Genomic DNA, 72,089 nt, shown 5'->3' on the forward strand with positions numbered 1-72,089 from the left:
ATAGCACTTGGTGCTGCCCGAGGCCTGGCCTATTTGCATGAAGATTCCAGTCCCCGAGTCATACACAGGGATTTTAAGTCTAGTAACATCTTACTGGAACATGATTTCACCCCGAAAGTGTCTGATTTTGGTTTGGCAAGAGCTGCATTAGAGGAAGGAAGCAGACACATATCGACTCGAGTCATGGGAACTTTTGGGTAAATATTCATCTTTGACTTAAAATAACCATTGAGCAGATCAGCAGCTTCATGGTGGTCTGCTTGCCTGGAGTATAAGTTTTTCCTTTTGAATGCCTTACTTATTTTTACTGGATAGGGGTTAATACATAGTAGATGACTCATCCATAATCAATTGAAATTGACTACGTATATGAACCACTATCGTCGTCTTAACGTTTTGTTCTTCAGTTATACAGTTTTGACTTTGTTATTATACCAGGTATGTAGCTCCAGAATATGCTATGACAGGGCATCTTCTTGTAAAAAGTGATGTTTACAGCTATGGGGTTGTCCTGCTTGAGCTGCTAACTGGAAGAAAGCCAGTGGATATGTCCCAGCCACCAGGTCAAGAGAATTTAGTCGCTTGGGCACGCCCACTCCTTACGAGTGAAGAAGGTCTTGAGTTGATTGTGGATCGTACTTTGGGGCCTGATTTCCCATTTGATGACATCGTAAAAGTAGCTGCTATTGCTTCAATGTGTGTTCAACCAGAGGTATCTCACAGGCCTTTCATGGGTGAGGTCGTCCAGGCCTTGAAGCTGGTATGTAATGAATGCGAACAGACAAAAGGCATCATGTCTCGAAGTTGTAGCCGAGATGATCTGTCTATTGACATGGATGGTAGGATAAGTACATCTTCAAGCCAAGTGTTGAACACTAGACGACCTCAATCCCCGGGCTCTAACTCGGACAGTGAGTTGGATGTTGAGAGGGGACTTTCAATGTCAGATTTACTTAGTCCGTTAGCAAGCTATGGGAAGCAAGAATCTGGTTCATTTAGGAGGTACTCTAGCTCAGGTCCTATCAGAAAAGGAAAAACCAGGAGGCTATGGCATAAAATGAGAAGATTATCTGGAGGTAGTGTGAGCGAGCATGGCGTGATGTTAGGGTTACGGCCTGGATCCCACTAATCGTGGTTGAAGTTTCCATCTTGGATTTTGATAAATTTTGCTGCCAAATGTCAATTTTCACCATCCATGCCGGATATACTAGATTGCATGGAATTGTACAGCACCTTCTTTGGTCTTCTTGACCAAGACCAAGACATAGAATGAGGAAGCAAATATCAGCATACTCAAATTGTTCTGAATGCTGCCGCATAATCCATAAGTATGATAAGCCCTCCATTAAAAGCTGGGAATAACTGTGTTCGAGGAGATATCTGAATAGGGATTTCATCTTATGTAAGAAGATTGTATTTATTGTAACATGCTAATTGTTCATAATGGGAATCATAGTTCTTTCTCTTCTGGTATTGAGTTCAAATTTTGGAGGCAAAAGAGTGATTTTCTGCTAAGATCTGCTAATACTAAAGGTTATGCAAAACATGTTTTATTCTTTGTCTCAAGTATTATGGAACATTTTCTAACAGGAGTTGCAGCCTAATGACTTTATCGTTGGTTAGACCAAATTTGCAAAATTGCCATTATGCAAGGAAGGAATATTGGTACGGTTACAGCATTTGGCTTGAAGAATTTCAATGATGCAGCCAAAGCTCATTGAAAGCCTAATGTGATGTATTAAGAAAAAATTTGACGAGAACTGAAGGCGGTCGAGCTGAATAAAAATCAACTAGTAAAAGCTTTGGAGTTGACACTAAAATTTGGATATAGGTTTGGATTGAGTGCGACGAGGACCTCTTTAAACGCATCTCGGCTGCCTAGTTCAGATTTTACATCATTCACAATTTTCACGTACTTTATGACTCTTTAAAAAGATTTCAAAAATATAAAATTCGTTAAGAAAATAGAAAGAGACGGGTTTAAAAAGATTACACTAATGAGGTGTAGTTGGGTATGGAGAGTTACATATGAGTGAAATTTAGGGTGTTTATAGAGTGCTAAATTTCCTTGCTAAACTATACGTATTTTTTATCTATCTCACCTCATTAGTGTACTCTCTTTTAAACCCGTCCCTTTTTTTCTTAAACAAATTTTATGTTTTTTAAAATCTTTTTAAAGAGTCATAAAGTACGTGAGAATTGCGAATGATGTATAATAAGATTAGCATATAACTAAATAAGAGAGTATATAGTTTTTCCATGTAGAATAATGATGTTATTAGTGTAAGGGACAAACTTGTCCTTATAAGCTTGTTACATAAAATTAGAAAAGATGAAGATTTATGAAGGAATTGAGAAAATACTCAAATATGCCACTGAACTATGAAATATTTCATATATGGCACTCGTAAAATGAAGGGTTTAGATAACGCCACGTGGCAAAATCTGATAGTAGTAGAGCTCTGTTAGTGAGTCATGACATATATGACTCAAAATGGTTTTTAACCCAACTATTAATGAGTGGCATGAATGAACCTTTTCTAATAGTCCGATGGTATATTTGTGCCTTTTCCCTAGATACAATGAAGATAGTACTAGGTCTTGCTGGTTAATAGTTGGATTCATTTATGCCATCGCCGTCACCGAAATAGCTCATCTATGCCACTTACCGTTAACAACTCAAATGGTTCGTTTTGAAATACCAGATTTTATACATGGCCTCCAAAAAATACAATAGGTTCAAGATATACGCTACTACTGACATGTATAAACAAAAATTGTGGACAAATAGTAGAATAATAATATTGGCAAACCAAAATAAAAACAAGAAGTCAGTCACATAACCCCGCAAATCTTCAAAACCTCACCTAACAAGAATTTATGAACACAATCCAACAGAAGCTTTTGAAAAATTTAGTTGGGTTAAAAGGGCTCCGGGTGGGTCGGGTTTTAATTTAAATTAAGGTTTAATTTGATGACGTGGACCTCTAATTGGAGGCCATGTGTAAAATCTGGTATTTGCAAACCAGCTATTTGAGCTGTTAACAGTAAGTGGCATGGATGAGCCATTTCAGTGACCGCGATGACATAAATGGGCCCAACTATTAATGAAATGAGCCATTTCGGAAAGTTGGATGACATATTTGAGCTAAGCCTGTCAATTGGGCCGGGTCGGCCCAGGATAGGCCCACTTCACCCGGCCCATAACCGTCCCGGCCCAGGACAGGCGCATTTCACCCGGCCCATAACCGGCCTGGCCCCCAACCGGGTGAGAGGGGTGAAATCGGGCTAGTGAAAAAAATTAGTGGGGTCGGGGGACATGCCCGTGCCGGCCCACCACGACTCGGGTTCGACTAGTCTTGGGCCCGGCTCGTCCTTACGTCCCACACTTCGAATTAATTTTAAAAAAATAAAATTATTTAAGTGGTATGTTTGTGTATATCTTGTATATGTTAATCGTATATTTGTGTATATCTTGAATATGTTGTTGGAATGAAGACTCCCAACGCTATTTAAGTGCTAAAAATTATAAAAAGTTGAGAATGTGATACAAGGCTACATAAGTAATTTAAAATAAAACTTCAAACTTAAATTGATAACATTGCAAATTCAAAACATACAAACTTTAACAGTTAACTTATTACAAATTAAAAGTTCAAAACATTAGCATCGATGGAGAAATTTAAAGAAGAGATAAACTTCAAAGTTCAATTTTGTGCCTTTTGTCCAAGTGTCTACGTAACGGACCGGTACCCCCAAAAATCGGTTTGGACTTATGGAGATATATTTGACCACAATGTTGACATTTAACATGTTCCTCGTCTACTCGCTCAAAATGCAACCACACCGGACTTGAAATTGATCTTCGGACTGGAGGAGGAAGTAGAGGATCATCATTATCCATTAAATTTAAATTTTAAAATTTGAACTTGGAAGTTGGAAGAGAGAGAGAGAGAGAGAGAGATTTAGATGAGCAGGAAATTTAGGGAAAGAGGAGAGTAGAGAATTGTGAGCAAGAAATTTAGGGAAAGAGGAGAGTAGAAAATTGTGAGACAATATGGAGAAGAATGAATGATATTTATAGATTAAAAATAGGGTCAAAGTATAATTTAAGGAACTTGATGGTTAAAATAAAATTGACAACAACTAGATTTTAAAGTATCAAACTTAATAAATTTTAGTATTAGATTTTTTTTAAAAATAATTAAAATCCGGCCCGGCCCACTTAGCCCACTATGTACCCCTACCCGGGTAGGGGGCTAGGCCGGACACCCCTTTCCCTCCCCCAACCCGGCCCCCAACCCGGCCCACTAACTATGGCCCGACCCCATGTGACCCGCATTTATATGGCCCGGCCCGGCCCGACTCACTTGATAGGCTTAATTTGAGCTTTTTCCTAATTAATAAAGATAGCTCAAATAAAAAACCTTAATCTCTTTCCAAAGCATAACTTACATGACATGTGTACTAAAGTAAACGACATCTGAACCAAAAACATGTAGAACATATTGCACTAGCGTAAGAAAAGCTGGTCATTTCTCTTCTGCATGGCATTTGGTGGAATAATAAATCGATGAAGAGGGGGTGGATAGTGGAGTGAGATGATGAATAGATCAATTAGATGCTGCAAATTCTTCGGCATGTTGAAGCATACATAATGAAGGAAAAATGAGCAGGTTTGACATTTGTAGTAGAATTTACCAGGGAGTATGTTGGGTGTGCGAACAAAGTACCACATTGGTAGAGTCGAAAAGAAAAAGGAGCTATTTATAAGGAGTTGGATACTCTTAATGATGTGAGGCCTTTTGGAGAAAACCATGCGGGCTTGGCCCAAAGCGGACAATATCACATCATGTTAAGAGTATCTTTGGGCCGTTTCAGCCCAACAACTGGTATCAGAGCCAATGGTTTGGCGGGACAAGTATGAAGATGGCGGAGTGTGGTGTGGGGGCCCGGCTTAGTGCCTTTGCCCGTCTATGGGCCAGTTTATGACCTTTACTCGTAGCTTTGAAGACGCATTCACAGCCTTTAGGCTTCGGTGACAGTAAATACTCTGACAATATGGATGACACACAGATATATTGAATCTCTGACCCGTGGTATGATAATGAGCCACGTGGATGCGAACAAAGTACCACATTGATAGCTGAAAAGAAAAAGGGAGCTGTTTATAAGGAGTTGGATACTCTTAATGATGTGAGGCCTTTTGGGAAAAACCGTGCGGGCTTGGCCCAAAGCGGATAATATCACATCATGTTAAGAGTATCTTTGAACCGTTTAGCCCAATAAGTGGTATCAGAGCTTGTGGTTATATTTGGTTGTGTTGATTGTCTATTTGAATGATGGAGGCAAATATGAGCAAGATGATTTGTTTAAATGGCAGTAATTACCATATTTGGAAAAGTAAGATGAAAGATCTTGATTTGTCAAGAAATTGTATTTTTGTGTTTGCTTCCTAAGAACTGAGAGTCTATTGAAGATGAGGATTGGAATTTGAGCAACTTAGGTTTGTGGCTATATTAGGCAATGGGTTGAAGATAATGTTCGAAATCGTAGCCCAGCGAATGAGACGAATGCTAAAAGCTTGTGGGAAAAGCTCGAGACAACACCCTTGCTTCGAAGGCGGTAATAACAATAATAAGTTGTTCCTATTGAAACAATTGATGATTATTAGATACAAAGAGAGAGTACATTGATCATATAAATGATTTTCGGGTGTCCTTGATCGGTACATCTAGAATGGGTGTCAAGTTTGATGAAGAAATACGGGACTTTGGCTTAATACTTTACGCCACACTCTCGGGAAACTCTTGAGTTTCTTTGACTAATTTTACTCCCGGTGATGGTGTAACTATGGAATATGTTAAGAGTGATGTTTTGAATGAAGAGATAAGAAGAAGATCTCCGCTTCGTCTTAACCTTGCAGACTTCCTTTGGTTAGCGAAGACGGGGGAGAAGTAATTTTAAGTCAAAATGACGAGAGGCAAAAGTAGAAGCAAAATCCTCCAGGTACAAGAATCTTACATTTTGACTATTGTCACTTGAAAGGGCACATCAAGAAACATTGCTACAAGTTTAAAAAGGGCGAGAAAAAAAGAAAGCAAGGTGATAATGAAAATCATGTTCTTTGTTGTTCTTTGAAAATGATCTTTGTGTTGCTTGTGGTAAAAATGATATCAATCTTGTTTGTGATGAGTCTACCTAGTTGCGGATTCGGTGCACTTCTCGTGTCATGTCAAAGAAGGAATTATTTTCTTAGCTTATACCATGGTAATTTTGAAAATTTACTAATGGGCAATGATAGTGAGGTTGAGGTACTTGGTATTGGCACGGTTGCTTGTTGGGAAGAAACAAGCAATAACCAAATGGCCGGACAAACTTGCCAATACCAAGTACCTCAACCTCACTATCATTGCCCGTTCGTAAATTTTCAAACATCCGGAGTATAAGAGAAAATAATTCTTCTTTGGCATGACATGAGAAGGGCAGACTCGAATTCACAAACCAAAGTAGACTCATCACAAACAAGATTGATATCATTTTTACCACAAGCAACAAGAAGATCATTTTCAGAATAACGGCAACAATATGATTTTCATTATCGCCTTCTTTCTTTTACCTTTTCTCGGTCTTTTAAACTTGTAGCAATGTTTCTTGATGTGTTCTTTCAAGTGACAATAGTCACATGTAAGATTCTTGCCCTGAGGATCTTGACTTGCTTCTACTTTTGCCTCTCGTCATTCGACCTACAAGTTACTTCTCCCCGTCTTCGCAACCAAAACATCGGAGTGTGAAGTCGAAGAAGACGAAGTTGAGATCTTTCTCATCTCTTCATTCAAAACACCACTCTTAGCATATTCCATAGTTACACCATCACCTGGAGCAGACTAGTCAAAAAAACTCGAAGAGTTTTCCCAGAGTCCGCGAGTATTAAGAAGCCAAAGTCCCCGTATTTCTTCATCAAACTTGACACCCATTTCGATACCGATCAAGGACACCAGAAAATCATCGATATGATTAGAAATAGGTCGTCCTCTTTGTATCTAATATTCATCAATTGTTTTTCGAGGGAACAACTTATTATTGCCGGTCTTCGAAGCATAAAGTGTCTCGAGCTTTTCCCACAAGCTTTTAGCATTTGTCTCATTCACAATATGATTTCGAACATTATCTTCAACCCATTGCCTAATATAGCCACAAACCTGTAAGTGCTGAAATTCCCAATCCTCATCTTCAATAGACTCGGGTTTCTTAGAAGCAAACACAGGTAAATGCAATTTTTTGACAAATAGAAGATCTTTCATCTTGCTTTTCCAAATATGGTAATTATTGCCATTTAAACAAACCATCTTGCTCATATTTGCCTCCATCATTCAAATAGACAATCAACACAACCAAATACAACCACAAGCTCTGATACCACTTTGTTGGGAAGAAACAAGCAATAACCAAATTGCACGACGAGGTAACAGTGGAAGAAATACCCAAGTCAAAACTTCTCACACTATTTGAACCAAGAGAAGAAAATAAACACTAGCACAAATGGAAATCTGGACAGCAGCTATACCAACAATAAAATAGCAAAGAAAGCAAAAATAAATCGAATGGCAAGAGACACCAAATTTACGTGGTAAAACCCCTTCAAGGTGAAGAGGAAACATCCACGGGACCTCCGGCCCGCAAAAGCTCCACTATAATCAACAAGAGTTACAATAATGTTCTCCAAATGGCTACAATAACAAAGCCAAGCACGGAGCAACAATATGTAAAAGATAGCACCAAAACTAGCGAAGTAAGGAGAGAAATCACTCCCAAAAAACGAGCTACTGTTCGTACTCAAAAACTGGAGCTACAGAATGTCAAATAAAAGTATCTTTGAGGCTTCACTTTTTATTTATTCACTTCGGAGAGGTAGTAGGAAGAAACCCTAAGATTTTCTAAGAAATTGCACTGGTGGGTGCCTCTAGCACCTTTGTATAAATATTAAATAGTACTCCAACTGTTTCATTACATGTGGTACTATTTATTAATTAGTTTTTTCTTCTTGGAATGATACTTTTCTATATTTGAAAACAATTACTTTATAATTTAATTTTAAACTTTCCAACTTATCCTGAGTGACAAGCTTTTTTAGCCACATAAATGCAACGACATGGAGCCTACTCAAAAACAAAGACACTGCGTTTCCAGATTGTTATCACAATATTCATAGATACCAACATTGTGTACTTATTTCTTTAACACATTACTCATGAAAAAAATGTAGCTTTCTAGATAGATATAAAGGTACAAGAAGGGCTTAAAAAAATGAAATTACTAAATGAAGGTTATTGGTATCCGTTTGTTTAAGGTGAGATGGATTTTGAGGTAATAATTGGTACAAAATTATAAAACAGGGGGTAATAGTGTAGATTGCTAGTTATTGCTTTGAAGGTTTCTATAGTAGTGCTTACAGAAATCTGGAAACGCAGCTTTCTAGAGGTTGAATGAAGCGTGATATTTGACTTATTTTAACTCTGGAGTTAATTCGATTAATTCTTAGTTGAACTGCTCACTTTTTGAAAGATTTTGTAGTTCACTAATGTAATGACTCCACATATAGGGGTAAAATCGTCCACTAAATATTCACGGTGAAACCCTTATTTCCTTATCGCCATTCTTCTTTTGGCCTCCCTCATCCGCCTCTGCCATCATTTGTGCGCGTGCAAGTGATTTCAGGTTCTTTGTTGTGCTTGATTTTAATGATAACCTTTCTCACTTAATCACTCATTCATGTTATCTATCTATACATGTGCACTTTCTCTTTCATTCTTTATTTCCTAATGGCATTTTCTTCATCTAAGCCGACGTCCGTGTTTTCTCTACGTTGTTTATCTACCACAACAAATTTGAAGGTTATGAGTTGTAAACCCTTGTTAAATAATAATTTTCTTCATTTCCTTCATATGTATCATTTATCTTCATCTTCCGATTGCAGTTCCTTTTTCTTTGATATACCAATTGTTGTATGTAATTACTATATTGGATTTTTTTAAATTAGTTGGTTGGTGTAGGGCTCAAGGGGTGTTTTCACTAAATATTTTTGTCAAATCTGTGTAAACAAGTCCATCTTTTGCTTCTATAAGTATAGTATGATTTTTAGCTTCACTTGAATGCGTTTATGGTTTTACTTAATAAGCTCGCCTGGTTTATTTTGACCATTGATTTTACAAATTCATATCATTTTTCAATAGTTCTATGATTTTGTTGTATCTAACAAGAGAACCCATTTCATGGGTATTTGACCTTTTCCCTTTCCATAGTGTCAAATAAAAGTATCTTTAAGGCTTCACTTTTTTTTTATTCACTTCGGAGAGGTAGCAGGAAGAAGCCCTAAGAATTTCTAAAAAGTTGCACTAGTGCGTGCCTTTAGCACCTTTGTACAAATATTAAATAGTACTCCAACTATTCCATTATATGCGGCACTCTTTCTTAATTAGTATGTTCTTCTTGGAATGATACCTTTCTATATCTGAAAAAATAATTACTTTATAATTTAACTTTAAACTTCCAAATTACTCTTAACGACAAGCTTTTTTAGCAACATAAATGCAACGGCACAGAGCCTGCTAAAAAACAGCACGCTGCGTTTCCAGATTGGTATCACAAAATACATAGATAACAGCATTGTGTGCTTATTTCTTTATCGCATTCCTCATGAAAAAATGTAGCTTTCTAGATAGATATAGAGGTGTAGGAAGGGTTTAACTAATGAAATTACTAAATGAAGGTTATTGGTATTTTATTTTTTTAAGGTGAGATGGATTTTGAGGCAACAATTGCTACAAAATTGTAAATTAGGGGTAATAGAGTAGATTGCTAGTTATTGCTTTGAAAATTTCTATAGTAGGGCTTACAGAATCTGAAAACGCAAGGTCCTGTTTCTAAAGGTTTTATGAAGCGTGATATTTGACTTATTTTAACTCTGGAGTTAATTTAATTAATTCTTAGTCCAACTGCTCACTTTTTGAAAGTGTTCGCAGTTCATTAATTTAATGACTCCAATTATAGGGGTAAAATTATCAACTAAATATCCACGGTGAAAACCTTATTTCATTATCACATTCTTCTTTTGGCCTCCCCCCATCCGCCTCTCCCATCATTTGTACGGTTGCAAGTAATTTCGGGTTCTTTGTTGTGCTTGATTTTAATGATAATCTTTCTATAGCGACCTGTTAGGTCGTTTTGGCTATTTAACTATTATAGCCATGTTGACCCTTTCTCCATATTCTGTAGAGTACATTTGACTTGTGGGGATGGGTGTCGCTATTCCTGAGGGATTTGAGTGAGAAATGGAATTTTTGGAAATTCATAAGTGTTTGCTTAACCAAAGTCAACATCGGGGGTAAATGAGTCTTTTTGGTAATTTCGTTGATTCCATTAGGTCCGGACTGTCGATTATGACTTGGTTAAGTTGTTGGTTCGGTTCCCGAGGGACTCAATGGGTATTTTGGTTGGAAATTTAGTTTCATGAGCTTTGGAGTTGACCTTGGTCAACACTGGGTCAAGGTGACCTCTTTTGGAAATTCCGAGTGCGTGATTGAGTTCTTAGCGTGTTTTATGATTTGTATCCGGGAGGTTTTGGATGAGTCTCGGATTTTTGGAGTGAAATTGTGAAAAACCAGATTTTTCTGGTTCAGTGTTTTCTGGTTTCCTTCTACTTGTTTGCGTAGAAGGATCGCGTTCGTGGAGACTGGGTGGACCGGTGGGTTGCGTTCGCGGGCATGACCTCGCGTTCGCGAAGTAGAGAGGGGACCTGGGCCAGGTTGAGCTGATTCATCACGTTTGCGATGAGCAAGTCAGGTTCGCGATGAGTGGGTCTGGTCAGCTCTCATGTTCGGGATACTCTGTCACGTTCCCGAAGAATAAATTATGCCTGGACAGATTTAAAACCCTTTTTCGAGTTTAGATCCCTCATTCACATATTTGGAGCTATAGATATCAGTTTAAGGAGATTTTTGAAGGGATTTGCCAGGATCATCAAGTGGGTAAGTTTCTAACCTCCTTTTCACCTTTATATTAACTAGTCTTTAGTGCACGTGCGTTGCACGTGTGCATCGCGTGAATCAACAAATAAATATATAAGAAGAATACTTTTTTCATCAAAATAAACGCAATTGTCTAAAAGATGAAAATGGATATCATTTCGTTGGACATAATAGTTGAATTCAATATCTATTGAACATGCAAACAATGTGAATTTAGATAAATTAATTATATATTATTTGTAACCATAAATATTTTAGTATATGAGAGACACATATATGTTGTTGTATCTCACATAATACCCTTTTATAACGACGTTTTTAGTGTATATTACGTTCCCTTCAGATGATGATTTTTAGTGGGATTATGTTTTTCGATGACATTAAATAAAGCACACCATCAAACAATAGCTAATATGGATTGTTTGCCGCAATAAATCTCTTCACATGAACAACTATGTTGCACTTTAAGGGGAATATCAATGCCAATTACAAGAGTTTGGTCACAACAGAATAGCCAAATCAACAAAAAGGATCATACAACAAGAATATCATCTAAAAATGTAGCACTTTTTCCATACTTATCCCACCTTACAAATGGAAATATTCAAATAAATGGTGCTACCAAATAAATACTACCTTATGAGAAATCATCTCATTATGTAATAAGACCAATTCCATTAATTTACTTCTTGTTAAGTTAACATTTGAAAAATAATAATTAATTATTTTTAAAATACCCGACAAAAAAGATATTTGGAATGGCCACCACTTTTTCCTATCTAGAACATCCATATATAGAACCTAAGACTCAGGGAAACAAAAGAAGAATATATATAATTAACTAAAGTTTTTATAAACACTAAAACGAAGTATTGTTGGTTAATTTCAATAAAAGGCAACAATTTAATTTTATTGTTGTGATATCGTATAGTAACTTTTCACTACAATTTTTTTTCTTTTTAGTAAATATTTTAATTTGATTTCTTATTCTACGATTAATATAATATATTCAAATAAATTAAACTGATTTTTTTTTTACCAACAACCATAGCATTATTGGCTATTTGCAACGACCTGTTAGGTCGTTTTAGCATTTTTGACCATTTTACCCCTTTTGACCTTCCCCGTAGCTTTGCTAGAGTGTATTTGACTTGTGAGGAAGGGTGATGCAATTCCCAAGGCAATCGTATGTGATTTGAGTGAGAAAATGAGAGTTTTTGCATTTCAGAAGTGTTGGGTTGACTTTAGGCATCATTGGGGGAAATTGTATCATTTTGGGAATTTCGTCAGTTCCATTAGCTTCGGAACGTCGAATATAGGCTGGTTGTGTATTTGGTTCAGTTCCCGAGGGTCTTGGGGGCATTTTGGTCATTTTGGTTGGAAAGTTGATTTTTGGCCGTTTGGGGTTGACTTGATCAACAAGACCTTTTTTGGGAATTTCGAATGCGCGAGTGAGTTTGTAGCGCATTTTTTCATGTATCTGCATATTTGGTTTGTATCAAGGAGGTTCCGGTAGAGTCTCGGGATTTTGGGGGTGTGAGAGTCAAAAACCAGATTTCTGCTGGTTTTGGTGTACTTGTTCCTGCGAGCCTTTGTCCGCCCCTGCAAAAGGAGGCCCGTAGGCGCGAGATTTGGGAAATGATGTTGGGTCTCGCTCGCAGAAGCGGAGTCGCCCCTGCGTGGATTGGTCCGCAGGCGCGCACCTATGAGATCTTAAGGGACTTCACCCCTGCGGTGTATTGTTCGCAGGAGCGGACTCGCAGGTGCGCTATTCGCTGAACTGGTTTAGATATTTATTCCCCATTTCTTTATTTGACCCTTCATTCACATAATTGGAGTTTGGGATCTCGGTTAAGGGTGATTTTTGAGAGATTCTTCAAGGGGTAAGTTCCTAATCACTCCCTTATGATTATATCATCCAATATTATGGAAATTCATGCTAGAAATCATGATTTAGGAAGGAGAATTGTGGGATTTGAAAACCTAACTTAAGAGACTAAGATTCTTTCAATTGAGCATGAAAATGATGATAGTTTTGACTGATTTTTGAGTTATGGACTCTATAAATCTTGGGTAAACTGATTTTGGGATGAATTTCCTATTTTGCCCTTCGTGGTTCGGAATCCTATTTTGGGTGACTTTTTGGGTTTGGATTTAAAGAATGCCATTATGGGTATCAATGGATTCATATGACTTCCTAGAATACTAATTAGACCATATTGAAACCGTTTTCCAATAAAATTACGAAATTGACCTTTGGGGTTTGAACTGTCACTACCCAAATACGGATCGTGCGGGCACCTACCTGATTATCCCCTAGTAGGAGAACCCTCACCAACCAACCCATTAAATAAAATCATTTGACAAACTACAACAGACAATAATTCATAGTAGGCATTAAAACATAATTGCCTTTCTTTAAAAGTTTAGAAAATTACAACTTCCCAAGACCTAGTCTAGACGTATACAATATCTTCTACAATACAGAGGAATAGGCTTAAAATAAAACGACACAACTTCTGCTTTGGAACAAGAACAACAATTACATTAGGGACAAACCCCTGGACCAATTTAACCACAACAATTTATAAAGGGCAGACCTCCACCTCCGTATCAAGGCGACACTCAGTGGGACCACTAATTCTTACCTTTTTCCTCCTTACTTTAATATAATAGTAATTCAACGATTAGAATCGATCAACACACAGCTCACAATGGACACCAGACTCAAACCTCTTATCAAGTATCAAGTAAGAATGAGTAAAGCAAGGCCGTCAATGATAGCAAATCAAAATACTCCCCAAACACTTAGCCACACTAATGGGGTCAACACAATCTACCTTCCTTTATTTATCAACGGAATAAGAGGTTACTTGTAACCGCCTCCTCTCCACAATCATGAGGAAATCAATTGCAACTTACCAGAATGGACCATGTCTATATGTCATCCAATCGGATTCAGCTCTGCCACCGTCACAAATATGAACACACAAGTACAATGCAATCAATGTTAGTATTGTATCCATACACACATGCTAATCGGTATTTGTTTGCCCAAGTAGCCATGACATGCAGGAGACCCATGGTGTCCATGTACCACTCGCTTCGGAACTGACCTCGGATCACGAGCCCATAACTAGGCCACGTCCTCACCCCCTGTCAAATGTGCCTTTTCATATTTATATTAACTTTCTTATTTCTATGTATTTCGGTTCCACAATTAATTAAGGAATGTGAAAAATCAATAAATCAACAACAAGGAATATAAGTCACCATGTCACGAGTCATAACAAGACTTAAGAAATCAACCCCCTGACAATGTGGATACTCTGCGAAGATTCATACAGTAAGAATACAAGTCATCACACAACAGCCATACCAAGACTCAGACTCGACTCGTCAAAACATAAACAAGGAATCACTCCGAATCAACAAGAAAATAAATACTGATGGTTCCCACATGCTTGGTACCTAGAATAACGACAACATGACTGTCTAGTGAGGACACCTATAATTTTGCAATGGGTCGCTCCCACCCATGGCACAACAAGACTCCATTAAAGCTAACTCGGTAATTACACATACCCACCACGCTAACTAGAATCAATAACAAATTATACTCGCCACTTTGCTTCTCTTTTTGGCCTACTAGCTACGCATCTTGGTTTACTTATTCACTTAATGGCACGATGCCCACGTAAAATCAATATTTATTTTAACCTAAACAATATTCAACCGAACTCCGTGTCCGAAGACCTAGTCATGCTTTCTCCCGTCAATTCTATAGCATATATACGATTTACTAATTAAAGTCTAACTCAAGTAAACCATAACCTACCTCGTTGCCGAGTAGCTTTCACGAACGTTCATGGAATATCCACCCTCCCGTCTTCGAGCTAGAAATCGTGATAGAGTAATCTTTAAGGAATACCACGCGAGGATGTTTGGAGGGTTACTTCCCCCTAGTCAACAAGTGTTTTACACTGGGAATACCCTAATGACTGCTTAGAAGAGGGGTTTTTGGGACAGAAGGGTTAAATCCCGAAATAAAGTCATTAACCGTGGGTACTGGTCTGTATATACCCATGAGTTCGCTATAGCGGGCTTGCTATGGCGGTAATCCATCCGCTGTAGTGAAGACGTCTCCCCGGGCCCATAACTCTTTAACCCTCATCTAATACACATACTATTAAATATTACACTTGAAGCTCCCTCGTAGACCAATCTTATAACGATACACTTGGTTTTCATTCGCGGGCTTTGGAAGGTCCAATAACGACCAGACGGGTCGTTACATCAGATACAAATTAAATAACTGTTAGTCCCCGAACAGCGTCGGGCGGGTTGGGGTCGCAAGGTTATATTATACTGGACGTTGCAAATTTTACGCATCTCATACCCATCACAAGTTACAACTCGCACTCGAGTTTACTTGCCACTAGGTATCAATACTTCGGCTATACGAAATACGTGTCATTAGAACAGCCGTACTAACAAGGGGACGAGGTACCTGGCTTGAAAGCCTTAGTCTATGAAATTGGAACACCGGTGGACCTAGGACTCATACTCGGTTAGAATCCCTATGGCTGGAAAGGGCGGGACCACGAGCCGTTATTGCAACTCGGGACCTGCAAGAAATTGCTGGCCGCTGCAGCTATTGGTTGCCTGCTATAGTGGTACCGTTGCAGCGGATCGAGGGCCGTTGCAGCAGGTCCACCCAGACAGAATTAAAAATGGGGGAGGGTGATATTTCACCTTCCCACTTACATACCTCTCCCTTAACTGAAAATCCCCTCCACTCCCCATAATTTTTCTTTCCCCATTCACTCCCCTAGACTCCTAATATTCCCCCTCTTCCCCTTTTAAAATCCCTACACCCTTCATTCAACTCCCATTATTCAAAATATAAAGGAACACGTAGAAAACTTAGGGAAATAGCAAAGGTCAAATTCTGGAACAAGGTCTTGCAATTCTTTATCTAACTTAAGGTACGTACATTGTTCTACTACTCTCTGAGATTGTTAGATCCTCTCATTTTGAAATCTTCCTTACTTAAGTTGTTGGGTAGTGCAGACTTGTTGGGGTTTTGAGACAAAGGTTTTTTTGATTCCTTAGGGAAGGTAGATTCCGAATTATGGCCTGTTATTTTGACGTTCAGGAGTCTTAGCATCACTGATAACTTAAGATCTGCTTGAAAATGGGGGTGAAACTTGTTGGGGTAGTGGGTGCATTTGGTAGAAGTATTTGTTTGATAATGCTAGAATTTTTGGGCTATTTATTATTTAAAAGATGTTTCATGGGGTGTAAACGACATGCATGCTAACATATTACCCGATCTATGTCAAAATCTGTATAAATTTGGTCAAAATTTTGGGCCACAATTTTTGATGAACAGGGATTTTTTTCGCTGGGGAAGACGGGTCCGCTGCAGCATGCCCCTCATCGCTAGCGCGATCTCACTGCAGCAGTTATACGACCGCTGTAGCTAAGGCTGCTCGGGCCGAATTTGGTTACTGGCAGTTCTCCCACCTAGGTTGAGTTTTGTTGGTCTTCCTTGGCTGCACATGTCTTATAGCTAACTGAACTCGGTGTAATATCAAACTAACGCTGTTCATTTTATAAGTACACAGTCACTACGTCATGGCCAATCAACAACAACTAGCAGCTTTCGATTATGCCAGGTTTTCCAGCACTCAGTGCCGAAGGCGCTACATGGAGCAACAAAGCAAGGGATTACTGTAAGAGAGGGCTTTGTTATAGATAAGGTGGACGAGCTTGCCCCAAAATTCTACAACCGTTTACAAGAGATTGGGTGGAACAGGTTGGTCCAAGACCCCGACAATTGCAGCGCCAACTGGGTTAGGGAGTTTTATGCCATGCTCCCAACTATTGATTGGACCTATCCAGACCCGAAGATCACAATTCGGGGCGTCCAGGTGAAAGTCGGAAGGAGGTGATAAATTAAATTTATAGGCTGCGTAATCCTCCCGAGGATAAGATGCTTGCTAGGGACCACGATGGTAATGGCCCTTGGTTGGTGAATATGATGGTTAAGGAGAACAAGAGGCGTAAGGTCACTTGGGTTGTTAGCTGGACCAGGATCAAAAGTACCTACTTCACCGCCGATGCTCGAAGGTGGCTGAACCTCGTTTCCCGAAGGGTTCTCCCTTCGAGTAACACTACTGATGTCACCTGCCCCCGGGCCCTTGTGATTGCTTGCATAATGGATGGTGTACCTGTAAATATAGGTAAGCAGGTGATCGAGGAATGGAGGAGTTTCATGGTTAAGGCCGGCCCGAGTCTGATGTTCCCCTCCCTTATTACTTTCTTGTGCCGGCGAGCAAATGTACCTATAGAGCTTGATGTTGAATTTGACCCGTTAACGATGAAAGGTTCGCAGACTCACAGCAAGAAGAAGAAGATAGACTCGGATGATGAGGAGAGTGAGGGCCAGGAGGGAGGAGGAGATGATGCTGGCCCTTCACAGACCACGGCCCCTTAGCCCTGAGAGATAGCTGTCAAGATGGAGGCCATGAGGGGTATGGTGGCGGGGTTTGCACGACCTTCCATGGAGGTCGGTTCGTCTAGTATGGCTATTGGGGCTGATGCTGGTTGTTTCACCCAGGACAGGGTAAAGGGGTACCTGGTGACTCAGACCAAGATATGAGAGTCTGTGGACACCTTGCAGGATGTGTATGGTTCTATGGCCAGGCCCATGTGGAGCTCCGGGAGGATTTAGATAAGGAGAAGAAGAAGAGGCTAGCCCGGGACAAGTTGTTTGCGAAGATGTAGAAGGGCATCAAGGGTATTCTAAAAACCTTAAACCAAAAGGGGAAGCTGTCTAAGGTGACCAAGCATGATGCCCAGCAGTTCTCCTTCCTGAGCGGGTCCGGGCTCGGTAGTGATGACTTCAGCAGTTCCATTACCAGAGGTGACGGGGCGACCAACAGAGAAGTGGCCTAGTGTTCTTCCCCCCCATTCAGCATGATTTCCCTTGCCCTTGCAGGGCTTTTGTTTTAAGACACTGGTTTATTTCGTTTTGGTTGTAGGTTTTAAACAATTTTCCTTGTTTTTCCGCATTTTGTTTTTGGATAACAATGTTTTGGTACTAAATGGCCCTTGACCTCGTTGGGCTAGGTGCTTCTATAAATTTTTTGTGCTAGGAAATTCTGGTTTTTCTCTGAGTTTTCAGATGAATTGCACAGGTTGAGAAATTTTGAAACTTGGAATCTGGTCACTAGAAATTTTTTACCGCTGTAGTGATGGGATTTCTGCTACAGCGGATCCGCTGTGGTGAGCAAAATTTCACGACGTCGAAGATCCTGGAAACGTGAAGGTCCGCTGTAGTGAAGAAGTCCCGCTACGGCGAACCCGCTGTCGCGGTGCGTACACCGTTGCGGCGAAAGATCCGAGCCAATGACTGTTTTTTTCTACTGCTCAATAGGATCGTACAACCCAGGGAACTCATTGCATACAAACATAACATACACACATAATTCAAAGATCATCGATAGGACGGCATCGCCAGATACCAACTAGAATCGACCAGATACCAATTGGACTCGTCGAGATACCAATTGGGATCATCCAGCTACCAATCGGATTCAATTTAGAGATGAAACTGACTGAGATAGCACAATGAGAAAGAAAGAAAGGAAGGTTCCTAGATGCCCTATAGCCCCTCGTGGATGGGTACGGACGTCATCGTACCACTCCACGAGACTCTACTAGACATTGCTATTGTACTCGTGAGACCGGTAACCTAGGGCTCTGATACCAACTGTCACGACCCAAATTACGGATTGTGCGGGCACCTACCTGATTATCTCCTCGTAGGCGAACCCTCACCAACCAACCCATTAAATAAAATCATTTGACAAAGTACAACATACAATAATTCATAGTAGGCATAAAAACATAACTGCCTTTCTTTAAAAGTTTAGAAAATTACAACTTCCCGGGACCTAGGCTAGACATATACAAGAGCTTCTAAAATATAGAGGAATAGGCTTAAATTAAAACGACATAACTTCCGCTTTGGAAGAAGATGCACAGAAGCTATAAGAAGATCTCCGCCACTACAAGTACATGAAACCTTCAAGCACTTACCTGAAACACATTTACACCCCAAAAGGAATGTAGCAAGAGTAGTATCAGTACACCATACGTACTAGTAAGCATCATAGGTCGACTAAGATTAGATCGCAACACGATATAAAATCAAACAGAATAAACATATGGGTACAGTCATAACACCCTTTTACATTCTACCTATACTTAAACAGTTCTGACATAACATACTCGTATCCTATCACCACGTCAACACAACATTTGGAAGTAAAGACCAACAAATAACAAAAATTACATTCGGGGCAGACCCCTGGACCAATTTAACCACAACAATTTATAAAGGGCAGACCTCTATCTCCCTATCGACTGACACTCAGTGGGACCACTAATTCTTACCTTTTTCCTCCTTACTTTAATATACTAGTAATTCAACGATTAGGCTCGATCAACACACAACTCGCAATGGACACCTAACTCAAACCACTTATCAAGTATCAAGTAAGAACTAGTAAAGCAAGGCAGTCAATGATAGCAAATCAACATACTCCCCAAACACTTAGCCACGCTAATGGGGTCAACTCAATCTACATTCCTTTATTTATCAATGGAATAAGAGGTTACTTGTGACCGCCTCCTCTCCACAATCATGATGAAATCAATTGCAACTTACCAGAATGGACCATGTCTATATGTCATCCAATCGGATTCAGCTCTACCACCGGCACAAATATGAACACACAAGTACAATGCAATCAATGTTAGTATTGTATCCGTACACACATGCTAATTGGTATTTGTTTGCCCAAGTAGCTATGACATGCAGGGGACCCATAGTGTCCATGTACCACTCGCTTCGGAACTGACCTCGGATCACGAGCCTATAACTAGGCCACGTCCTCACCCCCATCAAATGTGCCTTTTCATATTTATATTAACTTTCTCATTTCTATGTATTTTCGTTCCACAATTAATTAAGGAATGTGAAAAATCAATAAATCAACAACAAGGAATATAAGTCACCATGTCACGAGTCATAACAAGACTTAAGAAATCAACCCCCCGACAATGATACCTCACGAAGATTCATACAGTAAGAATACAAGTCATCACACAACAGCCATACCAAGACTCAGACTCGACTCGTCAAAACATAAACAAGGAATCACTCCGAATCAACAAGAAAATAAATATTGATGGTTCCCACATGCTTGGTACCTAAAATAACGACAACATGACTGCCCAGTGAGGACACCTATAATTTCGCAATGGGTCGCTCCCATCTATGGCACAACAAGACTCCATTAAAGATAACTCGGTAATTACACATACCCACCATGCTAGCTAGAATCAATAACAAACTATACTCACCACTTTGCTTGTCTTTTTGGCCTACTAGCTACGCATCTTGGTTCACTTATTATTTTAATGGCACCATGCCGACAGAAATCAGCATTTATGTTAACCCAAACGATATTCAACCGAACTCCGTGTTCGAAGACCTAGTTATGCTTTCTCCCGTCAATTCTATCGCATATATACGATTTACCAATTAAAATCTAACTCAAGTAAATCATAACCTATCTCGTTGTCAAGCAGCTTTCATGAACGTTCATGGAATATCCACCCTCCCATCTTGGAGCCAAAAATCGTGATAGAGAAATCTTTAAGGAAGATCACGCGAAGGATGTTTTGAGGGTTACTTCCCCCTAGTCAATAGGTGTTTTACACTGGGAATACCCTAATGACGCCTTAGAAGAGGGGTTTTGTGGACAAAAGGGTTAAATTCTGAAATAAAGTCATTAAACTGGTACTGGTCCGTATATACCGCTGCATCGGACTGTAGCAAAGACATCTCCCCCAGTAGCCCAGCCACTATAGCAAAGACGTCTCCCCCAGGCCCACCACTCCTTAGCCCTCATCTAATTCAATTACTATTAAATATTACACTTAAAGCTCCCCGTGGACCAACCTTATGACGATACACTTGGTTTTCATACGCGGCCGCGAAGGTCCAATAACGACCGAGTGGGTCGTTACAAGAACGGGGTTTATGGGTTGACTTTTTGGACCCAGATCTTTTATAAGGTAATATGGATGTCGTTTGTCCTGTATTCATACATCTAATCTGTATTTGAGCAGATTGGATTATTCGAAAGCTCTACGGGAGGACAAGGCTCTGCTGTGATTTGGCTAGACTTCTTACTAGGCATATTGAGACTATAAACTCTAACTTAAGTGTCGTGGTTGATAAAACTGAACAAAATACGAGGGTGTAATGTGGATAATAAGGGGGTCCCGATACTCGTGAGGTGACGAGCACTTGTATCGGGCACCGGTGACATGTTATGGGAACTTGTGCAATTTAAATAGTATAGTTGATCTGAATGCCATGTTTTGGGTGCTAGCTGGTAGATAGTATGATCCTATGGATATGTGAATGGGGTATGAAGCTCGTATTTTCTATCTCTTTGAATGTGTGTCTGTCTTGTTTGTTATGTCTGGTACTCATCACTCCTAAATGCTTGTCGAAAAGTGAAAAAGAAGCTAAGATAATGACTTTATTACGTAATCAGCCAAAGATAGGCCTTTATAGCTTATAATGAATAAAGATGAGATCTTTTACTATATTCATTGGCTTCTTTTTTATTGTGCATGTCATAATCATGCTTCATTTGGTATCTCATGCATTATATACATTTGAGGATGCATATGTGGGACCGAGGGGAAATGTTTCCGGATGGAGTGATGATGATATCTTGAGACAGAACTTTATTGTGTATAAGAAGCTAAAGGTGGAACCTTTGTGATTATGAGAACTTGAAAAAAGGAATCTTATGTGTATTTTGACTTCTTATTATGATGCATGACCTATCCATGCTTCTTATATATCTCCTGCATACTTATCATGAATGAAAGTAAGGTCCTTTACTGTATGCATTGGTTTCTTGTTGTTGAGCATATCATATTCATATTTAACATGGCATCTCATATGCATTAATGGCACTAATGAAAGGTCCCAAGGGAAATGATTTCATATGAAGTGATGATGATTATGAGCCAATGGGCTAGTTGACAGGTATATGATGTGGAAAACCATGATCCGAGGGTGCTACCGGAGCGGTCCGTGATCTGATGATTTTTTAAAGCGGTGGTTTATGGACCTTGCAAGTCCCCTATGGGTCACGATTCGTTCACATTCGAATGTATGTATACTGGGTGATGGAAATGCCTTGCATTGCACGGTATTACATGCATTTGCACTTTATAGTATATCATTCCTTCTATCTCGCTGTTGTTATTATGGTTTGAGTAAGTTGATGGTCTATTATGCCTTGATTGTGGTTTGGATTACCTTTTTGGCTTGGGATGACTAACAGATTAAGGACTTAGATTCTTATTTGGTTACCTGATGTGCTTATGGATTAGGAGCTTCACATAGGCTTAAACTAAGATTATTACGACTTGATATATTGTTATTATTATTGTGTACTAATGGCGGTTAAGTGTGGAAGTAGTAATCTTAGGCCAGCCCTCGTCTCTGTTTTCGTTAGGGTCGGTCGACGATGCTACTGAGTACACGTTGTTCCTCGTACTCGCTTACACTTGCTGCGACTTTTCGTGTGCGTATTCTATTCCTGCATACGGCGATTTCGAGATGCTGGTGATCGTTGTGATGGTTATCTGGACGATTCAGGGTGAGCCATCAGTGATTCCATGGCACCAGATTTTCTTCGGTTACCTTTAATGTTGTCTTTTATTTCAGACAACTTATGTATTTCCCGGAATGCCTAGACTTATACTTCATTTAGTCGTTCTTGTACTAGTGACACCAGATTCAAGGATAGATGTACCTTTATTTCCATATTTTATGATATTAACTATTATTAATACTTGAATGATTTATTTTCCGCTTTAAGTCCTTTATTAAATTGTTCTATCGGGTTGTGGATGGCTTACTAACTTGGTGGGAGTTAGTGCCTTCACGACTTATGAAATTGGGTCGTGACAAATTGGTATCAGAGCTTTAGGTTAATCGGTCTCACAAGTACAAGAACAATGTCTAGTAGAGTCTTAAGGATCAGTACGGAGACGTCTGTATTTATTTTCGAGAGGCTATGGGACACTTAGGAAAATTCCATTACTACCTTCCTTATTATGTGTATTTGATTTTGGTAAGGTCTAAGTTTCATTGTTCCAATCTCTCACTAATGGTGAGGACACGTTTTTGGGTTCGAGCATAAGCGGAGGAGTGTGACGTCGCGTAGTATGGTATGAGGTGTGTCACCATAATAAGGACTTTATTTTGGGGTGCGTGTGACGGGTCTTCAGTTACTCGACGGAACAGAGGTGTATAAAAGGAATTCGAATAGATCATTCTCAGTTATGGGACGAGCACAAGTGGTGGATGTGCTCATCCAGCAATTAGTGGTTATAGATAATTGACTCTTGTCGTTACACCTCATCTTTCGCGTCCGTTAAAGTTTCGTCTTAAGTCATTTGTCATTGGCTCGTATTGGGAATCATTTGGGAAGTTGTGTATGAGGCCTATGGGTGTTTCTCGGAGTTATATAAGTTCTTAAACATGTTTGGACAATAGTACAAAGATTAGACATCAAACAAATCAGAAAGAGTACGTTTCGCCAGAAAAATGGAATAGGACCATTCCACGGACCGTGAATAATTTCACAGACTGTGAAAGTGATGGTTGGCCACCGTGGAATGGGTGGCAGCAAGGTGGCTCACTAGAAGCATTTCACGGCACTTTTCATGGTCCATGAAAAATTTCACGACCGTGAAAATGAGGTGGTGGAGATTTGTCCTTGGTTTATAAATTAATTAGCACGACTTGGGGCTCATTTGTTTCACCAAAATAGATCCCTAGTGACCCTCTAAGCTCTTTCAATCATCCATAATCATCCCAAACCATTTCAAGAGAGATCAAGCTTTAAAAATCTCAACTAGTTCATAGAAGGTGATTGTTCTTGCTTCTACTTGATGTTGTGGTGAATTTAGTCTCGAAGCAAGTTGTGTGGATGAAGTTCTTCAAGATATAATGTATGTTTTTTTATTCTATTTCTTATGTTGAGTTGATTTGAAGGTTTAACAATTCTTAAAAGTGAAAAGAGTCATGGTGGAAAGGTTATAAGGTGTTGTGTTAAAGTTATTGGTTATAGACTAAAATTGAAAGGAAGGTTTGGACTGCTTTGAGTCCAGTTTGAATGTATTCGCTTGGCTATAGTATTGTTAATGTTTTTATTGATATTTTGTAATTGTTTTGGAGTTGGGTGGAAGTAGGTAATATAGGGGAAATGCTGTCCAATTTCCATTAGCTCACCTATTAGTTTAACTTGACCTTATGAGTATTTCAACAACTTAACCTTAGTGTGAATCATCTTGATTGTAGATTTGCAAGCTTGGGAAGATAGACATTGAGTGGTTAAGTAGACGATAAGGTATGTTACGGCTGTCCCTTTCTTTCTTATGGCATGATCATATTGATACGAATATACACGAGTGATATCCATAATGACTCCACTCTTCGAATTATTAGGAGCTTATGTTCTTGATCTCCTTATGATGTTATTGATATTTTCTTATGATGCTATTGATCTTGTCTCATGGTTATTGACCTTGTCTCATGGTTATTGATCTTGTCTTATGGTTGTTGATCTCATCTTATGGTCATTGATCCCTCAAGGTGAGATATGTCGACGATGTTAGTTCCATAATGATAATCGGAGGTATAACACCCTTACATCACTCCGATAGAGTCATAACACTTCTTCGTGCTCTCATGCATGCTTTATATATATATATATATATATATATATATATATATTTTATGACACTGAACCGCGCTATAGTCGGCCGGGTACGACACCTATTGTGCACACCACTGTAGTTAGGTACGGTATGATGATGATGGCTGCAAGAGTGGCTTAATGATGATGCAGCCCCACAGTGTGGCTTATATATATATATATATATATATATATGAAAATATTTTTTTTTTAAAAAGGAAAGCATGCATGTCATCCGCCCTCAGAGACACTCAGATGTATAGGTTGTTTCCCTCTTATCTCATGTTACCTTCATGTCTTTATTATATATATATGTATATATATATATATATGTATGTATGAAAATATTTTTTTAAAAAAAGGAAAGCATGCATGTCATCCGCCCTCAGAGACACTCAGATGTATAGGTTGTTTCCCTCTTATCTCATGTTACCTTCATGTCTTTATTATGTTGTTCTTCATGCCTTATATCGTCGGTACATTATTCGTACTGGCATCCTTTTTGTTTGTGGACGCTGCGTTCATGCCTGCAGACAGGGAGACGATTCACACCCTTAAGCTGCCTTCTCAGCGATTGTACTGGAGCACTCCACTTGTTCTACAATTACAGCCTAGCTTGGTATAATACTATTGTGTACATTTGGGTATGGCAGGGTCCTATCCCATCCTTATTATGTGTTGTATTCTAGTAGAGGCTCGTAGATAGATATGTACAGTTAGATGTCTTATGGGCTTCTCGGTCTATATTTTGTTGTATCATTATCTTTTATAGCCTTGTTGGCTTGTATGCTCAGTATCAGCTTGATTACGCATGTATATATCTCTTGGGCTTATACCCCTTTCAGCTTATGATATCTATTAGTTAGCAGGTTGCCTCATGACGACCCTTATGGCCCACACTCAGGTATGACTATGTAATGCATGTATCCTGTGGTGCTCGGTAGGTTAGATCCCGGAGCCCGTCATGGCCCTCTAGTTGGGTCGTGACACTTGTGGGAGTGATCGGGTATAATCCTTTGGTAAAGGTCGGGTTTGCGGGTTTGCATAATATCTCATTGGTTTGATGGTAAGGGGTCATTTTGAGCTACGAACCTGTCGGTTTTGCAAGACTACTCTGCCTATGAAGTGATTGCTAAAGGGATGTAAATTTATCAGTAAGTTTGAATACGTCGTAGGCTTCCGTGGGAAACACTGATCAGTTAATAGGAATGAATCTAGCGAGGGATGATTGTGAAGATTTGACTACTTGGGATATACTTGTAGATAGTGTAAATGTGACTTGGGCTAAAAAAGGTTCTATGATTAACGGTGGATGTTATCTAATTCAAGTCGCGGGGTTTATTTCAGAGGGATGTTTGAGGATCAATGAAATCAGTTTGAACAAAGAGTAGTGGATTTGCCAAAGGACTTTGGATACTTATTTTAGGTCGGTAGACTCATGAGGGCAGGATGGTAGAGCTTTACGTCTTTCAAGGGGATTTTGGAAAGGGAACTGGTATGAGTTATATGAGGACGTTGGTAGGAATTCATGTGTAATAGTCAAGGATCGCCCTTCAGGTTATGTACTACTTCGATGGTGATTGAGAGTTGCACCAGCGGTGATTAATTTTGTTGAATGGCCACGGTTGGTTGGTATTCTCTAGTTGAGAGGTTTCTTAAGGAACAGTGTATGCGTTGCCTTGGAATTAGAGGAGCTTTCAGTTTTAAGGTTCGAGTGAGGCAAGTGAGACTTTCAGAAGCTCAAGTTTTGGTTTGCTACGACCTCCATGATTGGCTTAGCTATTTTGAAAGAGTTACAGCATTTTGATCTACCCAATGAGTGGGTTGGGTTATTCTTGGTTGTTATTGATAAAAGTGGTTTTTGTGGGATATGGAACCAAAGGAGTTAAGAAAAATGCATCTCGTTATCAGCTTTGGAGGATCAAGGTTCATAAGATTTAAAATTGAAGCAACGCGACTACTTGAATCATGATTGGGATGTGGTCTCCTTATATTGGATCTTTCGAAAAGGGTGTAAAGTGACTGGTTGATTGAGGAATTCTATGACTGATTTGACTTAGTACGTGGTAATTACCAGCAGGACTTTGTGACTGAGGGTTGATGTGAAGGCAACTGGTGCAGTACCAAGATAGGTAATTTCATGGCATCTTTGAATGAACGCGTGAGAATTGAATGACAAGAAGGAATCTTTATAGTTGGTAGTTGGAGTCATAATTTCGATAAAAGACTATGTCCGCAGCAGTAGATAGTGTTAAAGTATTAATGGTTAGATAGTATGGTTGATTATTTCTGATGTGAATGACTAGAGGGTATCCGTGCGGGAGTAAGGCTCATGGATTATGCGATTGGTACTCTTGGATTTACTAAAAGGCATAATAAGTATTGCACTCAGGGATTTGCGGTTATGAAGGGTGAAGCTGGGGCCATAGGCCTTACTTTGGAATGATCAGTTGATTTTACTGAATTGGTACAGCAAGATAAGCAAATGGGTTGTGTGCATAGTATAATACTTGAAGGTTTAAAAGGATCTGTATGGTAAGTATTGACTCTGCGATTTTAGCTCGTCAGTACGAGACTATAGGAATTGAGAATTGCGCAATTGGCTTCGTATAAGTTCAGTTGTGGGAAGAGATTCTTAGAGTTGGCTTAGTACAAGCACAAATTATTTTCTGGTCAGATAGAGTCATGACTTGGACTGGGGGTGTGTGATTGCGTGATTTATACGGGTTCCTAGTACTAGAAATAGCGTTGGAAGGTGAGGGAGGATGATAAATGAGATTGCAGTACTTTGCGGGTGCAATTTGACAATGGGTTACTACTTGAGATAGAGGATTGTGGTTACAACGATGATAATTGTGGAATTAACAGAATGTGTTCGGAGTTTTGGTTATAATCACATCGGGTATCTCGAGTGGGCCCCACAGTCAAATGTACAAGGATTATACTTTCGAGCTAAATTAGGAAGGTTTGACAGATTAAGTGAGCAAGAGAATTGCTACAGACTTCATAGTAAGATTTTCATGGTTGTTGGGGAAATTTTGATGTCACCTGGGTTGTGGTGGACCGTTAATCTAAGTTGGCTCATCTCAAATCGATTTAGACTACTTGCAATTCAGAGAAATTGGCTAGAATTTACATCCGAGAGTTGGTTCATTTGCTTGGGGTGCACATTTCTATCACTTTAGACTTACTCCTCATTTTTGGTGTTCTATGTGGAAGGAGTTGGGTTCTCAGGTGGAGCTTAGTATAACATTCAACCCTCATTTTGATGACCCGTCTAAGCGGGCTATTTGGGCTTTTAAGGATATGCTACAGACCTGCATGATTGATTTTGTTGGTAATTGGGATCATTTTTACCTTTTACCGGGTTGCTTACATCGACTACATCATCCGAGGCTCTGTAGGGTAGGAGATGTAGATCTCCGGTTGGTTGGATCGATGCATTTGAGGTTAGACCTTGTGGTACAGACTTGTTACGAGATTTTCTTCGGATAGAGTTAAGACATTTCAAGGGACATTTCTCACGGCTCAGAGTAGATGAAAGAGTTATGCAGATTGAAAGCTTCATGACTTGGAGTTTATGGATATTGAGCTGGTTTTGTTGAAGGGTTCAGTCTTGTAAAGGGTGATGAAGTTTGGGAAGAAGGGCAAGTTGAGCCCTAAGTGCATTGGTCTTTTTGAGATTGGTCAGCATATTGGTGAGGTAGCCTACGAGTTTGTCTTTGCCTCCAGGTTGTCGGGTGTTCACCCTGTGTTTCACATTTCCCTGTTCGAGAAGTACCATTCAGATGGTTCTCGTATGGTTCAGTGGGTTTCGGTGTTGCTAGTTCAGAATCATACTTTGAGGAAGGGACGGTTGCTATTTTGGGTAGACGGATTTGTGGATTAGATATCCCTAACTTTTTCGGTAATTCTGGTATATCATATTTCTTTCATGTTCGAGGACGAACAAGTGTTTAAGTGGCGGATGATATAACGATCCGTTAGGTTGTTTTAGCACTTTTGATCATTTTACCCTTTTTGACCTTCCCCGTAGCTTTGTTTGAGTGTATTTGACTTGTGGGGAAGGGTGATGCAATTCCCGAGGCAATCATATGTGATTTGAGTGAGAAAATGAGAGCTTTTGCATTTCATAAGTGTTGGGTTGACTTTAGGCATCATCAGGGAAAATTGTGTCATTTTTGGAATTTCGTCGGTTCCATTAGCTCCGGAACGTTGAATCTAGGCTGGTTGTGTATTTGGTTCAGTTCCCGAGGGTCTTAGGGGTGTTTTGGTCATTTGGTTGGAAAGTTAGTTTTTGGCCGTTCGTAGCGCGAGTGTGTTCGTAGCGCATTTTTACATGTGTCTGCATATGTGGTTTGTATCGGGGAGGTTCCGGGAGAGTTTCGGGATTTCGGGGTGTGAGTGTCAAAAACCAGATTTCTGCTGGTTCTGCTGTACTCGCTCCTACGAGCCTTTGTCCACCCCTGCGGGGTCGCTCTTGGGAAGGAGGCCAGCAGGCGCGAGATTTGGGAAATGATGTTGGGTCTCGCTGCTACGACGATATGCTCGCAGAAGCGGAGTCGCCCCTGTGTGGATTGGTCCGTAGGAGCGCACCTTTGAGATCTTAAGTGACTTCGCCCCTGCGGTGTATTGTCCACAGAAGCGGACTCGCGAGTGCAAGGAAAGTTGCGTAGCTGCGCTATTCACTGAACAGGTTTAGATATTTATTCCCCATTTCGTTATTAGACCCTTCATTCACATATTTAGAATTTGGGAGCTCGGCTAAGGGTGACTTTTGAGAGATTCTTCAAGGTTCTTCAAGTGGGTAAGTTCCTAATCACTCCCTTATGATTATATCATCCAATATTATGGAAATTTATGCTAGAAATCATTGTTGATACCCAATTTTTGCCCTCCAAAAATTTAAATTAACTAGTCAAGTTTCTTGAATCACAAGCAGAGTAAAAGACTTATTCAGAAAATCAAAAAAACTTTCTAAAACAGCTTCTGGTGATATTTCGCAATTTCATTGGCAAAATACCCTAATATATATTGTGTATATCTTAAGTATTAATTATGTCTATATTTATTGAGTTGAAAAATCAATTTATGACAAAAAAAAACAAGTATTTAACTTAGTACGTATTTTTAATTATCAACTTAAACTCATCTACGACTTAATTACCATGATTAATCAATTTTGCAAATAATTATTTTACTTTGTTAAGTCAAGAAGCTTGATTAATTGATTTAATAATTAATTCGTCTCAAATTGATTTCAAATTGGTTATTAGACAAGTTTTGGTTATAATTGACATGAGAAAGGCTATTTTTATAAACTCAATTCTCAACCCTAAAGATCAGGCCCCATTTCCTTTATTTTTAGCCCCAAATCTATACAGCCTAAAACCCCAAGCCCAAACGTCTAAACAAGACCCGGCCTAAATCCCCTTCATACCCCTCAAACCCCTTTCTTTTCTTTTCATTTTAAAAGAACCAAACGAGCCCTAAACTTTTCTCCCAAAAATCAGAGAAAGCATAATCCCACGCTCGAAACCCATGCGAACCCAGTTGTATTTGCCATTTTTGGCTAAGTTGCAAAAGCTTTTTACATTTTCAGTTGTTGCCTATACACTTCGGGCAAAAAATGTTGAATTGTTTCTTGTCATCTTCTCACAGAACGGTAATATGCTGACCCATTTCCTTTCTTCAATTTGTATTTCGATTTTTCTTCATATTCGTACAATGATTTGGATTTCGAAGCAACTAGAAACGACTTTCAAGTTTCAAATCTGTCCCACATCGAATTTAAACATCTCAAACCCTAGAACTGGCCTTCTATAAATAGAGAACCATTTCTTCATTTTTGGACAGAGGTTTTGGACACCACAAATGGGGTTTTACACCTAAAATGGGTTTTTACACCCGCAAGAGTAGGAACACTTAGAAACTCGACTAAGCCTTGAGATTCGAGGAAGTTTCTTGCTAGTGGTTAAATTTTTGAAGTCGTTTCTAATTCGTTGGAATAGTTGGTTCGGGTGAAAGAGTGATCGACTCAACTCTTGTCGTCCCCGTCGCTGCTCAACAAAAAGGTAATTCGCAAATCCCATCTCATTTTTTTTTTAATCAAAACTACCAAGCAGATTGCCTGATAGTGCTTTATTATAAATCATGTTCTGTACAGAATCTAAAAATGCAGAAAATAAAGAAATATAATACATGAATCCAAACTAAAGGAAGTCTAAAAGCTTGTCTACTGCAAATCCTTTGGCCTTGACTTGATACCATGCTGACACCTCAAGCTCTCACAAGGTGCTATGGATCCACAGTCCATTGAATTAAAATTCAGGCTTCAAGGATGGAATAGAATTCCTTGAAAGTTCCTCATGTTCACCGTTTCGTGTTTGATCCAGGCCTATGTAGTGTTGACCTTTTCCTTCAAGAATGATTGTATAAAAAGGATCCTTTGGACATGTGACAACGAGAATGAGCACAGTAATCACACTAATACCACTATTGTAACTTTGTCAAAAGTCTTTATATTCAATCTTGCTAAATCGATCTAGGCTTTAGTCACTTTGCAGCTTTTTGACATCTGCGAAACCTCATTGCATGTGTTAATCTCCTGGAATCTGATGATCTTTGGCTTGCCTAATTCTGATGTATGGCATCTGTGCTTTTTCAGTATTCAAAACTTGTCTTGCTTTCTTTGGAAGTGATTGGTAAGTATTGAAATGATGTTCACCTGCAAAATAAAAAACAAAGTTAATCAAACAATCTGCCAATCCATTTCCTTCCCTCAGTACATGCTCCACTCTCACTTCCTTATCCCTCCTCAACCTTGTAATATCCTTTATGATCAAAGAGATACTCTATGGTACTTCCCATTGTCCTGTCAAGATCATTTTAAGGGTCATTGGATCAGTCTCTAATATTATAGGCAATAGATCATTTGTCACACAATATTTAATCCCCTCTTGTAATGCCATTGCTTCAGCAACTAAATTTGATCCATCTGATATTCTTCTAGGCTGCGGCGCACGGGTCTCCCTCGAGTTCCTAATACAAAATGCCACGAGCTTGGCCCCCGGATTGCCTTTAGAAGCACCATCTGAGTTACACTTAAACAACCCTGGCATAGGCAAATTCCATCTCACTAGCTTGCTCACTATATGTGGTCAGTATGTTTGAAACATCTGCATAATCTGTGGAAGAGACTTTGGTACTTGCATTCTTGGATTTCTAACTTTGCACATCTGATGTATGGTCAAATTTATTTCATATATCACCTTATTGATTGTCATCTTCCCTCCACGCACCACAGTGTTTCTCCACTTCCATATTTGCCACATTGTGTCACTGGTATGGCTCTAAATTAGAGGTGGCAAAATGGGTTAAAAATATGGTTATCCGCCCGATCCAACCCATTTTAAATGGGTTGGATACCCTATCCATTTAATATGGGTCCAATATGAGTCAACCCATATTATCCACTTAAAATATGAGTAAATTAATGGGTAAAATGGATAAAACCCACAACATATAGAGTGTGTTTGGTATGAAGGAAATGTTTCCAATTTTCCCATGTTTGGTTGGTCAAAATGTTTTGGAAAATATTTTCTCTAGAAAACAAATTCCTTAACCACCCCTCCTACCCCCACCCCCCACCCCCCCCCACCACTACCTCCCTCCCCACCCCTATAACCACCCCGGCCCGCCCCACCCCCAACCCTTACCTCTCGCCCCCTCCCTACCACCACCCCTATCTCTCGAACTTTGCAAAACTAGACATTTTGTGAAAGTCGTAACTTTCAAAAATAGCAACTTTGCAAAAGTAATCACATTACAAAAGTAGCCGCTTTTTCAAAATATTACTTGCGAAAAGTAGCTACTTTTCAAAAATAGTCGTTTTGCAAAAGTATTCACTTAAGAAAATAGTCACTTTGTAAAAGTAGTCACTTTTAGAAAATAGCCACTTTGTGAAAGTAGATACTTTTTAAAAATAGTCACTTTTTGAAAGTAGTCAATTTTCATGAATAGTCGTTTTGTGAAAGTAGTTACTTTAAAAACTAACTCGCTTTGCAAAAGTAGCCATTTTTTAAAATAGCTTCTTTGTGAAAGTATTAAAATAACCATTTTTGAAATGTGCCATTTCCAAGATAGTGGTCAATTTTGTAAAGTAGCCATTTTTTTAAAGTGACACAAAAATGGCTACTTTTGTAAAGTGGCCATTTTTTGAAAAATGATGAAAAAGTTGCTTATTTTTGCAAATTTGCATTTTCGGTCGTTTTCCAAGAAATAAATTTTTGCAAAAATAACCATTTTATGTCACTTTATAAAAATGGTCAATTTACAAAAATAGCCATTTTTTGTCACTTTTAAAAAATGGCTAGTTTACAAACATAGTCACTTTTTGGGTTGTCTTCAAAGTACAAAGTAGTCATATATGAAATAGACGCTTTGGGAAGGGGGTTGGGTGAGGGTTGGGTGGAGCGGTGGTGTGGGATAGGATGAGTTGGGGTGGGTAGGTGAAAGATGAAGTGCGTTCGAGGGTGATCGTTAGGTGGGGCTGGGATTTGGTTGGGGAGTGGGTGGTGGGGGGTGGGGTTGGGTGGATATTTTTCAAAAAAGATTTTCTTTGAGGTCGTGTCATTGAAAAGGTTCGAAGTTCTATTCTTCCCACAAATGTTGAGGTGCAACTATGTACTAGGGATTGGATTTGTGGACAAAATAGTAAATTAATCTTCTCCATATTGGCTACATGAAGCCAACATCTTTGAAGTAGCTTTGGATAATATGGATAATATGGATATCCATATTATCCGATGGGTAACCCATTTTTTAACCGTGTTAAATATGGGCGGGTCGGGTAACTGATCCGTTTTTTGTCAACCCATTTTCGACCCGACCCATATCCGACTCGACCCACCCGTTTACCACCCCTAGGCCTCTAATAATGGATTTGAACTTAGATGAAAAATCAGCATTCCACCAGACCTGTATCACTTGTTTCACCTGAAGCAAAGTTGTTGTGATTCCTACAGCAGTTTTAACATATCTCCAGACCTATGAAGCAATTTCTCCTGTGACAAATAGATGATCTACAGTTTCAAGTTGTTTAGGATCACAACAATAGCATTTTACTACCGTATCAATCCCAATCCTTCTCACTATATCCCCCTCGGTTTGTATTTCCACATCTCCGGAAAAAAGAATGAGATTTTGAAAGGCAAACACCGGTGTCCACGTGCTTTTGTATATCTCGGACTTCCCGACTTTCCTTCTTAAGAGCTCTCATGAACTTCCAACTGTAAATTTACACGATCTTTGTCATCATCCACCTTGGTTTATCCCATTCTTCTCGTAGATTCATGAAAGTCTAATTCTTCCGGTATATGATCAACAATATCTGTAAGAAAAAGCTGATGTAGTTTACTCATGTTCCACCCATCTTGATTTCTCAATTCCTTCACATCTTATACTGTTTCATCCACAACAAATTCATCAGGAACTATGTAGTATAAAGCTCTAAGTTTTGTCCAATTATCAAACCAAATATTAGCAGTTCCACTTCTTGGATCCCACCACATTTCATGCTTCATGTTGTCTCTAGCTTCTAACATCATTTTCCGGACACGAGAGCCTCTTCTTTCCAAGGCACATACCGAGGGTAGTGCCTTTTACAATACTTGTTCCACATATAATTTGACCATAGAGTATTTGTAGTTCTAAATTTCTACCAGAGTTTAGCACATAATGCTTTAGAAACATCAAATAAGGATCTGAAGCCAACTCCACCTTCCTCCTTTGGCAAGCACAGATTCATCCATGAAGACCAATGTCTTCTTCTTCCTTCTTCACTATTATTCCAGAAAAATCTTGCAAACATCTTATGCAGGTCATATATAACACCCTTTGGAGGTCTGATGGCTGAGAGTAGGTGAATTGGCATACTCAGTAAAACATTGTTGATCAAAACAACTTTTCCTCCAAAAGATAAAAGTCTTCCTTTCAAGTCGTCGGTTGTCTTTCACTTTTTGATCAATTCACTATAATCAGCCTTTCTCTTTCTTGCATGTGTGATTGGGCAACCTAAGTATGTGAAAGGGAAAGATCCCCTATTAAAACAAGTAATAGCCTCCACCTGCTGCACTATCACATTTGCAACTTTACTATGCATGTGGAAGGAACTTTTTCCTTTGTTGATAAGCTGCCCTGACATCTGCTCATACTCCTGTAATATTCCCATGATCAGCTGCAATGAGGTATCATTTGCATAAGCAAGATGATTCAAATTAGCACTCCATTTAGGTATTCCATAGCTTCTAAAGCCATTGTCCTCAAATAAAGAGTTCAATGCTCTAGACAGCACTTCTGCAGACAAAATAAACAATGCGGGAGAGAGTGGATCTCCTTACTTAACACCTCTTGTTGAGTGGAAAAAACCAGAAGCCTGTCCATTGAATAGAACTGAGTACCAATTGCTTGCTATCAATCTCCATATTATATCTATAAATAATTCTGCAAATCCCATCTTCCTCAGAACTCTTGTCAAAAACTCCCATGACACTTTATCATAGGCCTTAGCCATATCCAATTTAAGCACCACATTAGTTGGTTTTCCCCCAAGTCTTATATCTAATGCCACCTCTTGGGTTAACTGTACATTCTCAATGATACATCTTCCCTTTACAAAACCAGACTGATTAGCAAATATCAAAGAAGGCAAAACATTTTCAAGTTTATTTTGCACCACTCTAGAGATCACTTTGTTAATAAAATTACTGAGACTTATGGGCCTCATATTTGCAAAGGTCTCAACATTATTCTTCTTTGGGATCAGAACCAGATTTGTATGAGTTATAGACTTTGGCAAAGTCTGTCCTTCAAAGAAGACTTTCACTACATTATACACATCCCCCACATTTCCCGGCGATACTTGATAAAATGCTCCTATCATACCATCTGGACCACCCGAGCTATCTCACCGATAGATCAAAAACTGCGCATTCTTAACATATTCTAGAGTTGGCATGCTTTGGTAAGTATATGATTTTTCTCCTATGTAACCATATTAGGAATATGTTGCAGCAATGAGAAATTAGAAAAGATATTCTCCTGTGTAAAAATCGATGATGATAAAATTGAGTTGGTTCCTCAGCTAGAGCATTTTCCCCCTCAATCCAACTTCCATCTTGCTTATTCATCCTTTTGACCTGCAATCTCTTCCTCCTACCATTTACCATATTGTGGAAAAACCTTGTATTCCTATCCCCCTCAGAAAAATAAGTAAAATGAGATTTCTGTCTCCGGAACTCCTCATCATAATGCAGATACTTCTTCAATTCTGCTTGTGCTAGTTGGAGTACCATCCTGTTTGCAGGAGAAGCTATTCTTTAACTCTCACAATATCTTCCCTTACTACCAGTTGCTTGAAGATATCCCCAAAGGTAGCTTTACTCCATTATTATAGAACAGAGTTAACTTTTTTAAGCTTCAGTTTAAAAGTAATGAGTTCATCTGCTTCAAAATCAGTATTCCACCCTTGATTCACAGTCCCTAAGAAGGATTCATGTTCCATCCAAAACTTTAGAAATTTGAAAGGTTTCCTTACATGTTGGGATGAATTTCCACAAGTAAGTAGAAGAGGAGCATGATCAGAACCAGTTCTAGATAAATGCTCAACTTCCATGTGACCAAACCAATCCTGTAGTTTTGAGTTAGTGAGCATTCTGTCCAACCTTTTAAAAATACAATCCCTACCAGCTCTACCATTCCACCATGTGAATAAGCTCCCTTTAAAAGGAGCTTCAAATAGTTCACATGAATTCACACAGAATGCAAAATCTTCATACTCATCAGGATAAACTGGTAGACCCCCTATTTTCTCATCTTCATTCAAATGACATTGAAATCCCCTCCCATAAGCCAGGGCACTTCTATTTGATCAGCCAGGTTATACAAGTTATCCCAAACACCAATTCTCTGCTTCACATTTTGCATAAATCATAATAGCCATAAGAATCTTATTATCTTCCTAAAAACTTAGCTTAACTGTAATCTGTTGATCTGTATCCTGAATCACTTCTACATCTATATTATCATTTATAAAGAACCAAATTTTACCATTGCAGTTATGATGTGCATATCTGTTATATCCCGTATTTTGCACATTGGGATAATCCGAGCTAATCACGATAAGCTAAGGACAAGACAATTCCAGGATACGAGGTAGAGACTTTTGACCCCCGATTTTGTTTTAAGGCACAAGTCGCTTATGATTTTATTGGTATGGAATATTAAGAAAAATTTGGGGTAAAAATTAAATTAAAGGAAGTTCATAATTCATGAACAAAAGGGCCATGTGGCCGTGTGATATGTGTGGGCCATGGGCCACATGTGTTAATTATATATGTGCATATTAGATGATAAGCAAGACTAATAGTCATCTTTTTCAACACTTAGAAGCTTAGAGAAAAATTGAGAAGCTTGGAGAAAACAAAGAGACCATTCGGCCATAGCTAAGCCGAGTAAGAGCATGGAAAATTGATCAAAAAAAAATATATTTTCTTCTAGCTTTTCTACCAATTGGAAGGTCCTCTATAACGTGGAGTGGTCATTGGAGCAAGCAAACCATTCATTTTTGCAATCACAAACTCTAGCCAAGTTGAGGAATCAAGTGGAAAAGGTAAGGTTTAATCTTCTTTTTATATGTTATGGATGGTTTGTGTATGTTGTAGTATGTAGAAATGGATGAAACTCATGAAATTATGCATATGGATGTTGAGCCGTGAGTAGGTGTTGTATGGTGTAGGAGTGATGAACTAATTTTATTTAGTATTTTAGTTGTTGTTGTTATAGATTCTATGATGAAAATGAAAGTTTAATGATTCAAGTTGAGGTTGTAAATGTCGTGGGCTGTTTTAGACACCAAAGTGATTGTAATGCAATTTTTGTATTTGTGAGAATGATATTGTTAACGTGTGGGTTGTTGGTGTAATTCATGAATTTGGGAGAGAGGAATGTGTTGTTGTTATTGTTCTCGGGTTTGGGGAAGTTTTGGGTAGAATGGTATATTGAATGGGTTGTTTTAAATATTGTGCGGATTGTTTGAAGTGTTCTTGAATCTTGTTTGAATGGTTTCGGATTAGTACTTGAACATGTGAGCGTTGATGTTGGCTTGAATGTATGTAGTTGAATTGAATGTAAAGGGAATGTTGTCGAATTATGTAGAAAGGAGTTACTAACGCTAGAATGCGTTTTGAATTGATTGTTGATGTTGCTAATATGATTGTTGGTATTGTTGTTGATGATTTGGCCGAGTTGAATTCTCGAGGTTGTTGAATTTATAGAGGAAATGCTACCCAAATTTCTGTAGATAAAGTGCTAATTTGGGATGGAATCCCTAAGTATCTATAGCTAATGTTGGGTATATAATGACGTTGTTGTAGATCTTGGGAAGCCCGAGACTTAAGTTTGGATTAGCTTAGGAAGCGGACGAGGTATGTAAAGCTCACCCTTTCTTTCTTTTGGCATGTCTTAGTTGTAAGTAAGCTATGATACGAGACTCGGGGTAACTCTATTCTTAAGATCCGAGCATGTCTACGATTCTTATTCACGGCTTGAAGTTAGCATTCCTAATATAGCTGAGCTATGGTCTTTGTGTCCTTTATGTGATTGGATTGTAAATGTTGTATAAAAAGTTTTGTTTCTTAAAAGGTCCTATGATGAAAATGTCCGTAACTTTCATAAAGAGGCTCGGATCGCTTCGATACATTCGTAGAAGATTCTATAACGAATAATGTCTCTAACTTTCACAGGCGGGCTCGGATTGGTTTAATACTTGTCCGTGGGCCCCGAGACTTTCCCATATTTGGTTCTAACGGCATTTTGAAAGAACTTAGCTTGACTATCGTCTTAACCCTCGAGCGTCGATTTCTTACTTATCTATTGAGTCTGTAATGATGATTTATGTGCATATGGTTTCTCACTACTCTGCTCGTGCGAGCTGTTGCTACATCTTTCACCGAATCCCGGGCCGGGTATGTATTCGTGCACAGTTTCATTGCATTGTTCACCGAGTCCCTCACTAGAGGGCCGAGTACGGTATATTTGATGATATGATGATGGCGCCAGCCCACAGGATGGGCCGAGTATGATATATATGATGGAGACATGATCTCATTCACCGAGTCCCTCACTAGAGGGCCGGGTACGGTATATATATATATATATGATATGATTCTATTCACCGAGTCCCTCACTAGAGGGCCAGGTACGGTATATATAGGTATATGATGACATGATGATATGATGACATGACGATATGATGATCTTATTTACCGAGTCCCTCACTAGAGGGCCGGGACACGTCTTATGCATACACATGTACAGGATGATTATTTGATTATGTCACTGAGTCCCATAACGATTTGGATATGATATTGACATGCATGATCTATGTTTCAAAGGCAAGCCTTGTGGTTTTCTGGTTCTTGTACTAAGTTTCTTTCCTATACTTCTTCCTTCGGTATGATTACATTTCTTCGTACTCCATACTTTACATGCTCGGTACATATTCCGTGCCGACCCCTTTCTTCGAAGGGTGTTTCATACTGCGTAGTACGAACGCCCACTTTTGTGATCCGCCGACTTAGGACATCTATTCTGTTTGTCTTGGAGCGCTCCCTTGTCCGAGCCCATATTTTGGTACGATTCCTTCGTTGTATATATGTACGTTTATTCGGGGGTACGGCGGGGTCTGTCCGTCATATGGTTACGTGATTACTCTGAGGTACGTAGACATATGTGTGGATTGTGAATAGTGACCGTTCGGCTATGTACGTGTGATTTATGTTTTGGGCGGTCCCGTCGCCGTGGCGGCCTTGTCGAGTCATGTATATATATTTGATATGTTGTGTATATTATGATAGCCTTGCGGCTTATGTGTGATACATATGTATATTCGACGAGTTTGAGACGATAGCTCGCCTTTGTAGATATATGTGTTATGTGTATGCGATTATGGTTAATAGGTGTGTACGAGTGTCCGGCTCGGGCACTAGTCACGGCCACGGGGTTGGGTCGTGACGAAGTGGTATCGAGCGGTTCGTCCTCGGAGTGTCTACAGACCGTGTCTAGTAGAGTCTTGTTTATCGGTGTGTTGTGCACCACATCTATAAACAGGAAGCTACAGGACATTTAGGATATTATCTTTCCTTCTTATCCTAGATCGTGCGATAGAGCTGTATTATCAGGATGACTCCTCCCTAACAAATTGTTATGTTTTCGGCGATGCCTCCAAAGAAGGCGACGAGGGCGCCGGAAGGGCAAGTTAGCGGCGGTTTGGAGAGACGAGCCGAGGCCGGAGAGTTACCGGGGCCGTGCTCGGCGTGCTGAGGTTGTGCCCCGTCGGCCGGTTCGCCGCTACACCGCCACTACCGAGAGGAGCATAGGGCGGCGGCGAGGCCTACGGATTAGGGGCGGCTCCACCTCCCGGCTCCCCGCCGGGGGCGGAGGGGCTATGAGAGAGGCGGTTGGTTGCGACCGGATAGTGGCGGGCGGGCTCGCGAGGCACGGATTAGGGGGTGACCATGCAGACAAATATGATAGTCTGAGGACCCGTGATTTCTTGACTTGTAATCCCCCAGAGTTCTACGGGTCAAAGCCCGAGGAGGACCCCCAGGAGTTTATTCGATAGATGCAGCGCACGCTGAGGGTAATTAGAGCTTCTGAGACTGAGTCTGTCGAGCTGGCTTCATATCAGTTGCGCGATGTAGCCGTTAATTGGTATGAGTCGTGGGAGTTGTCTAGGGGAGAGGATGCTCCTCCAGCAGTATGAGACGAGTTTATGGAGGCCTTTCTGGGCCACTTTCTGCCTCCAGAGATGCGGCGAGCCAGAGTTGATAGATTCCTACGCCTGAGGGAGAATGATAGGAGCGTTCGAGATTATAGCCTTGAGTTCGATTCGTTGGCTAGATATGCACCCACTATTGTAGCTGATATGACCGATAGGATGCATCGGTATGTGATGGGGTTAGATCGTTATCTGGTCGATAGTTGTATGGTGATGGCTTCTCAGCCCGGTATGGATATTGCACGGGTACAGGCGTATGCCCAGGGTATGGAGGATCGACACGGGGCGCCGGCCGACGAGATCATGACGGGGGCCGGCCAAGAGGGCTAGATCGGCCCCCGGTTGTTGCAGGGGAGTTTCGAAGCGAGGCAACCTCGAACGACACCGGGTATTCTTCTCGGCCCGGCGCGGAGTGCACCCCTACGGTTTTCGGGTAGGAGATCGGATAGCACAGGGCATTCAGGAGTCGGTCAGAGCTCCAGGGCTTCAGGTTCACAGATGCATAGGAGCTCGGGTCAGTCGAGGCCACCTTTGCCTCGTTGTTCTCATTGTGCTAGGCCTCATTTTGGGAAATGCCGGTTCGCTATAGGTGGTTGATTTACTTGCGGCCGTCAGGGCCATATTATGAGGGAGTGTCCGTATAGGGATAGTCCAGGTGGTACGGCTCGGCCCTCTTTGGGTCGATTCTTTGGATCATCTTCTCCCCGTACCCATGCGCCCTATGGGGCAGGGTATACCGACACCAGCAGGCCGTGGCGGAGCCTCCAGTTCTAGCGGTCCACCGAACCGCCTATATGCGTTGGCCAGTAGACAGGACCAGGAGGCATCACCAAATGCGGTTACAGGTATATGAATCCTTATTGGAATTTATATTTTTATGTATGTGTATCTGCTGTATGATTGTTACTTAATAGCGGTAGGCAGAAATCCAAAGGCCGATAACCAAGTATTTATAAGTAATGGCGGTCAAGGTGTGTCCATCACCATTGGGAACCTGGAAGTCTAAGACGGAAAGTAGTCGTACCCATAGGTGAAAAGTGAAGATTGAGGATTGAAAAAGGGCTAGAATAGTAATTGTGGAGCCAGAAGAGTAAGAGACCCTTTCTAATTCGGAGGGAGATGTGTTATGAGAACGTTTTAAAATCCGTTAAGACTTCAACTTACTCTAGATTATGTGATGAAGGTCATACGGTGAGGTGGACACTATCGTACTAGCATTAAAGCGTCGTATTCCACCAAAGTTCCAAGGTTAAGCGTGCTGGAGTGAGAGAAATTTTAGGATGGGTGACCCCCCTGGGAAGGGTACTAAAAGTCCTATAAAGTCAAACACAGGAGAGCCAAATGGGAAGCTAGAGAAGTCTAAGGGAAATTAGAATACACATAGTGGGCAAAAACCTTAAGAGGTCGCGTAGGCCAGGGCGGACTCGACCGGTGAAGAGAAAGAAGGTGCATCACAGCTCTAGGATTAGGGTGAGTTGGAATAGTGGTTGGAAATATTTTGTAAGCAAGATAGTAGTAATTATGTCTATATAGGTATGCACATGATATCCCGTACGTGGCTATATCAGCGAATATGTGTATTCCGGCAACCAACGTGGCGGTATATGGAAGGCATTAAACGGACAGGGTAACGAAGTTCAAGTGAAAGGAAAAATAAATGGCACAAATGTCACAAGGCAAGCTGATGCTGTTTTCACTATAGGATAAGCTTGGGAAGTACTAACACAATGATATTTGGAAAAGAAGGAAAGTGAGTAGACGAACGGCAAGGAGATCAGAATGTCGGAAATAAAAGTGCCGCCTAATTGAGATTGGAAAATGCGGACATAGGGAAAAGTATAATCGGGTAAAAGTATAAGTACACCCTTAAGGGGGGAAGCGGGTGCGAGAGATGCAAGTGCAAGATGGAGACAATCAACACTACAATATATTCGATACGGATGCTCGGGCTACAGGTAAGATCCCTTGCCGAGACAAGTTAGTAAGATCCAAAAGCCAGAAAAAGGGGTAGACGCTAGGATGGTAGTTGAGATAGTGCTGGGAATTAATTGTAGAGATCTTGAATGATATGACATTGGAAAGTGGAGGCTTAAAGGAGAATACGACAAGAGAACGATAACGAGTAACTTACAGAGACATTATGAAAGGTAACACTGCTATGCTGGATTAGAGGCTAAGATGTGGGCAATAGGGTTGTTTGCTAATGATACTGCGACCTATGAGTAGTAAGGGAGAAAAATAGAAGACCTCCTATAGTAGGAAGTGAGAACGTCAAAGGAGTGAATAAAGGAAGGGAAAGGAGTATGACAGGGTAGGCTACAAGCGAAGGTTAGGACGGAAGGAATAGGTGGAGCAGAGTGAACTAGGAGAAGGAAAGACTGTAACTAAGATGGAATATACTTTATACAAGTCGTATAAGAGTAGTTATGTTACCTATGAATATTTATATGCTCGGGATGAGACCGAGCAAATACTTAATGAGAAAAGTTTGGATTCAGTAATAACAATACGGTGATAATATTCTGGGTGCATTAAGGAAAGATGTAAAAATGGGTTAAGCTAAACTACCGAGATAGAATTAGCACTGAGGACAGACAGGACATGACTATGGTTGAACCAAAGATCTATTTCGATACCGGTCGTAAGAAAGAGAAGACAAAGTAAAACATAAGGATTGATGAAGCCACGCTAAGGTATTTTTGGGCTAATTTGAGCACCTCCGCATATTCTTGTAAAGATTGCAACCTAATGTGTGACCGGAAAGTTGAGAGCAAGATCTGAGCAAAGGGACGATAGAAGAGTTTGAATTAAAGATAAAGAAATGACACGAGATAAGGTGCCTAGAATGTTACAAGTTGAGTAAAGGGAGATTATAAGATGATTTAAGCAAGATGGTCAGAGCTAGCGGGTTACTAAAAGAGGGTGAATTTATACGTCAAATTCTTTCAGAATTATACCAGCTGATGATAGTTAAAGCAGGGGACGGCTATTAGCAGCTCAGAGACGACAGAAATCATATGACGACAATCGGCGTCGACACTTAGAATTCCAATTGGCGAGCGGGGATGCTTGAAAACATCACCCATGAAAGGGGTAATGAAATTCAACAAGAAGGAGAAGTTTAACCCGAGATGTATTGGACCTTATTACATTGTTCGTAAGGCAAGAAGGTTCCGTACTAAAGACGTGGCTTCTGTTAAGGTATTGTGGCAGAACAATAACAGGGAGGAGATGATTTGAGAAGCTGAAGAGAAGATGAAGAAGAAATATGATTGATAGATGAGACTGCATACTATAGTAGTAAAGGAAACCCCCCGAGATCCTTATAAGACCTTATAAGACTAGTTTAACATTCGAGGACGAATGTTCTAAAGGGGGGGAGGATGTTATATCCCGTATTTTGCACATTGGGATAATCCGAGCTAACCACGATAAGCTAAGGACAAGACTATTCCGGGATACGAGGTAGAGACTTTTGACCCCCGATTTTGTTTTAAGGCACAAGTCGCTTATAATTTTATTGGTATGAAATATTAAGGAAAATTTGGGGTAAAAAGTGAATTAAAGGAAGTTCATAATTCATGAACAAAAGGGCCATGTGACCGTGTGATATGTGTGGGCCATGGGCCACATGTGTTAATTATATATGTGTATATTAGATGATAAGCAAGACTAGTAGTCATCTTTTTCAACACTTAGAAGCTTAGAGAAAAATTGAGAAACTTGGAGAAAACAAAGAGACCATTCGGCCATAGCTAAGCCGAGTAAGAGCATGGAAAATTGATTAAAAAAAAATATTTTCTTCTAGCTTTTATACCAATTGGAAGGTCCTCTATAACGTCGAGTGGTCATTGGAGCAAGCAAACCATTCATTTTTGCAATCACAAACTCTAGCCAAGTTGAGGAATCAAGTGGGAAAGGTAAGGTTTAATCTTCTTTTTATATGTTATGGATGGTTTGTGTATGTTGTAGTATGTAGAAATGGATGAAACTCATGAAATTATGCATATGGATGTTGAGCCGTGAGTAGGTGTTGTATGGTGTAGGAGTGATGAACTAATTTTATTTAGTATTTTAGTTGTTGTTGTTATGGATTCTATGATGAAAATGAAAGTTTAATGATTCAAGTTGAGGTTGTAAGTGTCGTGGGCTGTTTTAGACACCAAAGTGATTGTAATGTAATTTTTGTATTTGTGAGAATGATATTGTTAACGTGTGGGTTGTTGGTGTAATTCATGAATTTGGGAGAGAGGAATGTGTTGTTGTTGTTGTTCTCGGGTTTGGGGAAGTTTCGGGTGGAATGGTATATTGAATGGGTTGTTTTGAATATTGTGTGGATTGTTTGAAGTGTTCTTGAATCTTGTTTGAATGGTTTCGGATTAGTACTTGAACATGTGAGCGTTGATGTTGGCTTGAATGTATGTAGTTGAATTGAATGTAAAGGAATGTTGTCGAATTATGTAGAAAAGGAGTTACTAACGTTAGAATGCGTTTTGAATTGATTGTTGATGTTGCTAATATGATTGTTGGTATTGTTGTTGATGATTTGGCCGAGTTGAATTCTCGGGGTTGTTGAATTTATAGAGGAAATGCTACCCAAATTTCTGTAGATAAAGTGCTAATTTGGGATGGAATCCCTAAGTATCTATAGCTAATGTTGGGTATATAATGACGTTGTTGTAGATCTTGGGAAGCCCGAGACTTAAGTTTGGATTAGCTTAGGAAGCGGACGAGGTATGTAAAGCTTATCCCTTCTTTCTTTTGGCATGTCTTAGTTGTAAGTAAGCTATGATACGAGACTCGGGGTAACTCTATTCTTAAGATCCGATCATGTCTATGATTCTTACTCACGGCTTGAAGTTAGCATTCCTAATATAGCCGAGCTATGGTCTTTGTGTCCTTTATGTGATTGGATAGTAAATGTTGTATAAAAAGTTTTGTTTCTTAAAAGGTCCTATGATGAAAATGTCCGTAACTTTCATAAAAGGGCTCGGATCGCTTCGATACTTTCGTAGAAGATTCTATAACGAATAATGTCTCTAACTTTCACAGGCAGGCTCGGATTGGTTTGATACTTGTCCGTGGGCCCAGAGACTTTCCCATGTTTGGTTCTAACGGCATTTTGAAAGAACTTAGCTTGACTATCGTCTTAACCCTCGAGCATCGATTTCTTACTTATCTATTGAGTCTGTAATGATGATTTATGTGCATATGGTTTCTCACTACTCTGCTCGTGCGAGCTGTTGCTACATCTTTCACCGAGTCCCGGGCCGGGTATGTATTCGTGCACAGTTTCACTGCATTGTTCACCGAGTCCCTCACTAGAGGGCCGGGTACGGTATATTTGATGATATGATGATGGCGCCAGCCCACAGGATGGGCCGAGTATGATATATATGATGGAGACATGATCTCATTCACCGAGTCCCTCACTAGAGGGCCGGGTATGGTATATATATGATTCTATTCACCGAGTCCCTCACTAGAGGGCCGGGTACGGTATATGTAGGTATATGATGACATGATGATATGATGACATGACGATATGATGATCTTATTTACCGAGTCCCTCACTAGAGGGCCGGAACACGTCTTATGCATACACATGTACAGGATGATTATTTGATTATGTCACTGAGTCCCATAACGATTTGGATATGATATTAACATGCATGATTTATGTTTCAAAGGCAAGCCTTGTGGTTTTCTGGTTACTGTACTAAGTTTCTTTCCTATACTTCTTCCTTCAGTATGATTCTGTTTACTGTACTCCATGCTTTACATGCTCAGTACATATTCCGTACTGACCCCCTTTCTTCGGGGGCTGCGTTTCATTCCGCGGTACGAACGCCCACTTTGGTGATCCGCCCCTTAGGACATCTATTCTCTTGTCTTGGAGCGCTCCTTGTCCGGAGCCCATATTTTGGTACGAATTCCTTCGTTGTATATATGTACGTTTATTCAGGGGTACGGCGGGGCCCTGTCTCGTCATATGGTTCTTTGATTACTCCTAGAGGTCTGTAGACATATGTGTGGGTTATGAATAGTGACTGTTCGGCTATGTCTGTGTGATTTATGTTTTGGGCGGCCCCACTCGCCGTGGCGGCCTTGTCGGCTACATGTATATATTTTGATATGTTGTGTATATTATGATAGCCTTGCCGGCTTATGTGCGATACATATGTATATTCGATAGTTTGAGACGATATCTCGCCTTTATATATGTATGTGTTATGTGTATGCCGATTCTGGTTAATGGGTGTGTACGAGTGTCCAGCTCGGGCACTAGTCACGGCCTACGGGGTTGGGTCGTGACAATATCTCATGCCCAATCTCCTTTTAAATCTTTGAATGTGTCTAAAATGCTGAAATGGTTCCATCAAAGCAATGATGGAGAATTTATGATGCCTATGTAATATTTGCACTCTATGAAAAGCTTCTTTGTCGTGAATTCCACAGAACCTGATATTCCAAAATAGAGTCTTCATAAAGATTTATTGACATTCTTCACAGCTCTATTTGGTAATATTCTTAAAGGCTGAATATCCAATACACTTTGTTGTTTGCCCTTCTTACTCCCTTTCTGCATGGACTTTAGAGAAATATTAGCTTCCTTAGCTACCTGCTTAAACACCTGCTCTATGGCTTCCTTATCTACCCCATCTTTTGCACTGTTGCCTACATCAAGCTACTCAGGTAATGCCATATCTGCTAGATTATGGGACACTACATCATGCAGTTCCTTCAAAGGAGAAGGTTTCGTCAGGGATTGAATTTGCTGATCTTGACCTTTTTCCACCAGACCCGCCTGTAAATCATCAGATTCCTCCCTTTCAGGCGGGTAGGATCCCACTCCATCATGATTTATGGAAAAATTCAACTGATCCTCCTGTCTGAGCACAATTGTAAGAGAAAATTCCTTCTGAGTATGCTCCTGATAAAAGACTGTGTTACTTAGCTCATGTTTCTGAGCTAACCTGTCCACACTTTCTTAAGGACCCTTATAAATAACTATCTCAGAACCTGCACAATCTTCTACTTGTTCTTTGCTGTCTGCTACTTTGTCTCCTCCATCAGTAACTGTCTCTTGAGGATCATCTACATTGTTAATATTTTCTTCAGGGCCCTTGTAAATAACTATCTCATTACCCGCACTTGCCTTTCCATTCTCAGCCTGCATTCCAATATGTCCTTCTTCCCTAGTTACTTTTAAACTTTCCTCAGGTTTGTCAACATCTTCTACCTCCTTGATTAAAGTAGCTCTTTGGGTGTCCCTACTGACTCAGTAGGAACCAAATCCTTTGTGTTGTCATTATCCACCCCTTCTTTTACATTGTCATTCAATACTTCAAAATTATTTGAAGTGAGACTCCTCGGTTGCTTGTCTTTCCTCGCACGATCCTCCTTCCTCTTTCCCATGTTAGTAGCATTTGGATAAGTAACAACTTTCCCACTAGACAACACCTTTGGAAAATATTGCTGCACAGGATACCTCCATCTATTATACCTATTATGCCTTCCTGGATATTGAAATCCCTTATATGTTGTTGCTACTGTTTGTTTCTCAGTTGTCACCTCCTCACTCATCTTCACTTCTGCCTCTCCTTCATAGACATCCTCTTTCTTTTTTGCCTTCAACTCAGGATGTAACACTCTACACTCTTCCTTTGCATGACACGTAACTTACATTCGGTACAATACTTAGGCAAATGATCATACCGAATCTTCACTTTCATAACATTCACTTCCTTAGTTTGGTCATCTTGATCTCCATCATAACAAACTTAGGAAAATCGATAATAAATCCGGTTATTGCCTTTCTTGTAGCACAATGAGGCCTGGTTTTATTAATAGTAGCCATGTCCAATAACAAAGGTTTCCCAACCGCCGATGCTAAGGTAAACAAAGATTCCTTAACAAAGTCATAGGCAATAAATAAGGGAAAGATATCCATGCCATTGCAATTGAAGTCTCTTCTTCAACCCTAAAATGGAAGTCATATATGAGGGGTCTCATCTGATAAGACTTACCATCCTTAGACTTCAACCAAAAGGCACTCTTAGAAGAGATGTTTATGAAATCTTCCATTAAAGAACATCTAATCAAAGCATATCGATCTCTTAGGAATCTAACTTGACACTTTCCCTAGCACCACATTGACTTGGAATAATAGCTCTCAACTCATCCATTTCTGGTCAGCCATATGAGAACTTACCTACAATAGCATGCTTTAAATTCTCTATTTGCTCCATTCTTGATACTTCTGTCGTAGTCCAACTCACCACTGGGATACCATCAACATATTGAACCTCCTTGATAGGTATAGGATCAACAATGGGGTTGGTAGTAGGGGTACATTCATGTACAAGAGTCTGCATGTAGGTTGTAAGGTTTGTTTCTTTGACTGATAGAAGCAGGACAATAGGCTGAGAAGCAGGTATTTTTGTGTTGGTAAGGGGAGGGTAGTGATGTAGGTTGGAAGTTGATGGAGGTTGGTCAGCCACAGTTGATGGCTGACCAGTGGCCGGAGTGGCCATAGTTTGAAGGTAGGTTTAGTTTAGGGTTTGCATGGGAATAAGAGAAGAGAGAAGAGTGTGTGCTGTTAAATCCCATCTCGCTAATTTATGTTTTCTTTAAAATTAAAGTTCTGTGTAGTATTATAGAGGCTTGCTGTATGTTCTTTTCAGTTTGTTGTCAGTTAGAATAAATTTAAGTTGTGCAGATTGAGTTTAACATTGTTTTGGTTTTAGTATAGAGGATTAACGTGTCGATGGCTTCACTGCTTATACAACTAATTAGTATATCCTGGCTTCAGTTTTCCATTATGATTAACTTTAACGTGGTATCAATGGAAGTTTAGTTTGGTGATTTAATATGGGACCAAGTTATATAAATTGTTGTTTGGTATAGCTGCTAATATGCTCTAGTTTTATATATTTTACTATAAAGACTTGATTTGAACCTAAGGACTGTTTTGGTTTGAAATTTCTTGGGGATAAGTAATCTAGAATGTGACACCACAACATGATCTGTGTGCTTATTATTATGTGTTGATCTAAGCATGTTCATTCAAACCTAATATAACAAAGTTAAGAGATAAATTTGAACCTGAGATCTGTTTTGGTTCTAGGGGAATCTAATGCATGTTTTTGGGGACAAGTTTGGATTTTTCATTACTGAATCAACATGTAATTGCTACCTTCTTTAAATTATATAAGATAAAGTTGTTGAGTATAAATCGTGTAGTCTTCCAAGTGTGTTCTTCCTGAAAGCAGTCATTAGGTCTATATTGCCCGAGAATGTGTTTTCTGTTTAGTTGAGAAGTTTAAACTATCAGATGTTTCCTCTTTTCAAAGCCTTAACTCAGACAAGCTCTTCTAAACTTGATTTAAAATTTCAACACTCTCTTGTTTCTGGCCAAATACATTAAGTGGCTAATTGTTGTCTTCTAAATAATATATGTTTAATAGTACTAAAATCTAATCTTGTTTGAGCTTAGGTTCCCAAAAGATGATTGTTTTTCCCTTACCCTATAAAGTTATGAGTTGTGTTAAGAAGGTTAGTTATGTTCATAAGTTCCTCTCCCTTTCTAGCTGCCTAGTTTTCTCTCTTTGTTTAGAATCTCAAAACTGTGTGTTGAATCCCCAGATTGGCCCTGATAAACTTGCTGCTTGATGTTAAGGTTTAAAATGGTTGAAATATAGGGGAACCTCCTTTTGTCATAATCTGCATTAGTTAAAAGAAGAAGTTGATCTTGACTTGTTGTGTCCCTTGCTGGTTATCATCATCCATCTAAATATGTAAAAAGGTTGTAATATCTATTCCATGTTTATTACATTAGTAAGTGACAAGATCATTAGATGAATAGCATGAGAAAAATCTAGGAATGACTAGTTCTGTAATCTGCATGCCCTGCCCTGTGTCTCTAGCTTGAGTCATTTATGTAGAATAGACTAATCAGACATTATCTTGACATTTATGGACCTATGAACCATTAAAATCTCCTTTTAACTAAGCTTGAGACTTGAAGGGACAAACAACATCCTGTTTTCCTAGAAGCTAATGTCTAAAAGAATTGCTTTCCTACATGTATGTCTATGAAATGTTTTATGTTCTGGAGTATAGTTTCAGCATGTTTAGAACTTTTCTTTAGGTAATTTCATTGCTTGAACCTTTATCTTCCTATTGTTCTGCTGGTTGAAAGCCAAGGTAAGCTTTGGGATTCGGTCTAGCCTCCTCCAATAGCCTACCATGCCGAGGGTCTAGAAACCTTTGGATCTTGTGTGGTATTGGAAACACGGATGGTGGTAACCCCCTTGCTGCCTGGATCTTTAGCTTGCTGCTTTGTTCTATATGTTATGGCCAGTCTTTAAGTTCATTTTGGTGTACATTGGGCTTAGAGGGAATCCCGACTTTCTGGAAGTCACATCATGGTATTAACTTAAGTTTCTCTTAACAATAAGCTCCTAGATTTCTAAACAACCAATCTTTATCTTCTTGTTTTGTTTATGATTTCTGGGAATTGTGGTTATATTATGGGCTATTCTGGATAATCTTGGAACTTGACTGTCCTGTGACCTTAATCTACTTGTGAAATCTGAACCAAGCTATGATAACCATTTAGCAAACAAAGTATCTTGTCTATTGTTATCTTGTTCAAATTGTCACTTCTTGATACTCATCCTTCACCCCTTTTCTCTTTGCATGAACTGGGGGGGGGGGGGGGGGGGTTTCAAATCCTAAATGCCATTGAGCTGCTGCAACTCAACACTAAACTAGAGTGCTATGTTGGATAAATGTTATTGTACCTGATTTCTTTCCATATTTCAAAGTGGCAGTACTTGAGGAAAATAGATACTATATTTGTTTGGGTTTATTTGCTATTGTATCTTGTCATTTGCTGCTGCTACATTTAGCTATTGTGCTGGTTGCCATTTTAAACAGTTGTTGCCTCATAGTGATGCCTCATTTGGGGATGAATTGGTATTATGCTGCTGCCCTGAGGAGATGGTTGCTGCATTTTTTAGCTGAATTTTTATTGCATTTTGGGATGAATTGTTTCAGCTCTTTGAGCGAAATAGCTAATGTATCTATGGACATTTACACCCTATCTGAGGAGAGATTCCCTACTGCAAACTTTGAGCAGATCCGTTGATATACGTGGTCGAGCAGGTTCTCTGTTTGACACCTACCTTGGGATAGGATTGGCTCCTTGTAGTTGTTGCTTTGCTGCTAGTTGTTTCCACTACTTATAACTGTGGCATCACGTATAATTGCTACATTTTTGTAGCTGCCTTTGTTGGAAAAAAGGGACAGATACCACCTTTGAATGAAAACAGCTGTGGGGTTGTTTGTTTCCCTTTAATAGAACAAAATGCTACACTTGAAAAAAAAACCCAATTTGTACACGATACTACACTTAAGCCAATGAGAACATTTAATTTGAGGCCATGCCTTGTCTGGAAAGGTTATCCCTCAGTTTAGGCAATGATTATCTCATAGTATAGTAATAAAGTAAGAACACACATGCGTTCGGCAAGGCGACTAGAATGACTGACGAGTCACTAGTTCGCAGCCACGACATGCTCCGAAGTCCTTTTCCCTAGATTAAAAAAGAAACATAAGCCTGAGCCTCCGTAATCAAAGCTCTCAAAGTTTGATACGAGTCCGAGGGATATTATTATTTATGTTCATAAACGTCACGCTATGGGTGGCGTATCATTTTGACTAACTACTTTTCTTTCTATTTGTGCGAGGTACAAGTAAAGTGAAGTATGTGGCGCGAAACTTAAAGAGGAAGTAAAGAATCGGATGCTTAAAGCCTTGGAGAGTTGGAGCTTTGGATGAAGAACTAGAAAAGCATGGAAGACCTATTCCCTTCAGACGAGCGGACAAATGGAATAGGATTGCCGAATGATTTGGGCCCATGGCCGAAAAAGCTAAACTTTCTTTTCCTTCCTTTTAGTTGTCAGGACCTAATTTAGGATCGCGCGGGCACCTACCATTCCCACCTTGGTAGGCGAACTCTCAACCAAAACAAGATATTTGCAAGTAAAGAACATGATTCATTATCCTTCAAGATATACTATAATCAACAGCGAAAGTCAAACCAATAAATTAATCAAAATAGCGGAAGTGTTTACAACGATTAAATAAATACAATGACTCATTTTTCCCATGACCTGGTCTAGACTAGGACAAGAACGACTAATGTTGAACCGGAATACATTAATAAATCTAAGACTCAACCTCCATCTCGGAATGAAAAGGATCGAGGCCTTCAAGATAGGCACCGTGCATCTTCCGAAAAACTCTAACGATCAATTTCCTGAAAAACTCTACACCCCAAAAAGGGATGTAGCAAGAGTAGAATCAGTACAACACTAGTACTGGTAAGAATCATGGGCCGACAATGGTTAGAAGAACATATCAGTAAAAGAGTTCACAAATAAGCATGATAAGTAAAACTAGGTCGACAGTGCACATTACCTACCCTTCTTCACAACAACAAGGATTATTATTCTCACCAACCCTCCCCTAGTGATATGATTGCCTAACTCACATTATACTTCCTTCTATCTCATCTGACATACAATGGGAAAATTCACTCAAGTATCACAAGTCAACTACCATTACACTATTCACTATTAGCATCGGAAAGTCATTCCAACATTCTGATACTCATTATTCATCATGTTTTAGGAAGCCAAATATACAACTGAGCCAACGAAAATCAACAGAGATAATCCAAATCATGGCCTATGGTTATAGCAACTAAGACCAACTGTATCAAGTCTCAATAATCAGTCCAAATTCGTATATCACAAATACATCACAAGAATATCACAATAGAAGCCATAGTGCAATGCAATGCAATAATGTATGGAATGTGAATGCAATGCATATGCTGTGTACACATGTACTCCGATGATGGAACATCACATCTCGGTAGCAAAACACATGAGGGACCTGCGAAGTCCATGTACCTCATAGTTCCTGCAACAACCTCAGCAACCGCTACCTCACGATTCCGGCAAAAGCCTCGACAATCGCTACGCACAACCTCGATTCTGGGACAACTATCGGATATCGGTCCTCACGTCACTCTCATCCAACTGAACCCAGCTCATAATCGTGTTTCCTCAAGTATCATCAATGGACCAATAGTATATCATGAAGGATGAGAATGTGTGCAATATATGTGTTCAATGTCAATAATCAATCAATATCACAAGTACCACGCATGGGCACACCAACAATATCATGAAAAGGCTACACAATAAGCCATAATAGAATACTATCCTCGTATCAAACGACAACACGTAAGATACTACCAAATCATAATCAGGATATATCAATAGTCTCCAATAACCAACACGGACAAGGTCACATAACAATATCACCTCATTCCGTTACAGCCTAACAACATCAATACATGATAATTACGCTTTCTACTTACAAAGTCACTACTAAACATTCAATCTAGAATCATTTCACGTCCCTTGGCACATTTTTTCCATTTTAATACCAAATAAGATTCAATATTAAATAGCACAGGACCTGTTATGCACATCACACGGGAACTCGTCATCACTGGGACATAGTAAACTAAGTATAGGACAACTAATCTTCTAAGTCACATAAAGTCCACCAATACTCTAGGAAAAAACCAACACATGAACCTAGGGAATCTACAGACCACAAGCCCGAACACACAAATCGCATAACAGTACCATACTAAGAATCCATCCAAATCTCCAAAATCCTATACATGCATTCTCTGTTTTATCTAATACACGAATATGTAAGTCTAACCGGAGTCTACCAAAGAGAGAAAGTCGTAACCTACCTCGAGGACGAACAGGAGCACGAAATAGGGAAATAACTGCCCGTCAACCGCCGTGGCGGTCCTATGGTCGCTAGTAGCCCCACCGCTGCGATGGTCCATTAGTGATATTGCATCTCCGCTTCTGCGGAGAATCCTACAGCTGTGGCGCCAGCATTGGGGCGGCAGGTCTGCCGCTATAGCGGCATAAACTGGGCCCTACTTCAATATTTTACACGCGACTCGCACGATTGGTCCGATCAAGTTAGCGATTTAAGAGCATGGATATCCAGATGTGTTTTTAAGGGGCAAGGTCGCGAATTTCCTTGAAGTCACAGTAACGACGAAACAGGTCATTACATTAGTATAAGTTTTACATCATTTCTGTATGAATATGTAAAAATGCACTTGTTTGTATATTGAAACTCTTATAAGTTAGAACCTAGGATTTAGTTGCGGGTAAGGACCTGAACATGTTTCAAATTAGATCCGAAAGATAAGTGAGTTGTATTCCATTTGTTAAAAGTAAATAAAAGTAATAAAACGTTTTCTTATGCAAAAAATGGATAACCTTTGAATATATCTTTAAAGTATGTTTCATAATTTGAAAAATTCGAGAAAGAAAAGTAAAAAAAAAATGAATTCAAATGAATGGAATTTTCTTCAAAATCCTAGTTTGGGTAAATAGCTCTGAGGACACGGTTGACCAAAGAGACAAAATGTGGATAATGCATGAACTAATAAAAGACTATACATATACGTATATACATATATATTTTCTTATATACAAACACATGGCATTATTTTTAGATGGGATATACCTAGTATACTATCCTTATAAGTAAAAAGACAATATTATTTGTGCCCGGATATTTTATATCCGAACTTAAACTATCCTTATTTAAAAGGAAATTCTTTAATTCTTTCAAAAGCCAATATGATATGCCACGACAGTGTTTTTATATGGGAAATTAAACAAAACATAAGCAGTTCATACAAAATCACACATTGAAACTCGAAGGTCAACCGTATACTACGGATCCTTAATACTAGGGTGCCTAACACCTTTCTTAGTGGATCACCAAAACCCTTACCTAGAACTTTAGTTACAAAGGCTTTTTCACGACATTTGAATGAATCCTTTAAACCCGATTTTTCTAATTTCCTAAAAATTAGGTGGCGATTCTTTTTCAGAACAAGTCCAAAAGAGCACCAACAAGTTCTTAGTAGCTTTTCGAGCGTTAACCCTGCCTGCGAAATGCGAACCGTAATAGATGGCGATTCCGCTGGGGAATTTAGGTTCTAACTAGAAGGGTTTCAATATAATGTGATTATTTGTATAAACTTATTATGTGTTTACTTTCCTATATATATAAACTGTCATCGTATGCATATCAGCCTGTTTTTAATTAAATAAGGACCCGAATAAAAAGTTATTTTGTGCCCATAAGGGTTCTTTTTCTGGGACTACTTAACAGAGCCTAAATGTCAAATGACCAATGCCTTAGGATAAGAGGGTAGACTATTAAGTGAAGCCTTAAACAACAAAATAGTATGGTTTAAGGGTAATATTAATCTCATCCTAGTTCTAGAGATTTTTAGTGGTTGTCATTTGGTTGTGGGATGGGATCAAGGGTTGAGAGTGCTTCAGGGGGTGTAAAAGGAAGGTCAAGGCATAGACTGGGGTGATGACTAGTTTGGCCTTGCCTCCTTTTTACAGAAGAAGAGGGCCTAGGAAAGGGTTTGGGGGTGATGACCCACCTTGTACTGCTTCTTCTTTAGGGCTTTGAAGTCATTTTCCCACTAAATTTCATTCCTATGACCATGGGACCCACGGAAGCCCCTTTAGTTGACTAGAAAGAGGTTAATAAGACCTTGGAAGGATTTTGCTAAAACTGTGACACTAAAGTCAACCCAGATTAGTCAAATAGGATCCTTTTCGGTTCTTGTTACATCCCATAATTTCGTACATTGGGACGTTTTAAAATAAATGCGACAAGTTAAAGACAAGACTATTTTAAGATACAAAGTAGAGACTTTAACTTCCAATTTTGTTTCAAGTCACAAAATGCCCATAAATTTCGTTTGGTATAGAAGCACTAATGGAAAGTTGGGATTAAATTAACCATGGTAGATTATTGAGTGGGATTGAAAAACTAAATCAGTCCATTAAAATATGCCATGGTTGGCCGTGAGTATAGTGGAGTGGTCAAAGAATATTTGACCCAAATTTTGAGAGGGACACTTGTTCAAATCATGGAGTGAATATATAAGGCAAAATTTTGATTCATTTTTCACTAACAACTCATTTCAACACATCACAAAGTTAGAGAAAATATAGTGATAGAGAGGAAGCTCTCGGCTACAAAGTGGCCGAGAGTGAGGTGTTCCAAAACTTGCTCCAAAAATCAGTTTTCCAAGCAATTTAACTCCCTTATAGGTGCATGAAAACATGTAGTAGTTGTTAGAAAGAAGCAAGGAGGTATAGCATTTCAATAGGGTTGAAGATTCGGCCAAGGTTGAAGAACAAGTTGTAAGGTAAAAATGATTATTGTTCTTGTGTTAGACGATGATTTGAATGTATAATTCATGCATGTTGTTGTTGGATTGTTGTTGTGGTTGAAGTAGGGGGTGAGCCGTGAGCTTGGTGAAGCCATGGTTGGTTTCATTTTGCATGTATTGTTGGTGAATTAAATGTGTGTCAACATATGTAAATGAACAAAGATTGTAGAAGTTGGTTTATGATGTTGCATGTTGATATTGGGCTGTTTTCTTAAAATTTAAGTGAGCCGTGTGTTGTAGACTTTAATGGAATCATATTTAATCTTCTTGAATATGTATTGGAAGTGAATTAAATGTGTTGTTGTGTGGATAAATGGATGAAAATTTTGAAGTTATTGGAGTAGTGTTGAAGCCGTGTAAGGGGACTTTTAGGGGGATTGTGGACTTTTTGTGCCAAGTCTTAATTGTTGTTGTTATGGACATGGTGGTGTATTGTATGCATGTTGAATATGTGAATTGAGGTGTTAAAGAAACGAATCATGTTGAAATATACAAGCAGTACAAAACCGTGAATTGTTTTAAGGTTAGAAGTGAATTAGTGTATGTTGAATGTTGGATGTGGTTATGAACATATAGTGAAAGTGAAGTGCAATGATTCGGTTGAAATTGGAATGATTTGTGGGCTGTTGTAAGAATAAAAATGATGCTAAAACAGTTCCAAGAATTGTGAAAGTAATGTTATTAAACGTGTTGTTGTCGTTGTAAGTTAAAACTGGAAAATTGCTAAGTGAAAATGGTATTGTGGTATGTGCTGTTTGGCCGTGAGTTTGGGACTGATTTGAATGATGTGCAAGCTGTCCAAAGTCCCCTAAGTCATGTTAAACAAGTTTGGAGTGATATAAGAAAGAATGATTAGCAATATTAGCTTGTAGCACTAGTTGGTTTGAATGCGAACGAAACGTCGTCTAAATGTTTGAAAGGGATTGTGAGCGTCAGAATGCGTATTAAATTCCTTTGTAGACTAATTGTAGCTCTTGATATCTTGATATAGGATAAGTGCTATTGGGCAGCAAGTACAAGTTATAATACGACTAAACGCTAAAGGTATGTAAAGTTATCCATTCTTTCTTTTTGGCATGTCCTAGAAGTAAGTATGATATAATCCGAGCCTCGGGGTAACTCCACTCTCTAACTCCTAGCTTGACATGTGATTGTTATTCGTTCTTAATGTTGAAAGCTTGTTGGTATAATCGAGTTATGGTCTCGTTATTTATTACATAATTGACTAGTATGTAATGTATAGAAGTTCTTATACTTAAAAGGAATTGCATAAGCATACTTGACTTGCATAAGTTGTAATATGCTAGGGTGACACCTGTACATGAATCCTGAAACGTTCCTTAAAATAGTTCGCATATAGGAAGAACTTAATGTGACGATTGTCCTAATGATTGAAAGCTATTCAAGTTTACTATTCATTGAGTCTCAAAGATGTTTTTTATGTATGTGATTACTTATCACTCTGCTCGTGCTTACCGCTATATCCTTCACTGAGTCCCGGGCCAGGGTACGTTCGTGTGCAGATCTATTATATTATTCACCGAGCCCCTCACTAGAGGGCCGGGACACGTTATATATATATATACATGATGATGATATGATGATATGGAGATGGTGGCCAGGAGGGCATATATTCCTTATTACCGAGTCCCTTACTAAAGGGCCGGGACACGTATATGTTTATATTTATGATGTTATGATTATAATTACGAGTCCCTCACTAGAGGGCCGGACACGTTATATATGTTATATACGGAATGATTATGCGGCTTTGATTATAAAACACTATATTGACATTGATATGAGAACGATACGGATGAAATATGTTCAAAGGTAAGTTTTATGAAACTACGTTTGTTGCATTGAGTCCTATACACCTTGTCTCAAATATGATTCTATGTATTATGTTTCATGCTTTACATACTCGGACATCTTCCGTCGACCCCACTTTCTTCGAGGCCGCGTTTCATGCCGCAGGTACGGACACTCGTTTCGGAGATCCGCCGAGCCCTAGGATATCTACTCGGCTATTTCGGAGTGCTCTTTGTTCGGAGCCTAGCGTCGTGGTATAGCCTTTTGATATGTATATATCTTGTTGTTCAAGGTACGGCGGGGCCACCGTCCCGTCATATGATGTCGTTGTCACTCTTAGAGGTGATGGTCACATGTGTGGGTCTGTGAGTAGTTGTTGTTTCGTTGTATGGGCATGGCTTACTTTGGGGCGTACCTATTTGTAGTAGCAGCCTTGCCGGCTTGCGTAGATATATATGCTTATTATGGCAGCTGTGTATGAAGGTAGCCTTCTCGGCTTATGTTTTGTTGGGACGTTCCCCTATACATATATATATATGACAGCCTTGCCGGCTTTTGTGCGATATTAACTGTTAAAGGTTGTAACTCTTCAGGAGATAGGTAGCTTTGATATGCATACGTCTTGTCTCTATATTATACCGGTTCGTTCATGCTAGTAGTGTATGACTATAGATAACGTGTGTATACGAGTGTCCGGCTCGGGAACTAGTCACGGTATACGGGGTTGGGTCGTGACAAAAGTGGTATCGGGCGGTTCATCCTATGTCCACGACCGTATCTATATATATATATATATAAATATATATATACGGACATTTAGGATATCATCTTTCCTTCTTGTTCTAGATATGCGATAGAGCCGTATTATTCGGATAATTCCTTCCTAACGGATTGTTATGTTTACGAGCGATGCCTCCAAAGAAGGCGATGAAGGCATATATAGACCCGTAGCCACTAGGGCCTATGCTCATCTGCCCGATTAGACTCCGGTCTCCGCTACACCACCATTATATATATATACAGACATATCGTGGGACCGTTCCACCACCGTTCGGCATATCTCCGGCCTCCTATATATATATATGAGGGACGCGTATATATTGACCGTAGTGTCGGGGCGAGGCTCGTAGACACGGATTTGGAGGTGATTACACGTGATAGTTTGAGGGTTCGAGATTTCTTGTCATGTAACCCCCCAGAGTTCTATGGGTCAAGGCCCGCAGAAGATCCACAGGATTTTGTCCGACGGATGTTGCGCACGTTGAGGGTAATTAGAGCTACTGAGACTGAGTCCGTGGAGGTAGCTTCGTATCGATTGCGTGATGTGGCTGTATATATATATAGTATATAATTATATATATATATATATGCTATATATATATAAGGGGATGAGTTCGTATGCCTTTTTGGGCCATTTTCGCCTCCGGAGATAAGGCGAGCTAGAGTTGACGATATATATATATATATATAGACGGATGGCGGGGTCGAGATTATAGTCTCGAGTTTGACTCGGCGTGTCGCCCACTATTGTAAGATATGGCTACATCGTTACGTGATGGGGCGGATATATTTGATTGATGGTAATGGCAATGGCTTCTCAACCCGGTATGGACATTGTTCGAGTGCAAGCATATGCACGGGAGTTATATATATAGGTCGTCGATATATATAGATATATATATATATATATATAAGAGAGTTAGATATATATATATATATATCACGGAAGTTTCGGGGCGGGCATATCCGACGGCAGATGGTAGATATTCTTTGAGCTTTCACGGAGTACACCTCCACGGTCCACCCGGGAGGTTTGATAGATTCGGGGAGCCGGTATCCATGATATATGTATATATTCGGGCCGGTATATATATATATATATATATGCTCACGTATGTGTGCGTATATCATCCGAGGGATGCCGTCGTGGTACCGATCGATGCTTGTTTCTCTTGCGGCCTCGAGGCCATACTATGAGGGAGTGTCGATTTGGGAGTAGTACGGTGGTACAGCCCGGCCCTATTAATATTCATCCTATATATATATAGCCATGCGCCCCATGGGGCAAGGTATTTCGACACCGCCGGCAGTTGTGGCGGAGTTTCCGATAGCGGTCCTTCAAACCGCATATGCTTTAGCTAGCAGACGGGATCGAGAGGCGTCGCCAAATGTTTTCCGGGTATATTATCGATTTTCTCCCGGGGAATGCGTTATAATGAACTAAAGCGAGTCGACAAACGAAAGAGTTATAGAAAGGGCATAATTAGGTAGGAGACCACTTCGAGGAGGTATTGGGAGTTCAGGATCAGTTCAACATTCGAGGACGAATGTTCAAAAGGGGAGAAGGATGTTACATCCCATAATTTCGTACATTGGGACGTTTTAAAATAAATGCGACAAGTTAAAGACAAGACTATTTTAAGATACGAAGTAGAGACTTTAACTTCCAATTTTGTTTCAAGTCACAAAATGCCCATAAATTTCGTTTGGTATAGAAGTACTAATGGAAAGTTGGGATTAAATTAACCATGGTAGATTATTGAGTGGGATTGAAAAACTAAATCAGTCCATTAAAATATGCCATGGTTGGCCGTGAGTTTAGTGGAGTGGTCAAAGAATATTTGACCCAAATTTTGAGGAGGACACTTGTTCAAATCATGGAGTGAATATATAAGGCAAAATTCTGATTCATTTTTCACTAACAACTCATTTCAACACATCACAAAGTTAGAGAAAATATAGTGATAGAGAGGGAGCTCTCGGCTACAAGGCCGAGAGTGAGGTGTTCCAAAACTGCTCCAAAAATCAGTTTTCCAAGCAATTTAACTCCCTTATAGGTGCATGAAAACATGTAGTAGTTGTTAGAAAGAAGCAAGGAGGTATAGCATTTCAATAGGGTTGAAGATTCGGCCAAGGTTGAAGAACAAGTTGTAAGGTAAGAATGATTATTGTTCTTGTGTTAGATGATGATTTGAATGTATAATTCATGCATGTTGTTGTTGGATTGTTGTTGTGGTTGAAGTAGGGGGTGATGGTTTCATTTTGCATGTATTGTTGGTGAATTAAATGTGTGTCAACATATGTAAATGAACAAAGATTGTAGAAGTTGGTTTATGATGTTGCATGTTGATATTGGGCTGTTTTCTTAAAATTTAAGTGAGCCGTGTGTTGTAGACTTTAATGGAATCATATTTAATCTTCTTGAATATGTATTGGAAGTGAATTAAATGTGTTGTTGTGTGGATAAATGGATGAAAATTTTGAAGTTATTGGAGTAGTGTTGAAGCCGTGTAAGGGGACTGTTTTAGGGGGATTGTGGACTGTTTTGTGCCAAGTCTTAATTGTTGTTGTTATGGACATGGTGGTGTATTGTATGCATGTTGAATATGTGAATTGAGGTGTTAAAGAAACGAATAATGTTGAAATATACAAGCAGTACAAAACCGTGAATTGTTTTAAGGTTAGAAGTGAATTAGTGTATGTTGAATGTTGGATGTGGTTATGAACATATAGTGAAAGTGAAGTGCAATGATTCAGGTTGAAATTGGAATGATTTGTGGGCTGTTGTAAGAATAAAAATGATGCTAAAACAGTTCCAAGAATTGTGAAAGTAATGTTATTAAACGTGTTGTTGTCGTTGTAAGTTAAAACTGGAAAATTGCTAAGTGAAAATGGTATTGTGGTATGTCTTGTTTGGCCGTGAGTTTGGGACTGATTTGAATGATGTGCAAGCTGTCCAAAGTCCCTAAGTCATGTTAAACAAGTTTGGAGTGATATAAGAAAGAATGATTAGCAATATTAGCTTGTAGCACTAGTTGGTTTGAATGCGAACGAAACGTCGTCTAAATGTTTGAAAGGGATTGTGAGCGTCAGAATGCGTATTAAATTCCTTTGTAGACTAATTGTAGCTCTTGATATCTTGATATAGGATAAGTGCTATTGGGCAGCAAGTACAAGTTATAATACGACTAAACGCTAAAGGTATGTAAAGTTATCCATTCTTTCTTTTTGGCATGTCTAGAAGTAAGTATGATATAATCCGAGCCTCGGGGTAACTCCACTCTCTAACTCCTAGCTTGACATGTGATTGTTATTCGTTCTTAATGTTGAAACTGTTGGTATAATCGAGTTATGGTCTCGTTATTTATTACATAATTGACTAGTATGTAATGTATAGAAGTTCTTATCCTTAAAAGGAATTGCATAAGCATACTTGACTTGCATAAGTTGTAACATGCTAGGGTGACACACACATGAATCCTGAAACGTTCCTTAAAATAGTTCGTAAAGGCATATAGGAAGAACTTAATGTGACGATTGTCCTAATGATTGAAAGCTATTCAAGTTTACTATTCATTGAGTCTCAAAGATGTTTTATATGTATGTGGTTGCTTATTACTCTGCTCGTGCTTACCGCTATATCCTTCACTGAGTCCCGGGCCAGGGTACGTTCTCGTGCGCAGATCTATTATATTATTCACCGAGTCCCTCACTAGAGGGCCGGGACACGTTATATATATATATATATATGATGATGATATGATGATATGATGATATGGAGATGGTGGCCAGGAGGGCATATATTCCTTATTACCGAGTCCCTTACTAAAGGGCCGGGACACGTATATGTTTATATTTATGATGTTATGATTATAATTACCAAGTCCCTCACTAGAGGGCCGGGACACGTTATATATGTTATATACAGAATGATTATGCAGCTTTGATTATAAAACACTATATTGACATTGATATGAGAACGATACAGATGAAATATGTTCAAAGGTAAGTTTTATGAAACTCTGTTTGTTGCATTGAGTCCTATACACCTTGTCTCAAATATGATTCTATGTATTATGTTTCATGCTTTACATACTCAGTACATCTTCCGTACTGACCCCCTTTCTTCGGGGGGCTGCGTTTCATGCCCGCAGGTACAGACACTCGTTTCGGAGATCCGCCAGCCTAGGATATCTACTCAGCTATTTCGGAGTGCTCCTTTGTTCCGGAGCCTAGCGTCGTGGTATAGCCTTTTGATATGTATATATGCTGTTGTTCAGGGTACGGCGGGGCCCTGTCCCGTCATATGATGTCGTTGTCACTCTTAGAGGTCTGTGGTCACATGTGTGGGTCTGTGTGTAGTTGTTGTTTCGTTGTATGGGCATGGCTTACTTTGGGGCGTACCTATTTGTAGTAGCAGCCTTGCCGGCTTGCGTAAATATATATGCTTATTATGGCAGCTGTGTATGAAGGTAGCCTTCTCGGCTTATGTTTTGTTGGGACGTTCCCCTATATATATATATATATATATATATATATATATATATATATGACAGCCTTGCCGGCTTTTGTGCGATATTAACTGTTAAAGGTTGTAACTCTTCAGGAGATAGGTAGCTTTGATATGCATACGTCTTGTCTCTATACTTATACCAGTTCGTTCATGCTAGTAGTGTATGACTATAGATAACAGGTGTATACGAGTGTCCAGCTCGGGCCCTAGTCACGGTCTACGGGGTTGGGTCGTGACAGTTCTGTTGGCTAAAGATAGGTTAGAATAGTCTACTTGAAGACTCTAAGTTAATTTGGTTCCAAAAATCAAGCTGTCTCACCTTTGAGGATAGTATGATTGATTTAATGAAAGGATGAGAGGGTCATGAGTGCTGGTATGCAAGTTGTGAACCACTTGGCAAAGGGAAGTCTTTTTAAAGACACCTTAGAGAGGAGATTAGGAAAGAACCAAGTCTAACTTGGTTCATAATATCATTCTCCCAAATAAAAGGTTGTCACGACATGCCCTATAAGTCTATGGGGTAAAACTTATCATATGTTCACATTTGACCTTCATTTCCTATCATTGAATCAAGGATTGATTAAAGTGAATTCGATCTTGCATAAATAGCTGCTTTAGTCTGAAAATGGACCTGTTATTATAGTTTTAGCTAGTTCACTTAGTGCTCATACTTTTTAGAACTTGGGAAAGGGAACAGGGTGAAGCAAAAACCTTAAATGAGTTTGTCCTTAGTCTCAACAAGTCTTGAGTAGGTTCAGGGACCTTGTTGTTTATGTCCAATCTTGTAGACAACTTTAGTGCAGTAATTTTGTTCCTTGCACTATCCAAACTTTTCAAATGAAATACTTGTATTGATTATGAATGTTTCTATTCCATTTGATACCAGTTCGGATTGCATGAAGTCGAGTATCCTTCTGTTGTTGGTTTGATAAATGATGAATGATTGCCTTGCTAAGATTAAGTCCAAATTTTCCTTAGAATTAGTTTGAGAACCATATTGCCTAAAAAGGAAATTAATTAGGTGGTTAATAGAGTCAAAGACTTAAGGGAAGCTTGGAAAGACTTGGAGTTGCTTGCAACCCGATTCGATACGATCAACTTAAGTTGATGGTAAGTAATCCTAATTGAATCATAAATTAAGGTAGCACTTGGAGGGATTAAGAGTTGCTTGCAACCAGGTCCAGTACGGTGTCACCAATAGACAAGAGGAGGAGGTTTCAAACATTAAGCTTGGAAAGGTTGGAGTTATTTCAACCCACCCAGTACCGCTTAATCATAATAATAAAAGGAATTAGAATTTAGATGGCTGGAAAAGGGCATTAGTGAAGACTACTTAAGTTAAAAAGAAGTGTATACATGGCATGTATACATAGGTCTTAATAAGAGGTGATCCTGTTAGATGTATACAAGGTATGTACACTTGATATACGTGTCAAAGTGTATATTGAGTGGTATACCATGTGTATATAGAAGTACATCAGGCAATATATAAGTATACATCAAGTCAAAATGGGATAGAAATCACCATAGGCTTTAATACTTAGTGTTTAAATGGCTTGCGGTACGAACCTAAGTGTTCCGGCCCATCAGAATAAATATAAGAAGGCCCATTTCAGCCTTAAGCTAATATAAGAGATAAGTCTGGACTTGGGTAGGAATTGTTAAGGAATTTGTGTGATTGGGCTTGCCAGGCCCATTTCCTGGGTTTGTTTGGCGCTATTTTAATCTGGTATCACAGTATATGCATATACTTTGATAATACACATGTAGGCTTAGCGACATACGATCAGTCAATCGCAAGCCTAATAGTTACGTTACCAGTCAGATGGTTAAAATCCTCTCCATTCAGTTAGCTCCTTAGGTCGTCTTTGAAAATCTTCCATTTCGACCAAATACTGGACTATTCTGCCTCAGGCAAAACGAATGCTTTGTTCATTATAACCAATAGACTCGTACGGGCCACTGAAAGTGTTTCTTTTACAAAAAACTAAAATCACGATCCTTTTTAGCCCACCCATGCGCTACGCTACAAATGTCAAAACATTCAAAATATCTATTCATCATTTATTCAGACGCTACCAATCTCCACCCAACCTCCCGTGGAGAATTAGTTTCAGTTGTGAACTACGCAGACCTGATTCTTGTTCCAGCAAGATACATAGGAAATCCTATATAAGGATACGGTCCTCCACTATTTCAAACTACGGACCCTCAGATCTTATCTGGGGTATGTCTTTGAATCAATCAAACTCCTCGAATTTTCATTCACGAACATTTTGAATCAAGTACCCTAAGGACTGGAAACTGGGCCAACTCGTTCAAAATGTTCGACAACTTTGTTCAAACTCCGAAATGACCCAGTCAAAGAAGCAACTCCTTTCACGAAAATCCAAAAAAAAATAGGGACACGCCTTATGCGACGTCCCCAATCAGCTGTTTAGCCCCGATTCACCCAACACTCATCCTAGGGTTCATATTTTTGATACTGCTAGTCTATTATGACACTTTCAATAAGATCAACACGAGTCAATCATTATCCCACTAAGGAAATTGTCTGCGAGCGCAAGGAGAAGAAAGCTACAAGACGACGAACCTCAACTCAGTAAGGAGAAGAAAGCTACAAGGTGACGGGCCTCAAGTCAACAAGGACAAGAAAGCTACAGGGCAACGAGCCTCAAGTTAGCAAGAACAAAAAAGCTACAGGGCAACAAGCCTCAAGTCAGCAAGGACAAGAAAGCTATAGGGCGACGAGCCTGAAGTCAGCAAGGACAAGAAAGCTACGAGGCAACGAGCCTCAAGTCAGTAAGGATAAGAAAGCTACAGGGCAACTTGCCTCAAGTAAGTAAGGACAAGAAAGCTACAAAGCGACGAGCCTCAAGTCAGCAAGGATAAGAAAGCTATAAGGCAACGAGCCTCAAGTCAACGTCAATATGCTAAAGAGGGATACGTAACTCCCCAACAAGTCGAAACCATGTCGACCCCATCCATGGCAGAAGACGCGTAGGATGCTCGCCTTTCGAGGTCGTCCTTTCACGAGATCACTACTTAAGAACACAAGTGTCTAGTGCAAACATAATTTAGCACTACGACGATTTCAATCCCCTTTCTTTCAGAGATCAAGGTGACAACGTTCTCAAAGCAATGTGAAAACTATGTCCATGTAAAGTCTTATTTATAGATGTGTCGCCAGCCACATTTATAACTAAGAGGTTGTAAACCTCCTTTCCCTATGCTCAAATAACGGACACCATTTGTCTCTAATATTCATCTTAAGTCTTTGGAATACATATGGGCAACTCAAATCTGCTCGAACCCATCGCAACTCATGACTTTTCGAAATCATTCCGATTTGCAAATGTTATCCCAGTCTCACCCATTTTTCGACACTGGGGCAAAACAGATCCGTTTTTTGACCTTGCTACTTGAACTAGGCAGTGACCTGACTTCCCGAGGTGGGATAGATAGGCAGTCCTTACAAGACTTGGCACATTTTAGGAAAAAATACCATTTCTCCATTCGAACTACGTTTGACCTGTTCTTGACATAGTAGGATACGTAGGCGCTTCTCGAGCTCGGTTGTACCAATCGAAAAATCCAATAAACCCCTAGGATACCTCAGGGATGCAGAATTTCGAGGAAGACCTCAGAATTTCAAAGTACGAGAAGCAACACAAGAGTCAACCAATACCGACTCCGAACTGGGGCAGAATTTTGAGAAGACCTCAAAAATTCCCTTCAAGACAATCAACAGGAGAAGACGATCGATGCAGATCGTACATTGGGGCAAAACTTCAAGACAATAAACAGAAGAATACGATCGACGCAGATCGCACACTAGCAGAATTTTTGAAGAGCTTCAAAACAATCAATAGGAGAAGACGATCGGCGCAGAACGCACACTGGGGCAGAATTTTTGAGAGAGGATCTCAAAAATTCCAATTAAAGGTTTGACACAAGAGATCGTCGACGCTACTTAGGCCGGGGCAACTTGTTACCCAATCAAATTTCTCATATGTCTAAAGTACTTCTAGCAAACATCTCCTCTTTTTCATTAAACCAAAACAAAGTAGGGACACACCTTATGTGACATCCCGAAATCAGCTATATTAGCCTTCAATATCAAAACCAGTCTTTAACATGTGATGAGCTATGAAATAACGACACCAAATCCACATGACGTTGTCCAAAGCACCCATCAAAATGAAGGAACGTCACCAACATCAAGTCTCTCGATCAAACTGAAGAGATGCTCGATATGCTAGACGAAATGGAAATCAAGTCTGCGACGATGACCAAAGATATCAAACAAAGCCTATCTGATGGCACAAGCCTAGTCTATGCCAAGCCATTGATGACTTTCCTTGACCACAAGCTGGGATAACTCGCTCTATATCAACAAGTATTACATAAACCATATCAAACACATGATTCTCGGTATATCAATTTATTTTTGCCCAAAAGTGGGATATCTGCTATTTACTTGCCCGGAAGTGGGATATTTGCTATGTGTCCGGAAGTGGGATTTGTTATTTGCCCGGAAGTGGGATATATGTTATTTGCTTACCCGGAAGTGGGATTTTATTGCTTGTTTACCTGCAAGTGGGCTATTTACTTTTAATATACTTGCTCGTCCACCTTAGAAAGGGGCGTATATTTGTTTGTCCACCTTAGAAAGGGACATAATTTCTCGTTCACCTTAGAAAGGGGCGTCTATTTGTTTAGCCATCTTAGAAAGGGACATATCTGCTCGTCCACCTTAGAAAAGGGACGTATATGTGCTTATACACCTTAGAAAGGGACATACTTGCTCTCCCACCTTAAAAAGAGGTGTATATTTGCTCGTCCACTTTAGAAAGGGACATATATGTGCTCGTCCACTTTAGAAAGGGGCGTATATTTGTTTGTCCACCTTAGAAAGGGACATACTTGCTCACCCACCTTAGAAAGGGGCGTATAAATGTTTGTCCATCTTAGAAATCCACCTTAGAAAGGGACGTATATGCTTGCCGACTTTAGAAAGGGACATATCTGCTCGTCCACCTTAGAAAGGGGTTTATATTTGTTTTTTCACCTTAGAAAGGGACGTATCTACTCGTCCACCTAAGAAAGGGACGTATATGCTTGCCGACCTTAGAAAGGGACATATCTGCTCGTCCACTTTAGAAAGGGGTGTATATTTATTTTTTCACCTTAGAAAGGGATATACTTTCTCATCCACCTTAGAAAGGGATCAATATTCTCTTGTCCACCTTATAAAAGGGACATATTTGCTCGTCCAGCATAGAAAGGGAGTTATATTTGTTTGTACACCTTAGAAAGGGACATACATGTTTGCCTACTTCTACAACGAACGAACGATGCTCCGTTGTTTTACAAATCCCTTTTAAGATTATTTTTTATTAAAGTTGCTAGCAAAAGTGACGACGTAGCCACTAACCATTTCCCTCAAGTACAGGTTCGTACGAATATAACTCACAAAATTGGAGAGAGGTATCGGGGTGATTGTTGTAAGATTTAAAGGCATCAGGATGATAATCCTTCTCAACAGCCAAAAGGAACTATACAATGGACAAAACGCCACAAGGGCAACACAATTTAGCCAGAAGGGCCATATTAAAAGGACGAAGCGCCACAAGAGCAGCAAATCAAGCCAAAGAGGGCTATAGTGTCACGCCCCAAATCCGACCCTGGACGTTATAGGCATTTGATCCTATGAACAATACTGGAATCACCTTATTGAAATCAACGAACACCTAATCTTTTCTGTTAAACAACTATCTTAATAAATATAAAATGAGTCATTTATAATTGAATGAAAGCATAACCATTCTTAGAGATAATTCAGCGGAAGTCAAATCAAATACTCAGTTAATAAATGTGGTAAAACTCCTCAACGATTCATACGAGACTCCAACACCCCACCCACAATCTGACAACTAGCTATGAAGCTTCTAAGATAATGAATAAGTGTCTAACGCTTCTGGACGTAGCCCAAAAACTAAAATACAAAAAGTAAAGATAGAATGATGCCCTGCAAAAAATCATGTGGGCTCACCGAATGGTCTCGAAAGAAGCAAGGTCTCCTAAGTCGTAGGCGTATCACGAACCTGCTCCTCAATGTTACCTAACACACCATTAAAAACAATAATGGTATGCCTGAGTATTGGTAATCAGTGAGTATCTCCGGGACAATGAGTAATATAATAAAATAATACAATAATGATTAGAAAGAAAAAACGTTCCAATAGAATAAATTGGCAATCAAAGACAAGATTAATTGTGTAACTCAAAATCATCAATGTAAGTCCATTAAGACAAGTGTATATCTTCTCCGATTCAGTATACTATTTATTACCATTTGAGTCTTTTCAATTTGAGGCCAATATCATCAATAAACCACCCATAGGCGAACCAATCTATCGATACTCCGGGCTAGGAAACCACGAAGGCCAATCGTCCTCTGGACTAGCACAGCAATGAACGCATCGGGCTATATACCTCAGGGGTCAATCGTCCTTTGGACTGACACAACAATAATCATATCGATATGTTAGGATCCATAACGGCTAATCGTCCTCTAGACTAGCATAGCTTGCCCATACAGGCCCAAACACAAACAAGATACAAATCATAGCATATTAGCCGAATCCTCAATCATGGCATAGAAGCCGAATCCCAAGTCATATCATGATATCCAAACTATTCCCCATGGATTATGTTCATCTTTCCATTATAGGGGTACATCAATTCAATTCAGTTTTTGAATACAGACTCACGTTCAACACAATCCATTTACATTCAAATGAGATAATCAAGCTTTCCAATATATCAAGTTAAACATCCCTTAAGGGAAATTCAAGCTCAAATACCAAAACTTTATATCTCAATCTGTAATCATCCCTTAGAGAGAAAAACAATCATGAATGCGTATATATAATATAGTACAAAAAAGGTTTAATGTGGGCTTGTCCCTCACGCACACAAACCACAACCAAAGTCACACAAATCGTTTAAAAGAGTATGTTAAAAAAAAGAGACATACCTCAAATCCCGCTAAAATCTACCAAATGGAATTCCCAAGGTTCAACAATCACACTAAAATGGTTTTTGATGAGAAATATTAGAACTTTAACCAACTCTAGGGATTTCTACCCTTATTCGGAAAACTAGGGCTTTTTCTAGCTTTAAAAATGGGTTCTTGAACCCTTTCATGAATCACCAACGGATTCCAAACTTGTAGAACTTTCTACTCTAACCCAAACTTCATTAATACTAGGAAAAAAATTCAGAACTTTATCTCTTAGACGAAATCCACACGCCCCTATCTTCTTCTTCTTGAGATTTCATGAACTTAGGGTTTTAGAAAGATGATTTACTATCAAGAAGGGATGAATATGGTGTAGGAATGATCACGATTGAGTGAGAACTCCCCTTAGGGTTAGAGAGACTTTTCTAGGGTTCTTTTCCTCAGAAATATTGATTTGAAACAAAGTGGGAAATAACATAATGAAGTAAGACTTAAAGAAAATTCGAAACAAGAAAAATATACCCTGCTCCGGGTTGAGCCTGCGTCGCAGGCGCAACACCTAATCATGGGATCCGCATTGGCCATGCAATGCTGCTCCAATTCCATAACATGTTTTTGTTTACAGCTGTATTTTGCGCGATGGGCCCGTGACACACGCCCAACACATGTTTTCGATAATTGATATTTGCTCAGTAAAACAATAATAAATCCCTATACATAGCTCATTTTGGGCCCCACTCTATATGGTTGGAAAGGTATTTCATAGAACTACAACTTTCATGTTTTGAGTTTTCCTAAATTCCCAAAAATTGGATATAACTGAAAACTGTCTCA

At 39.5% G+C, this 72,089-nt stretch overlaps 1 protein-coding gene and 1 long non-coding RNA gene across 16 annotated transcripts in view; both read left to right on the top strand.

The window, feature by feature from the left end:
* The window catches only part of LOC132037690 (receptor-like serine/threonine-protein kinase ALE2), an 8,864-nt gene extending 7,306 nt beyond the window's left edge, over window positions 1–1,558 (top strand). For all 15 annotated transcript variants that reach the window (XM_059428241.1, XM_059428240.1, XM_059428244.1 and 12 more), the window contains 2 exons: window positions 1–197; window positions 439–1,558. The exon at window positions 1–197 is cut by the window's left edge and continues 47 nt beyond it. In XM_059428241.1, the coding sequence (XP_059284224.1) occupies window positions 1–197; window positions 439–1,129 (888 nt within the window). In that variant the 3' untranslated portion in view covers window positions 1,130–1,558. The remainder of the gene's footprint in view (window positions 198–438) is intronic.
* A 29,367-nt stretch (window positions 1,559–30,925) lies between these two features.
* Window positions 30,926–52,680, top strand: LOC132037040 (uncharacterized). Its single transcript, XR_009409739.1, has 2 exons — window positions 30,926–30,972; window positions 52,493–52,680. It is a non-coding gene; the product is annotated as an uncharacterized LOC132037040 (long non-coding RNA).
* The last annotated feature ends 19,409 nt before the right edge of the window (window positions 52,681–72,089 follow it).

Source organism: Lycium ferocissimum, chromosome 11 (assembly GCF_029784015.1).
Source record: "Lycium ferocissimum isolate CSIRO_LF1 chromosome 11, AGI_CSIRO_Lferr_CH_V1, whole genome shotgun sequence".
Taxonomy (NCBI): Eukaryota; Viridiplantae; Streptophyta; class Magnoliopsida; order Solanales; family Solanaceae; genus Lycium; species Lycium ferocissimum.